Raw genomic sequence first — 72,089 nt, 5'->3', positions numbered from 1 at the left:
GATTATTCAGGACACACTCAGAAGGTTCTTAAATGGTTCACTTTTAAAAGAAAATCTGCAAGTTATCATACTGCTAAGGAAATAGAAATTGGAAATCTAGGTCATTTTTCCTTTAATAAAAGAACCCTTTCTACATCTTCTTGAAATCTTTAAAGAGTCCCAACCTGAAGGTTGCTGAATACCTCTCTAAACAACTGCCATTGTTTTGGTCACCCTTGTGTTTCTAGAGCTTAGGTAGAGCACTGAATAATTGCATAAAGAATACCTGAGTGATTGAGGGAGGAAGTAAGGGAAAGTAGCTTTGCCAACATTACTTGACACACAATAAGCTCCAATTAATTGCAAATTACATGATCTAATAAACATTAAGCTGTTCTAAGTAGAATTTTACTATCGGTTATATAATCTTAAATATTAACATGTTCCTAATGATTCTCTTTATAGGTTCTAAATTCTCAGAGTAGTAATGAAACAAATGATTCACTAAGATTTGATGAAATTTGCTGAATGGCATAAAGCTTATGTGTGACAGTAGCAGAACTGGGACCCAAGTTTTCATAATGTATTTAAAACATTTTATAGTTTTTAAGGATGATTACTAAACAAATGTTTTAAAAATAAAAACATTTTATATAGACACAGCTTACACTATTTCATTAAATTTCAGTTATCTACTTGTATTATTGTCCTTCTCATTATCTGTTCTTTTCTGCATCCTTTCGTCAAGCTATATAACAAGATAATTAAAGTTAAAATGCAGACCAATACAGTAACACGTTTCTCCCAAATATTGATTCATAATATTGATTATTTTTCAAGGTCTTCATACATTAAGGAATTAAAAAGTAGAAAAGGAGCTTTTTTTCCCCTCTGTATCCCCAGTTATCTTGTATGATGGAAAAGGAGCTTTTTTTTTCCTCTGTATCCCCAGTTATCTCGTATGATGGATACAGTGTCATACTTTGTCGACTGATGAACAAGAATTTATATTATGCTTTGTTAATATGCATTTTAAATAAACTGAAGTTATGTTATAGATCTTTATTTATTGAACATTGTTTAGAGTAAAATGTGCTTTCTTTATAACACAGAGACTAGTCCAAAGAGAAAGAAGGATATAGATATCTCTGTTAAAAAGCTAATTTTAAGAAGTAGCATGAATTGATGCTTAAAATAGGATTCTATATTTGCAATTCTAATTGCAAGTAGGATTCTATATTTTTCTACTGAGAATTTCTTAAGACATGTGGTAGGATTTTTATGATAACAAAAATATCTAAAAAAGTTTCCAGAATTTGAGCATGAGAGAATGAGCCAATTAATGACAAGTAATGGAAATAAAGCTTCCCTGGTGACTCAGTGTTAAAGAATCTACCTGCCATTGAGGGAGAAGCAAGTTCAGTCCCTGGATCAAGAGATTCCCTAGAGAAGGAAATGGCAACCCACTTCAGTATTCTTGCCTGAAAAATCCCACAGACAGAGGAGCCTGGCAGGCTACACCTCATAGGACTGAAAAAGTCACACAGGACCAACCCTTTCGGTTCAGTTCAGTTCAGTCACTCAGTCGTGTCGACTCTTTGCGACCCTATGAATTGCAGCACGCCAGGCCTCCCTGTCCATCACCAACTCCCGGAGTTCACTCAAACTCTTGTCCATCTAGTCGGTGATGCCATCCAGCCATCTCATCCTCTGTTGTCCCCTTCTCCTCCTGCCCCTAATCCCTCCCAGCATCAGAGTTTTTTTCCAATGAGTAAACTCTTCACATGAGGTGGCCAAAGTATTGGAGTTTCAGCTTTAGCATCACTTTGCATGCATGCAAAGAAAATAAAGGTTATTAAACAACTTCCAAGTTGTTCATAAAATTCCTTCATTTTTCTTTTTAATAATTAGAAAACTAGAAATTGTACCTAATAGAATTACAAGTCCAAAATCAATGAAATTACATTCCCATGATTAAGCCAACTAAAATAGTAATTTCAGCTTTACAGTAATGCATTACAATAATGCTTACGCATTATTGATGGCCCTTAATTTTTCAAATACATATTGTTTTAAAATATATTAAAGTGTAGAAGCATATCAGTGTTAGGGAAAGAGCTGCCCATGTAAGATTAGACTGTGGGCCACAGGGAAAGCGATTATAATTGAAAGTTAAAAATGCACTAATTCTCTTTTAATCTTTGCTTTACATTCTTTTTCAATATTGAAGAAACTAATTCTGTTTATTTCACAAAAATGGCTCTAATTTGCAAATAGTAATATAATGTATTTTTTCGAAATTGTATCAACCACATACTATCTGGTGAATCCATTGTCCTTTAAGGAGGATTGGTTCAAAGCTTCAGATCCCATTCCACATGGAGTTCCACATCTATCCTCAAGAATTTCTGCAGAGAATCAGGTATACTTATTTGTTCTCTTGCTTACCTTTGCCACTGAATTTCTTGCTGAATGAACAGTCTCTCTGTTTCATATGTTTTTAGTGTGATCCATAATTCATTAATTTAATCATTCATTTATGACCCGAGTTACGTGCTCAGGTCACACACATATTTATCCATTGAGTACACATTAAAAATGTGACTATTTTAAGTTTTCACATATTTAAAATGTGAAACCACAACATTTCAAATTAGTAAGGAATTCATATCTGAAATATGCAATAAAGTCTTCCAAATACCATGAAAAATATAATTATTCATAATCATATGAATGCAAGTTTTAAAAATTAATTTATTTGTTTTAATTGGAGGCTAATTACTTTACAATATTGTGGTGGTTTTTGCCATACATTGACATGAATCAGCCATGGCTGTACATGTGTTCCCCATCCTGAACCCCCCTCCCACCTCCCTCCCCATCCCATCCCTCAGGGTCATCCCAGTGCACCAGCCCTGAGCACCCTGTCTCATGCATCAAACCTGGACGCAAGTTTTAAAATGTGTTTTCATCAGCAGTGTATGGGTGATCTATTTTCTCTGCATCTTCACCAGCATTTCATGGTGTTACTATTTATTTTTCAGCTCTTCTCATAGATGTATAATGATACTCATAGTAGTCTCAATTAGCATTTTCCTAATACTAATGATGTTTAACATCTTTTCATGTGTTTATTTGCTATCCAGCTAGCTCATTAAGTAAAATCTTTTGCTCAGCAGTGTTTTGCTGTATCCAGCATATAAATCTTATATATGTTTTGTGAAATTTATACCTAATTATACCCAAAATTATTTAGGTATAATTATACCTAAAAGTATTTTTATTTTTAAGAAATTACAGATAAAATTGTATTTTTCATTTCAGTTTCCACATGGTCATTGCTATTATATAGAAATATACTTATATTTTATGTATTAACCTTATATGCTATGAACTTGCTGAATTCACTTATTAAGTCTGAGAGAGTTTCTTAGACATTCCTAGGGTCTTTTTATGCAGAAAATTCTGTTATATGAAAATAGCAATAATTTGTTTCTTCCCCCCTATGGTACTTGTCTTTCATTTCCCTTTTTTCCTTTGTTGCACTGACTAAACTTTGAGAATTATGTTGAGTAGCAGAGATGAGAGTAGTAAATTCTGTCTTGTTTCTGATTTCATAAGGAAAACATTCAGTCTTTCACCAAGTATAGTGGTAATATTGGGTTTTTCTAAATATTCTTTATAAGTTGAGGAAATTCTCCTCTCCAAGTTTCTAAAAGGTTTTCTTATGAATGGATATGGGATTTTGTTGAATATACATTTCTGCATAAATTAATATGATCACATATTTTTCTTCTTATGCTGTTATTATGGTGGATTGTGATGACTAATTTTTGAATATTGAATCAGTCTTCCATGCTCTTGATCATGATATATCATTATTTTAAGATATTTTAAGTTCAATTTGCTAATATTTTGCTTGAATATGTTTATACTATACTGAAGGATATTGGTCTACAGTTTTCTTTCTCCCCTCCTTGCTTCCTTTGTCTATCCCTCCTTCTCTGTCTGTCTCTTTCTTTCTTTCTTTCCCTCTCTTTCTTCTCTCTATTCATTTATTTCCCTTTTCTGTACTTCTTTAGTCTGACTTTAGTCTTGTTGTAGTGCAACCTTCAAAGAATGAGTTGAGTGGTGTTTCCTCCACTTTTCTTTTCTTTTTTTTTTCCTTTGAAGCGAATCTATAGAATTGATGCTAATTCTTCTTTAAACACTTGATAGAATTCTCCAATGAGAGCAAAAAGTCAATTTCTTTTTCCAGGGATGTCAAAGTATGAGTTCCATTACTTTAGTACTTATAGGGTTATTCAGATTATTTATTTTATATTTAGTGCTTGTTGAAGTAGTTCTTACTTTTTCACTAAATCAAATTGTGAAATTTATGTGGGTAGCATTGATTGAAATATTACCTTATTATCCTTATGATGTCTGCAGAGTCTGTTTCTGCAGACTGATATCTTGTTTCATTCCTGATATTAGTAGTATGTCTTCTCTTTTTTTCCCTCCTTACATGTCTTGCTAGAATTTTGACAATTTTATTAACATTTTAATCTTTTTGTTCTGTTAGTTTTCATCATTTTTCTTTATAAGTTCCAGTGCAGTCTCTGTTCTTTTTGCTATTATTTTTTCTTTCTAATTCACTTTGGCTTTTGTTTTTCTTCTGATAGGAATTTAATTGATTTTATGTCTCCTCTCTTTGCTGATATAAGCATATAGAGCCATACATTTCCGGTTCAATACTGCTTTAGTGGTGTTCCACATAGTTTGATATATTGAAAATTTCATTTAGTTTAATTATTTTAAAATCTTCTCTCAATGCTTTCTCTTTAACCAAGGGATTATTTAGAAGTGTGTAATTTCATGTCCAATTATTTGAAAAGTTTCCTGTCTTCTTTCTGTTATTAATTTCTAGTTTAATTTATTGTGGTCTGAAGACATAGCCAGTAGGGTTTTAATTCTTTTAATTTTGTTGAGGTTTGGTTTATAGTCCAGGTTTTGTCCAATCTTGGTATAATTTCTGTGGTAGCTTGAAAAGAATGCCTGTTCCGTTGTTTCTGGATAGTGTTCTGCAAATCTTGGTTGTGTGCTGTCTGTTGATGATGGGCTTGATGCCTTTGCTGATTTTCTGTCTAGCTGTTCTTTCAGCTCTTTGTTGAATGAGGACTGTTGAAGTCTGCAACAAGTAGAAGTTTAGATTTTGTATGTATTCTTGCAGTTCTGTAAATATTTTTTGTTTGTTTCCCATAATTTGCAGCTATTTTGTTATTTTAGATACATAACATTTAGAATTGCTGTGACTTCTTGATTTGTTGAATCTCTTTGTCCCTAGTAATTTTATTCACTCTAAAGTCTAATTTATAGGGTATTAATACAACTACTCTTGCTTTCTTTTGACAACATTTCCATAGTAAGTGTGTGGGTGTGTTCCATTCTATTTTCCTACTACATATGTTACTATATTTAAAGTGAATTTCTTTTATACAGCTTCAGGTTGATTTCTTTTATTAATATGCTCCACTAATGTCCCTCTTTAGTTGATATATGTAGATCTTTTACTTCACATGCAGTTATTCGTATGTTAAAATTTAAATTTGACCTTTTTTCCTGGTCCATTTTCTCTCTGTTTTGTTTCAACTTTTTTTCTCCTCTTGTTTCCTATGGATTACTTGAAATTTTTTTTAATTCCATTTTTTTTTATCTATAGTGTTTTTCAGTGTCTCTTTTAATAGACTTTTTAGTGGTTGTAATATATATATACATATATAGAGTATTAATATTTTAGTAAGGAACTTAAGAATCTAAATGCTAGAATGTCAAGAGCAATAAAATTTATGTGAAGCAGGAATGATTTCAAATCCATGGAATTATAGTAATTTAAAAAATATTAATTCCTAAATTGTGAGCATCCATGTTTAAAAACTAAATGCTAATCTGTTTACAGTACCTGTATTTCAGTTTCCCATTTCTGTGATGCTTGGGTTAAAGTGAACTTTGATTCACAGGGGCTTAGAAAGTCTTTGACTTGAGATTGTCTTTAAGATTTAAAGTGTTAAAATAAAATAAGAAATATTTCACAAGAGTAATCTATAAATTTTTCAACTCTCCTATGGCTATAAAATCTCATCTAAGTGACACCTTCCACTACCAACTAATCTAAAATGAAGTGAGTGCGTGCTCTTTGATACCCTGTGGACTATAGTCCTCCATGCTCCTATGTCTATGGGATTTCCCAAGCAAGAATATTTGAGTGGGTTGACATTTCATCCTCCAGGGGATCTTCCTGACACAGGAATCGAGCCTGCATCTCCTGTGGCTCCTGCGTTGGCAGGTGAATTCTTTACCAGTGTGTCATCTGGGGAGTCCATCTAAAATATTGTCTTTATTCCTGCTGCTGTTGCCACTTATCTGTTCGAAAACATGCATGCTGGCTGCTTCCATCATACTATCCAACTACATGCCCATGGCTGATATGGATATACCAGATTGAATATCCCACATTTGTTACACCTTGGTTTTCCAGCCCTAGTCCCCTTCACTTGCTATCATTTTGTGGCAGAAAATACTTTCAGTACTTCAACTTTGGGAACTTACCCCTGCCATGCCAAACCCATATTAATCATGTGCCATTTTGGTGATTCTCAACTCCCCAATTACAAGCTGAAAGTACAATACTTTCAAACAATAGAGAATGAGGGGTTGATACATGTAAGTTAATATAATTGATACAGCTTCTTGTGAGCCCTTATTCTTCCAAGAAACATCTTTCTTCCAGTCTCTCCAGTTTCTTCTTTCCTCTGAGTTTGGTGTGCACATTTAACTTCAGTCATCCTTCTTTCTCTTAAAACTTTTCCTCCACTTATATTCAATAAATAATTCATATTACTACATTCATCTATTTATTTACTCATTTAAAAATAATTCCTTCAATGAAAGCATTACATATCACTGAGGATAAGATAGAAGCACTGGTTTTTAAGATTTTTTTTATCAATAATGAAAAAGAAGGAAATCATAATTTGCACATTTTTAGGCACTGGATATATCAGGTAGCTTTTGCCTGGAATACTACACCTTAAACAGTACTTCTCAAATGTTAATGTCAGAGATGTTGTTAAATGCACATTCTTATTCATTAAGAATGACATAATGCATAAGACTTTCCATTTCTAGAAAGCTAGTAGGAGTGCGATGATTTAAGTGCCATGGTCATAAGTAATGACTTCCCTGTAGCTCAAACGGTAAAGAATCTGCCTTCAAGCCAGGATAACAGGGTTCGATCCCTGGGTTGGGAAGTTCCTCTGGAGAAGGGAATGGCAATCCACTCCTGTATTCTTACCTGGAGATTTCCATGGACAGAGAAGCCTGGTGGGCTGCAGTTAGTGAAGTCAAAGAGTTGAACACGACTGAGCGACTAACACAGTTCACAGTCCATAGTCTTAGGTAATTTCAGTTTAATATATCATCTATGGACAATCTATGCTAGTGGTTTTTTTTTTTACATTACTTTAATAACCACTAGAAAATAATGTAAACCAAGCTAAACACAAACCTGAAAGAAGAGTACACTGTGCGTAAAAATGGATAAAACTTCATTTTGTTTTTAATTATAACACCACCATGATTTCTTTTATTTTACTTTTTAATTAGTTCTATACGAACTGAGAATTTGTGGCTCTGCCTACTCCAAATTCATATGACAGAAAATGACTAATATGTCACAATTTGATTGTTTAAGTACTAGTCATTCTCTTGAAGTTTATCTCTAATGTATTTCACTTAAAATTTTGAAGCGATATAAATCTATTCTGCTGCTGCTGCTGCTAAGTCGCTTCAGTTGTGTCTGACTCTGTGCGACCCCATAGATGTCAGCCCACCAGGCTACCCTGTCCCTGGGATTCTCCAGGCAAGAATTCTGGAGTGGGTTGCCATTTCCTTCTCCGATAAATCTATTCTAATTTACCTTAAATATTTGAACTGTATTAACTCTTTTTAAAAAGGTTTCAAGTAATTTTGTGTAAAGATAAGTTGTTGACAGTCAAAATTTTCGGCCATTAAAGTATTCATATCATTAATTCCCTAATAACCTATTGCCTTTTGGGTTTCCCAGGTGACTCAGTGGTAAAGGATCTGCCTGCCAATGCTGGAGAACAGAGTTCAATCCCTGGTTCAGGAGATCCCCTGGAGAAGGGAATGGCTACCGCTCCAGTATTCTTGCCTGGGAAACCCCATTGACAGAGGAGCCTGGTGAGCTACAGTCCATAGGGTCACAAAGAGTCAGACAAGACAGAGCGACTAGCACTTCCATTTTCTATTGCTGTTTAGATTAGTTATCATTATTTTAATAGTTTCTACAGTTTTCTTCCAAACATTTAATTGCATTACAAAACTATATAACATTATCTTTTCCGAGTTTTGTTTTGTTTTTTAAGAAAACTGCAAAATTCCTAATGGCACTATAACTCTTAATTACACTTCAGAAATGACAAGGTCAATTAGAAAAACCAATAAAACATGTTGAATATGCCTTTGCAATCTATTGATCCAACAAAAATTATTCTTTGTATTAGATAGCCCTGAAGCTTGCTGAAAATAGAACTAGATATGGACTCATTTTTTAAAAACAAAATATTTAAAGTTGTTTTCAAGATTCAAAGAACTTAAGAATTTAGTTTCTAAAAATAAACTAAAGTTATCACCCATGACCCCACAATTCAGAATCTTGTATGACTTCTAAATTTCAGGTAGCTTATGCCCTTTATAAATTGAATTTTCATTGCTATTATTCTAAAAAATTTAATATAAACCAGGCAGCAAAAGTTTAGTTATACCTTTTACCACTAGTAATTCTGCTCTTAATACTCCCCTAGGTGGTGGATTTATGAAATGCAGTTGCAGAATCGTAAATTTTTAAATACAGACACTTACTCAAATAGTCCACTTTGGGAAGCTATCCACTGATCCCATAAAGCTTTGTAATCCACTGTCTTTTATCTCCTTTTTTTTTTTTTTTTCCCCACAAGAGTCCATGAAATAGCTTTGGTATAAACACAGTTTTCTTAGTTCATTCAGATCTTTAAGTATAGTTGTGTGCATGCATGCATGCAAGTGTGCTCAGTTGTGTCCAACTCTTTGTGACTCCATGAACTGAAACCCTCCAGTACTGTTATATGCCTACAAAATTGTTTTATCATAATGCAAATAGTTAAGCATGGGCTTCTCTGGTGATTCAGTGGTAAAGAATCCACCTACCAATTCAGGGGACTCAGGTTCCTTTCCTGAGTCAGGAAGATCTCCAGAGAAGGAAATGGCAACACACTCCAGTATTCTTCCTTCGTCCTTTCTCAAGGACTTCCCTGGTGGCTCAGCTTGTAAAGAATCCACCTGCAGTGTGGGAGACCTGGTTTCTATCCCTGGGTTGGGAAGATCCCCTGGAGAAGGGAAAGGCTACCCACTCCAGTATTCTGGCCTGGAGAATAAAATGGACTGCATAGACCATGGGGTTGCAAAAAGTCAAATATGAATGAGCAATTTTCACTTTCCGGTATTCTTGCCTGGGAAATCTCAGGGACAGACGAGCCTGGTGGGCTACAGTCCATGAGATCGCAAAGAGTTGGATAGGATTTAGTGATTAAACAACAACAGAAACAAATAGTTATGTAAAATAACCCCTCACTTTTCTAGCTCTTGTTACATAATGATGTCTTGATGGGCTTTAGAATTTTCTTGTAGTTTCAAATACTGAAGAAACTAGCAGTTTCTTATTAAGGAAATTTCATTATGCACAGTATTTCTGAAACTTTTCTTTAGGAAATAATCTCGAAACTATTGAGAAACAACATAATAAAGTCAGTCTCATAATTTATAGTTTCATCTTACCTTTAATCTCAGATATTTTGACTGAGCTTATTTGTCATATTAACACCCATGTTCTCAAAAAAATTGAAACATGAGTAACATATTCAATGTTGTTGTTGTTCAGTTACTCAGTCATGTACAACTCTTTGCAACCCCATGAACTGCAGCACACCAGGCTTTTCTGTTCTTCACTATCTCCCAGAGTTTGCTCAAACTCATGTCCATTGAGTAGGTGATACCATCCAACCATCTCATTCTCTGTTGCCCCCTTTTCCTTCTGTCCTTAGTCTTTCCCAGCATCAGGGTCTTTTCCAGTTAGTCAGCTCTTCACATCAGGTGGCCAAAGTGTTGGAGCTTCAGCTTCAGCATCAGTCCTTCCAATGAATATTCAGAACTTATTCCTTTAGTATTGACTGGTTTGATCTCCTTGCTGTTTAAGGGTCTCTCAAAAGTCTTCCTTAGCACCACAGCTCAAGAGCATCTGTTCTTCAGCACTCAGCCTTCTTTATGATCCAACTCTCACATCCATACATGACTAATGAGAAAAACCATAGCTTTGACTATACGGATTTTTGTTGGCCATATTCTCTAGACCTATATATAGACATGAAACTAAAAGCATCAAGTCATGAGTCTAAGAAGTTAAATGAAGCCCAGAATCCAGAAGCATATCTCAAGAGTTCATGTAAGCCAGAATTTAGAAAGATTCAATGAGTAAAAAACAATCTAAACAGTGAGAATTTTCCAATGGAGATATAAAGATGACCAGAGTTTGTGAAGGCAATGGCACCCCACTCCAGAACTCTTGCCTGGAAAATCCCATGGGCGGAGGAGCCTGGTAGGCTGCAGTCCATGGGGTCGCTGAGGGTCAGACACGACTGAGCAACTTCCTTTCATTTTTCACTTTCACGCATTGGAGAAGGAAATGGCAACCCACTCCAGTGCTCTTGCCTGGAGAATCCCAGGGACGGGGGAGCCTGGTGGGCTGCTGTCTATGGGGTCACACAGAGTCGGACATGACTGAAGCGACTTAGCAGCAGCAGCAGCAGAATTTGTGAATAAGGATTGATATACCCCTAACATGGCACATGTTTTTTGCTACCTATGCTGTCCATCTGTTTGAACTACTTTCCAATCGAATTGAGAAGACTGGTGATAAAGTTCTTACCAAGTGACAACAATGGGGTGGAGATTGGCTTAAATTGTTTATTTACCGACAAGGTTGATAATTGTTCCCCAAATTGAGGCTTGAAACATAAGAGTTGGAGCAGTTTTGATAGAGTTGACAAGTTTAGACTATCTTTTTTGCTTAAGTACATTCAATTTATAGTATTATTAATAATAATATTTTGTTACATGAGAGATATATAGGTATAAATGTATGTGTCACCACAATTTAAAAGAATATATCAAGAATATAAGCACTTTTTCTTAAAATACATATATAATCCTAATATAACATCAAACTTAGATTATTGTTGCTTAATTTAGTTTGTTTTAATTGAAGTATAGTTGATTTATAATGTTGTGTTAATCTTGACTATATAGCAAAGCGACTCAGTTATACACATATAGACATTCTTTTGTTGTATATTCTTCCCCATTATGATTTAAGACAGGATATTGTATACAGTTCCCTATTGTATACAGTTAGATGATTCTTATATTTGATATAATGATTTAAATCAATACTGTGCAACACTGGCTAAACAGTAAATTGCCTGTGGGATTTTCAACACCAAATAACCATGCCAGTCCTATGAAATAAGAATTTCTTGCGTTTGGTAATGGAGATAGGTATATAAACATTTTGTTTTTAATTTTGGTTTTTAAAAGTTTTTATTCTTAAATTCTCCAAATGATTCTTAAATTAGCCAGCCTTGAGAACCATCAATTTAAGTAATCCCAATGGTAAAGAGACTATGCATAAAGGAATTGGTTTGATTGTTAACAATAGAAGCTATGATGGCCCACTATTAAATGCAGCCCATATTTTAAGACAATATTTTTATTTATTAAGAATAATATTTCAGAATTATAATAACTTTAAATGAGTATTGGCATACATTTGTTTTAAGCCTATTAATTCAAGAATTCATATTTATTTAAATTCTATAATTCCTTAATGACTAACAAGAAAAAAAATGGAACTTTAGAACCATCCACATCATTGTGGTATTGACATCAGGTCAAAAATTGGCAAAATTTAATAAGGATATTGATTATGGGAAAGTGTTTAGCGTTTGAGAAAATGCATTGAGGAAAATGGTGAATGTTAATATACTGGTCTGCATTCCACCCTGTGACATATATGCAGATTTAATAGTTACTCTTTTATGCAAATTTTCAAGGATTATTTTACTGGCAAGTGACAGAAGCTAACTCAAATAGCTTCAGCAAAATTGAATTTTATGTTAAGTAATTCCTGAGTACTCACACAATTCACAGAATCAAAGAAATAACTCAGGTTTTATCTGTTGGGTGTTTTGCTTTATTTTGCCAACAAATTCTTTGTAAATGATTTGAAGTGTAGTTTTATATCAGCATAAAGAAACAAATTTTCCCAATGTTTGCATAGCAGTTTAGGATTTTTTTTTTAATTGCTACTATTAATACTTGATCGTTTGTCCATCCCTCAGGAAGATAGATCAGGGCTTGCTTGGCAGCTCAGCTAGTAAGAATCTGCCTGGAGTGCGGCAGACGCGCTTCAATTCCTGGGTTGGGAAGATCTCCTGAAGAAGGAATAGGCTACCCACTCCAGTATTCTTGGGCTTCCCTGGTGGCTCATCTGGTAAAAAATCTGCCTACAATGTGGGAGACCTGGGTTTGATCTCTGGGTTGGGAAGATCCCCTGGAGAGGGGAACAGCTACACACTCTAGTGTTTTGGCCTGGAGAATTTCATGAACTGTATAGTCCATGGGGTCGCAAAGAGTTGGACACGACTGGGCGACTTTGACTTCACAGGAAGATAGATTTGATACATAGATCAGCTACAGCCAAATGTCCATTGCTGTAGATTTTCTGAAGAATAAAGAAGTTGGGAAAATTTATATGCAGAGGAAAGATTAGCTACCACAGTTCACCCTACAATGATTAAAAAATGGTACCAGTATTGAGGTAACCATCTTCATTTTATCAATAACCCATCTTGAAAAATCAATGCCCATTTCTTTCTTTTTGAATTATGTTACTATAAACAGTAAATCTCTATTTCCCCTAAAGGCTCACCAATGTTTAGTGGTACACAATGTCACATTTATTTTGTATTGTGAGGTACCAAATTGAAACTACTGATGAGCTAGATAATAGTAATTTTTCTGTTCCCTTAAATCAGTGGTTTTTAAATTTGCTTCTTATAAGTTCCCAGATGCTGATGAGGATGTTGCTGTAGAGGTCACATTTGAAGAACTACAAACACTGAAATCTATGAATTACATATATAATAAGAAAATTTCTATTCAAAATGTTTATTTCAACCATATGAATATCATGGTTATATAAATACTTTATGATGGAAAAAATATTGATGTTATCTTATAGAAGATCACATAGCATTTATGAAATACTGAAAGTTAGGGCAAGATGTGATAAGTAATATAAAATCCAACTCAAACTGGCCTTGGCAAAAACTGACTTTATTGATTCAAGTAATGAAAAATCCTAGGATAGTGCTGGCTTCAGTCAAGACTAAATCTCATGACTCAGACAATGTCATCAAGGTCATAGTTATTTATTTTTCTATACCTTGGCTTTGCAGGCTTCATTCTCAGGTGATGAGAAGAGCCTTTTCCTTACTCAGCCAACACCAGCAGCTCCAGGCATTCCTCTATCAGTCCAAAAGAGTTTTTAACCATGGCATGGAAGGGAGTAGAGTATTTATTTTATTTTACCACTGACTATAGTAATATCTGCCCTTGCCTCACTGGCTGTGCTTGGTTGAGGCTAGCAGAGCTAAGAAAATGAAATATACAGAGTACCTTAAGGACATCAAAGATCCATTCTGTAGCAAGATTTGGGATAATTATCCTCAAACATAATGAGTCCAGAGAAAGAATTGTTTTTTCCAGAAGAAGATTAAGTTACTAGTTTACCAAAATAAGTGTGACTAGTTGTGACCAAAGATTGAAAAGAAAAGGAATCCTGGTCTACCATTGCAGGTAGTCATTATTAGATGCATAATCTTTACAATTATATTTTTGTAATTTTATACAGGAACCAATGCATTCTAGCATGTTCTTACACATGAAGAAGAGGAAAACAAAAGAAGTCGTGGTTCAGTCATTAAGTCATGTCCACATCTTTGTGACCCCATGGACTGTAGCATACCAGGTTCTTCTGTCTTCCACTAACTCCTGGAATGTGTTCCAATTTACAATTGCCTTCTATTTGTTATTATTGGAGGAGTTATTCTCAAATCCTATTGAATTTCATGAATAACCCTCAGAATTTTATAAAAATGCAGATTATTTGTTTCTATACACAACGATTCTTATTTACAAAGAATATGGTGATTCTTTACTTCTTTACTTATAATAAATCTCATTAGTGAATCTCCCATTCAATTGTTTGCCCTAAAATACTGTGATAAAAAGTTTTTAAATTTGATATTTATCTTCAGGTTCAGAATTTTAAGTGCAAAATGCAGGAAGAAAAAATCTGTAATATATATGTTAGACTGTTTTATTGCAAGGAGAGAAACTCAAATCCATAGGAACAAGGAAAAGGACATTTTGAGCTTAAGGGAGGAGGATTAAAAGAATCTCTGTAGGGCCAATATCTTTTCAGGCTCCTTGTGGTCTCCCTTCGCTTTAGGCTCTCTACTTACGGTCATAACATGGCTACAGCCTTAGAATTAATCTCACCCCACCAAACAAAAGAAAGAAAAATACAACTTAGCAGAAACTCCAGCAGAGGAGTCCAGTATTTCTTTATTAGGCCATATGTTTATTTGTGACTTTAAAATGACTTCCTTGGTGCTCAGATGGTAAAGCATCTGCCTGCAATGTGGGAGACCCTGGTTGGATCCCTGGGTCGGGAAGATCCCCTGGAGAAGGAAATGGCAACCCACTCCAGTACTTTTGCCTGGAAAATTCCATGGACAGAGGAGCCTGGTAGGCGACAGTCCATGGGATCGCAAAGAGTTGGACAGGACTGAGCGACTTCACTTTAGCTCATTTGGCCTTTCAATATATTTGATTCTTTGAGCAAATAGTTTTCGTTCAGAAATAAAGTGAAGTGAAGTGAAGTCGCTCAGTTGTGTCCGACTCTTTGCAACACTGTGAACTGTAGCCTACCAGGCTTCTCTGTCCATGGGGTTCTCCAGGCAAGAATACTGGAGTGGGTTGCCATCTCCTTCTCCAGGGGATCTTCCCAACCCAGGGATCGAACGCTGGTCTCCCGCATTGCAGGCAGACGCTTTACCCTCTGAGTCACCAGGGAAGGATATTATCAATTTACCCCAACCTCACAGGTTGGATGGGGGAGCTATGATCTTTCCAGTGAAAATCAGAAAGCTATTCTTGGAAGAAGAGGGAGATGGATATTGTGAAAAAAGTCCGTTTGATAAAGGGTAACATAGTATATTTATTTTCTATTGCGGGCATTACAAACCACTACAAACTTTGTGACTTAACATCAACACAATTTCATTATACCACAGTTCTGTGGCTCAGAAGACTTAAATAGTTTTTGCTGAGCTAAAGCCAAGGTGTTGTTGGGCTGCCTTCCTTCCTGAAAGCCTTGGGAATGGGGAAATTTTTCCTTGCTCATTCAGTGGTTAGCAGAATTCAGTTTCTTGATGCTGTTAAGACTGTGGTCCCCATTTGCTTGCTGGCTCTCAGCTTAGGGCCATTCCCAACTTCTAGAAGTCTCCATCATTTCTTGACTCAAGACCTGCTTTCTTCATCTTCCAAGCCAACAACAAATAGTTGAAATTGCCTCATGCCTTGTGGATGTTTTGCATTTTGCTCTGTCTTCTCTCTCTCTGACTTTATCCAGGAAAGATTCTTTGCCTTTAAAGATTCATGAGACAAGCCAGGAAGTATCTCCATCTCACCATCTCTATTTTAATCACATCTGCAAAGTCATTTTTTCCCTGTAATGTAGCATATTTACAGGTTTTGTAAATTAGAGAATAAACTTTTCTGGGAGCAGGGAGTCATCTTTCAACCTCCACACATCGAATGTTGTTGCAAACTGGAATCTTTGTGCTTTGCTTTTAAATGTTGTTTTGTTATCTCTACAAATGTAGATTTTAGTCTTATTGTTAACTTAGAAACTGAAGATATTACTACTTGCAAGGTAATGAGTTATACTACAAGTATGTGTGTGTGTTATACAAAGACACAAAATTCTTTATAATTATTATTATTATTATTTTTTTACTTTACAATATTGTATTGGTTTTGCCATACATCAACATGCATCTGCCATGTGTGTACACGTGTTCTCAATCCTGAACCCCCCTCCCACCTCCCTCCCCATACCATACCTCTGGGTCACCCCAGTGCACCAGCCCCAAGCTTCCTGTATCCTGCATCAAACCTAGACTGGCGATTCGTTTCTTATATGATATTATACATGTTTTAATGCCCTTCTCCCAAATCATCCCCCCCACCTCTCCCACAGAGTCCAAAAGTCTGTTCTATACATCTGTGTCTCTTTTGCTGTCTCACATACAGGGTTGTCGTTACCATCTTTCTAAACTCCATATATATGCATTAGTATACTGTATTGGTGTTTTTCTTTCTGGATTACTTCACTCTGTATAATAGGCTCCAGTTTCATCCACCTCATTAGAACTGATTCAAGTGTATTCTTTTTAATGGCTGAGAAATACTCCATTGTGTATATGCACCACAGCTTTCTTATCCATTCATCTGCTGATGGACATCTAGGTTGCTTCCATGTCCTGGCTATTATAAGCAGTGCTGCAATGAGCATTGGGGTACACCAAAGCAATAAGTCTTTTATTATTCACAGCAGAAATAGCAACCAGAGCAGCATCTTGTTCTGATGATGCTTGGATGTTACCTGTGCACAGAGTGAAGTGTGCCAGAGAAGAAGAACCCCCGGATTATGAGATGCTACACTGTTTTGGGTCTGGTGGCATAGCATCTTGTTTTTCCTTCTAGGGAGTTAGACTACAAAGTACCCTTGGTGGTGGTAATTTAGTCACTAAGTCATGTGCAACTCTTGTGGCACCTTGGAATATAGCCTACCAGACTCCTCTGTCCATGGGATTTCCCAGGCACAAATACAGGAGTGGGTTGCCATTTCCTTCTCCAGGGGATATTTCTGACCCAGGAATCAAAGCCAGGTCTCCTGCATTGCAGGCAAATTCTTTACTGACTGAGCCATGAGGGAATCTCCATACAGTAGCCTTATGTATTAGGAAATCTCTTCCAAGGGAAAAAAGGGAAGGTATCTTAGAGTTATAAGTATGGAATATAAGTAAATGTCTCTGAAGAGTGGAAAGACAGGAGATGAGCTTTAACAACAGGGAATCAACCCTTAGTATTCATTGGAAGGACTGATGCTGAAGCTGAAGCTCCAACATTTTGGCGACCTGATGCACAGAACCAACCCACTGGAAAAGACCTTGATGCTGGGAAAGACTGAGGGTTAGAGGAGAAGGGGGCTACAGAAGATGAGATGGTTAAACAGCATCACCGACTAAATAGACATGAGTTTGAGCAAACTCTGGGAGATAGTCAAGGATAGCGAAGCCTGTAGTCCATAAGGTCACAAAGATTCATACACAACTTAGAGACTGAAAAACAACAAATGTCCCTAGGGAGCATCTCAGAGGCAGAGACCACAGAAAAACACCATAAATCTATGGAGGATTTGACTTTCAGTATTGATATTTTCATTTTAATAATTCTGTTTTTTAATCAAAATCAGAATATTCATATATTTACATATAAGTAAAACAAAGTGGAGGAAGTGTCTTATCTTTGATAAGATACAGATAAACTTATAACTACTGAACAGACATATGTTATCTCTTTGAACATCTTAATAATTGAGTGCATATATAAGGTATTATAAATCAAACTCTCTCTAGCTACATTCTTTATAACTTGATATCAAATGTTGCAGCCCTCATGGTGTGGAGAACAGTGTAGGTTTGTGATGGGTATGCACTTGCTCAGTCATGTCTGACTTTCTGCAACTCCGTGGACTGTGTAGCCCAAGAGGCTCCTTTGTCCATGGGTTTCTCCAGGCAAGAACACTCAAATGAGTTGCTGTTTCCTACTCTAGAGGATCTTCTTGACCCAGGGATGATAGAACCCGCGTATTTTAAACCTGTGTCTCTTGTGTTTTCTGCATTGGCGGAGGATTTATTTTTACCATTGTGCCACCTGGGAAGCCCTAAGTTAGTGGTAACTTCCACCAAAACTGTTGCATCTTCCAAACCTTAGTTATTATAACTAATTTACTGTGATTTAGTTTTGAAGCATTGAGTAAAAAAATATATTTACTTGAAGTATACTTTTAATCTATATATATCAAAATTTATTCTCTAAAAAAAATATCTAGGAAGACACTCGTACCTATTTCTAGGTTTTTTTTTTGCTAAGTCACTTCAGTCATGTCTGACTCTGTGTGACCCCATAGACGGCAGCCCACCAGGCTCCCCTGTCCCTGGGATTCTCCAGGCAAGAACACTGGAGTGGGTTGCCATTTCCTTCTCCAATGCATGAAAGTGAAGAGTGAAAGTGAAGAGTGAAAGTGAAGTCGCTCAGTCTTGTCCGACTCTTAGCGACCCCATGGATTGCAGCGTAACAGGCTCCTCCATCCATGGGATTTTCCAAGCAAGAGTACTGGAGTAGGGTGCCATTGCCTTCTCCGTATTTCTAGGTAGTGTCTCATATAAGATGTGAAATCAAGAGTAAGTAATTTCTCATCTAGGAAGCCTAAGAGTAAAAGAAATTTTCAACCCATTGTACAATGATGTCTTACATCTTTTTTTATTTGCAGTATACAATTTTAACATTGAATTTACCCTCAATAAGTCTCAGTTGTTTTCCCTTTGTGATCATTGAACTGTTGCTTTATCTTAAGATTTTGTCATTATATACAAAAATTCCTACTTCCTTTATGAAGTCTAGCAGCCGTGTTTCTTTTATTTTAATTGAGCATATTTAAATTATTATTATCATTGGTGTACTAATTTCACTCCTTTAAAAAAGCAGATGTAGTGGCTGCTACTGCAAAATCTTTTGCCGAATGAGCAATAAACAACAGTAAAATAACAGAAGGAACCAGCAGCTTTTCACATCTAAATATACTCCTTATTCCACACATTGAAATGGCATCTCATTTTTCAGTGAGTCCCAGAACAGCAGGCATATACAACTCCATCAAAGCACATGAATCAATAGACTAAACAAGTTACACTGTAGCAGTTTATACATCAAAACCACTTGTCTATCTCTTTGAGCACTATCGTCAAAATCAATATATCCCCCAATCTACAGCGATTCCCCAAACTCCTCTTTCATATTACATATTCAAACAGCTGTAAACAAATTAATAAATTGCATTGGACTTTTGTTTTCTCTCCTCCTGAATTTTAATTGATTCATATCACTGGAAAATCCATGCAGGCTTGTTATCTTGGCTTTTTTCCCTTTTCTGGCATGAAGACGAGTTCAGTGAATAAGAGCTTCAGCCTCACACTTCACTAACCACTTGTAGTTTTGATGTTAAACTCAAAGAGAGTTCTTCTGTTAAACATTTAGTATGCAATTTCCTTCTATCATTGAAACACAAAGTGAAGAGTTTTCTTATCCAGACCACAGTGATGAGTCCTAGAATGCCAGTGAAGCACAAAATGTACAGCTGCCATTAGAAGGCATCTAATCTCTGCCACCTAATAAAGCAATGATTAGATAACTGACATCTGCATAAGCTAGAACACATAGGAAGAGTTAATTACGAAACAGCGTACTTGCATGTTATATTAAGGAAATTTGCTCTACTGAATTTCTTCTTTCTTTTTTTAAATGTTCAGTATTTGCTGTGTGTTTTGTGCTCTTATAGTAAAATGGTGTTATTTAACTTTGAAATATACCTAACAAACTTCAATCAACCCAATAGTTTAACTGTGTTTAATCTTTTGTTGATGTTAAAGTTGATTTCAGATGAGGCTTATACTTGATACAATCCTAGATACAAAATTAGATATATTGACATAATATACTCTTATGTATAAAATAGATACTAATAAGAACCTACTGTATAGCACAGGGTGCTATACTCAATGCTCTGTGGTGACCTAAATGTGAAAGAAATCCACAAATGAGGAACTATATATATATATATAAAGTATATATACTTAATATATATATATATATATATAAGTATGGCTAATTCACTTTGCTGTACAATAGAAACCAACACAACATTGTAGAGCAGCTACATTCCAATAAAATAAAATCTACAAATCATTAGCTGCTGCTGCTGCTAAGTCGCTTCAATCGTGTCCAACTCTGTGCGACCCCATAGACGGCAGCCCACCAGGCTCCCCCGTCCCTGGGATTCTCCAGGCAAGAACACTGGAGTGGGTTGCCATTTCCTTCTCCAATGCGTGAAAGTGAAAGTGAAGTCACTCAGTCGTGTCCGACCCTCAGCGACCCCATGGACTGCAGCCTTCCAGGTTCCTCCATCCATGGGATTTTCCAGGCAAGAGTACTGGAGTAGGGTGCCATTGCCTTCTCCGAAATCATTAGGTAGACTTGGAAAAAAGAGAAAATATTCAAAGAAAATCAGAACATTAAAAGAGAGATTACAGCTTATGTCACAAAAACAGAGGTTTGTAAGAAGCTCCTAATTTATTTATATACCAATAATTTCATGTGTTAGAAGAAATGAATGCACTCCCACAGACAACCTACCAACATTAAATCCTGAAGAAATAAGAAATATAAACAGATCCATAACAAAGAAGAGCACTGAATCAGTAGTCAATTTTTCAAAAGAACGCCTGGGACCAGATGCCTTCACTGGTGAATTGTACCACTCATTTAAAGAATTAACTCCACTCAAACTCTTCCTAAAAGTAGAAGAAAAGGAAACACTTTCAAACTCATTTTATGATGAGAGCATTGACCTCAAACAGAAGAAAACAGCATCACCAACTCAATGAACATGAGCTTGAGCAAAATCCAGGAGATAGTAAAGGGCAGGGAGCCTGGCATGCTGTAATCCATGGAGTCGCAAAGATTCAGACATGACTTAGCAACTGAAAAAGAACAACAAAAGTCTCCAATGAACATAGGTGCAAAAATCTTCAACAAAATATTAGGTAATTTAATTCAACTGCATATTAAAAAGATCAAATAACATGATCAAATAGAATTTCTTCTAGGGACACAAATGGTTCAGTATCCACAAATAAATGAATGTAATACACCATAAAAATCATATTTTCATCTCTATAGATGCCTAAAAAGCATGTGACAGAATTCAACACACTTTTGTTATAAAAACCCTCAAAAAATTAGATATAGAAAGGATGTAGCTCAACATAATAAAGGACAGGCATGCCAAGTCAACAGTGAATATCTTGATAAATGGTGAAAAGCTAAAAGCTTTACCTCTAAGATCAGAAAAAATGCATGGGCGCTCACTCTCACTGCTTGTATTTAAGAGAATATGGAAAGTATTAGCCAAAGCAATTATACAGGAAAAAAAAAAAGACATCCAAATCAGAAAGGAAGAAGTAAAATTGTCTCTGTTTGCAGATGACATAATATTATATATGGAAAAACATAAATACTCTTATCAAAAAATATTAAAACTAATAAATTCAGTAAAATTTCAGGATCCAAAATTAACATACATGGAACAGTAGTGTTCCTACACATTAAGTAAACTATCTGAAAAAAGAAAGTATGGAAATAATCTCATTCGTATATTACCAAAAGTCCTAAAAAAAAAAAAAAAAACCTTAGGTTTAAATTTAAACAAAGAGGTGAAAGATATATACACTGAAAACTATAAAGCATTAATGAAAATTTGAAGAAGACACGAATAGTGGAAAAATATTCTATGTTCAAAGATAGAAAGAATTAATGTTAAAATGTCCATACTGCCCATAGCAATCTACAGATTTAAAATAATCTTTATCAAAATTCTAATTGCATTTTTACACAAATAGAAAAAAAAAATCTTTGGAGAAATGTTGAGCATCTTTTCCTGTGTTTGTATACAGATGACTAACAAACACATGAAAAGATGCTCAACATCACTCATTATCAGAGAAATGCAAATCAAAACCACTATGAGGTACCATTTCACACCAGTCAGAATGGCTGCAATCCATAAGTCTACAAGCAATAAATGCTGGAGAGGGTGTGGAGAAAAGGGAACTCTCTTACACTGTTGGTGGGAATGCAAACTAGTACAGCCACTATGGAGAACAGTGTGGCGATTCCTTAAAAAACTGGAAATAGAACTGCCTTATGATCCAGCAATCCCACTGCTGGGCATACACACTGAGGAAACCAGAAGGGAAAGAGACACGTGTACCCCAGTGTTCATCGCAGCACTGTTTATAATAGCCAGGACATGGAAGCAACCTATATGCCCATCAGCAGATGAATGGATAAGAAAGCTGTGATACATATACACAATGGAGTATTATTCAGCCATTAAAAAGAATACATTTGAATCAGTTCTAATGAGATGGGTGAAACTGGAACCTATTATACAGAGTGAAGTAAGCCAGAAAGAAAAACACCAATACAGTATACTAACGCATATATATGGAATTTAGAAAGATGATAACAATAACCCTGTGTACGAGACAGCAAAAGAGACACTGATGTATAGATCAGTCTTATGGACTCTGTGGGAGAGGGAGAGGGTGGGGAGATTTGGGAGAATAGCATTGAAACATGTATAATATCATGTATGAAACAAGTCACCAGTCCAGGTTCAATGCACGATACTGGATGCTTGGGGCTGGTGCACTGGGACGACCCAGAGGGAGGGTATGGGGAGGGAGGAGGGAGGAGGGTTCAGGATGGGGAACACAGGTATACCTGTGGCGGATTCATTTCGATGTTGGGCAAAACTAATACAATATTGTAAAGTTTAAAAATAAAATTAAAAAAAAAAATATGTATCAATATTTGCCATAAAAAAAAATCTAAAATTCATATGTAGCCACAAAAGATCCCAAATATAAACACAATCATGAGCAAAAAGATTGCACCTGAGGACAACTCTCTACTAATTTCAAAATATACTACAAAGCTATAGTAATCAAATCAGCATAGGAGTGGCATAAAAGCAGACATATAGACGAATGGAGCAAAACATAGACCCAGAAATAAATACACACCCAGAAATAAATATATGCATTTACTACCAATTAATGTTTGACAGAGGTACCATGAACACACTGTGGAGAAAAGACAATTTCTTCAATAAATTGTATTGAGGAAACTGGATACTCATATGCAGAAAAATGAGTCTAGACCCTTATCTCACACATATACAAAAATCAACTCAAAGTAGATTAAAATTTTTAAATATAAGATGAGAAACTTTAAAATTACTGAAAGAAAATATAAAAGGAAAGCTTCTTGACATATGCAGTGATTTTTTTTTATATGATCCCAACAGCACAGAGAACAAAAGCAAACCCTGACAAATGGAACTGCATCAGTCTAAAAGCTTTGGAAAAGCAAAGGAAACAAAATAGTGTGGATCCAGCCTCCAAAATGGGAGAAAATATTTACAAGCCATCCATCTGATAAGGGATATCCAAAAACTATAAGGAACTCAAACAGTTCAACAGATATAAAGCCAAAATAAGATTAAAAATTGGAAAAAAAATAAATAAAAATTTAAAAAAATAATAAAAAAATAAAAATTGGCAAAAGGCTTGAATAGACATTTTTTTAAATGAAGGCCCACAAATGGCCAACAGGCATCGGAATAGATGCCTAATATTATTAATCATTAAGGAATGTAAATCAAAGCAAACCACAATGTGGTATTGCCGCATACCTGTTAGGATGGCTTTCATGAGAAGGACCCCACCCCTGCCAAAAACAAAACAAAGCAAATCACGACTATTGGTAAGGATGTGGATTTTCTGTACTGTCAGTGGAAACATAAATCATGTAAATCAGTATATCAAGGAAAACAGTATGAGATCCCTTAAAAAGCTACAAATAGCACTACCACATGATCCAACAAAATCACTTCTGGGTATATACCCAAGAAAATGAAAGCATTATCTTGAAGAAGTACCTGCATATCCATGTTCATTACAGCACCTTTCCAATAGCCAAAATATAGATCAACCTAACTGCCTATTTAAGGATGAATGCATAAGGAAAACATGGAATGTATATATAGAGAGAGATATATATGTATGAGCAGACAGACTGAAACAACACAGACAACTAGCCAATCTGATCACAGACCAGAGCCTTGTCTAACTCAATGAAACTAAGCCATGCCGTGTAGGGCCACCCAAGACAGACGGGTCATGGTGGAGAGTTCTGACAAAATATGGTCCACTGGGAAGGGAATGGCAAACCACTTCAGTATTCTTGCCTTGAGAACCCCAAACAGTATGAAAAGGCAAAAAGATAGGACACTGAAAGATAAACTCCCCAGATTGGTAGGCACCCAATGTGCTACTGGAGATCAGTGGAGAAACAACTCCAGAAAAAATGAAGGGATGGAGCCAAAGCAAAAACAACACCCAGTTGTGGATGTGACTGGTGATGGAAGCAAGGTTCGATGCTATAAAGAGCAATATTGTATAGGAATTTGGAATGCTCAGTCCATTAATCAAGGCGATTTGGAAGTGGTCAAACAGGAGATGGCAAGAGTGAACGTTGACATTCTAGGAATCAGCGAACTAAAATAAATTGGAATGGGTGAATTTAACTCAGATGACCATTATATCTACTACTGTGGGCCAAAATCCCTTAGAAGAAATGGAATAGGCATCATAGTCAACAAAAGAGTCCGAAATGCAGTACTTGGATGCAATCTCAAAAATGACATAATGATCTCTGTTCGTTTCCAAGGCAAACCATTCAATATCATGGTAACCCAAGTCTATGCCCCGACCAGTAAAGGTGAAGAAGCCAGAGTTGAACGGTTCTATGAAGACCTACAAGAATTTTTAGAACTAACACACAAAAAAGGTGTCCATTTCATTATAGGGGACTGGAATGCAAAAGTAGGAAGTCAAGAAACACCTGGAATAACAGGCAAATTTGGCCTTGGAGTACGGAATGAAGCAGGGCAAAGGTTTCTGCCAACAGAACATGCTGGTCATAACAAACACCCTTTTCCAACAACACAAGAGAAGACTCTACACATGGACATCACCAGATGATCAACACCAAAATCGGACTGATTCTATTCTTTGCAGCCAAAGACGGAGAAGCTCTATACAGTCAGCAAAAACAAGACCAGGAGCTGACTGTGGCTCAGATCATGAACTCTTTATTGGCAAAATCAAATTTAAATTGAAGAAAGTGGGGAAACTTCTAGACCATTCAGGTATGACCTAAATCAAATGCCTTATGATTATACAGTGGAAGTGAGAAATAGATTTAAGGGACTAGATCTGATAGACAGAGTGCCTGATGAACTATGGATGGTGGTTCAAGACATTGTACAGGAGACAGGGATCAAGACCATCTCCATGGAAAAGAAATGCAAAAAGCAAAATGGCTTTCTGAGGAGGCCTTACAAATAGCTGTGAAAAGAAGAGATGTGAAAAGGAAAGAAGAAAAGCAAAGATATACCCATTTGAATGCAAGTTCCAAAGAATAGCAAGGAGAGATAAGAAAGCCTTCCTTAGCGATCAGTGCAAACAAATAGAAGAAAACAATAGAATGGGAAAGACTAAAGATCTCTTCAAGAAAATTAGAGATTCCAAGGGAATATTTCATGCAAAGATGAGCTCAATAAAGGACAGAAATGGGGTGGACCTAACAGAAGCAGAAGATATTAAGAAGAGGTGGCAAGAATACACAGAAGAACTGTAAAAAATATCTTCACGACTCAGATAATCAAGATGGTATGATCACTCACCTAGAGCCAGACATCCTGGAATGTGAAGTCAAGTGGGCCTTAGAAAGCATCACTATGAACAAAGCTAGTGGAGGTGATGGAATTCCAGATGACCTATTTCAAATCCTGAAAGATGATACTGTGAAAGTGCTGCACTCAAGATGCCAGCAAATTTGGAAAACTCAGCAGTGGCCACAGGACTGGAAAAGGTCAGTTTTCATTCCAATCCCAAAGAAAGGCAATGCCAAAGAACACTCAAACTACCGCACAATTGCACTCATCTCACACACTAGTAAAGTAAAGCTCAAAATTCTCCAAGCCAGGCTTCAGCAATACATGAACCGTGAACTTTCAGATGTTCAAGCTGGTTTTAGAAAAGGCAAAGGAACCAGAGATCAAATTGCCAACATCCTCTGGATCATGGAAAAAGAAAGAGAGTTCCAGAAAAACATCTATTTCTGCTTTATTGACTATGCAAAACCTTTGTGTGGATCACAACAAACTGGAAAATTCTAAAAGACATGGGAATACCAGACCACCTGATTTGAGAAAGCTGTATGCAGGTTAGGAAACAACGGTTAGAACTGGACATGGAAGAACAGACTGGTTCCAAATAGGAAAAGGAGTACATCAAGGCTGTATATTCTCACCCTACTTATTTAACTTATATGCAGAGTACATCATGAGAAACGCTGGGCTGGATGAACCACAAGCTGGAATCAAGATTGCCAGAGGAATATCAATAACCTCAGGTATACAGATGACACCACCCATATGGCTGAAAGTGAAGAAGAAATGAAGAGCCTCTTGATGAAAGTGAAAGAGGAGAGTGAAAAAGTTGGCTTAAAGCTCAACATTCAGAAAACAAAGATCATGGCATCTGGTCCCATCACTTCATGGCAAATATATGGGGAAACTTTGCAAACAGTGGCTGACTTTATTTTTTGGACTCCAAAATCACTGCAGATGGTGATTGCAGCTATGGAATTAAAAGACTCATACTCCTTGAAGGGAAATTTATGACCAACCTAGACAGCATATTAAAAACCAGAGACACTACTTATCAACAAGATCTGTCTAGTCAAGGCTATGGTTTTTCCAGTGGTTATGTATGGATGTGATAGTTGGACTGTGAAGAAAGCTGAGAGCCAAATAATTGATGCTTTTGAACTGTGGTGTTGGAGAAGACTCTTGAGAGTCCCTTGGACTGCAAGGAGATCCAACCAGCCCATCCTAAATGAGATCAGTCCTGGGTGTTCATTGGAAGGAGTCATGTTCAAGCTGAAACTCCAGTACTTTGGCCACCTGATGCGAAGAGCTGACTCATTTGAAAAGACCCTGATGCTGGGAAAGATTGAGGTCAGGAGAAGAAGGGGATGACAGAGGATGAGATGATTGAATGGCATTACCGACTCAATGGACATGTGTTTGGGTAAACTTCGGGAGTTGGTGATGGACAGGGAGGCCTGGCATGCTGTGGTTCATTGGGTCACAAAGAGTCGGACACGACTGAGCAACTGAACTGAGTGTATATATATATATATATATATACACACACACACACACACACACACACAATGGAATATTACGTAGCCTTAATAATGAAGGAATTTCTGCCATTTTTGACAACATGGATGACTCTGGAGAATTTATACCAAGTGACATAAGTTAGAACAAGGAAAAAATAAATACTGCATGATCTCACATATATATGGAATACAAAAATGTTGAATTCATAGAATCACAGAGTAGAATAATGACTGCCATGGTCTCTGAGGGTAGGTGGGGGAAATGAAGAGGTGTTAGAGTATATTAAGTTTCAGTTATATAAAGTTTAAATTTCTGTTATGTAGGATGAATGATTTCTGGAGGTCTAAGGTACAGAATGTTGATTGCAGTGAATAATGTGCATATGTGCTCAGTCATGTCCGACTCTTTGCAATCCCATGGACTGTAACCCATTAGGCTCCTCTGTCCATGGAATTTTCCAGGCAAGAATACTGGAGTGGGTTGCCTTCTCCAGTGGTGAATAGTATTGTGTTATAAACTTGGAATTTGCTAGGAGTATCCATCTTAAATTTTCTCACCACACATTAAAAAAAACAAAAAACAAAACAAACAAAAAAAAACTATGTGAAGTGGTTGAAAGTAAATGCCACTCAGTCTTTTTTTTTTTCTTTTAAATTTTATTTTATTTTTAAACTTTACATAATTGCATTAGTTCTGCCAAACATCAAAATGAATCCGCCACAGGTATACATGCGTTCCCCATCCTGAACCCTCCTCCCTCCTCCCTCCCCATACCATCCCTCTGGGTCATCCCAGTGCACTAGCCCCAAGCATCCAGTATCATGCATCGAACCTGGACTGGCAACTTGTGTCTTACATGATATTTTACATGTTTCAATGTCATTCTCCCAAATATTCCCACCCTCTCCCTCTCCCACAGAGTCCATAAGACTGTTCTATACATCAGTGTCTCTTCTGCTGTCTCATACACCAGGTTATTGTTACCATCTTTCTAAATTCCATATACATGCGTTAGTATACTATATTGATGTTTTTCCTTCTGGCTTACTTCACTCTGTATAATAGGCTCCAGTTTCATCCACCTCATTAGAACTGATTCAAATGTATTCTTTTTAATGGCTGAGTAATACTCCATTGTGTATATGTACCACTGCTTTCTTATCCATTCATCTGCTGATGGACATCTAGGTTGCTTCCATGCCCTGGCTATTATAAACAGTGCTGCGATGAACATTGGGGTACACGTGTCTCTTTCCCTTCTGGTTTCCTCAGTGTGTATGCCCAGCAGTGGGATGCTGGATCATAAGGCAGTTCTATAAAGTCTACAAATAATAAATGCTGGAGAGGGTGTGGAGAAAAGGGAACCCTCTTACACTGTTGGTGGGAATGCAAACTAGTACAGCCACTATGGAGAACAGTGTGGAGATTCCTTAAAAAACTGGAAATAGAAATGCCACTCAGTCTTGTCCGACTCTTTGTGACCCCATGGAATATACAGTCCATGGAAATCTCCAGGCCAGAATACTGGAGTGGGTAGCCATTCCCTTTTCCAGGGGATCTTCCCAACCCAGCGACTGAACCCAGGTCTCCCACATTGCAGGAAGATTCTTTACCAGCTGAGCCACAAGGGAAGCCCAAGAGTACTGGAGTAGGTAGCCCATCCCTCTCCAGCAGATCTTCCCAACCCAGAAATCAAATTGGGAGTATCCTTCATTGCAGGCAGATTTAGTAGTTAAATTGATTCTGGTAGTCATTTATAACATATTCATTTATCAAAAGATCTTGTACACTAAATAAAAATAATTTTATTTGTAAATTATAGCTCAATAAATCTTGAAAAAGAACAAAATGGATCTTTAGACTCTGAAAATTTCTGTCCTCGTTTTCTGGATAAGCTTGCATCATATCATTTTCATCAGGCCAATACCATGTATCAAGTAAAGGATTTCCAGCAGAGATTTAAACATAGGACAGTGGAATCTCATATAGTTTAAAGTGGTAACAGAAGACAGTGGTGCCAACTACCTACCAATATTTTCTTTCACCCATGGTTTCTGAATAATAGATTTTATAGAAAAGATATTCTTTCCTGGAGGATGGATTTGACTATGTGTGCTGTGGAAGTCAGTCTGTTATGTCATAGAGACAAATTCCTTTTCATTCCCCAAGAAGACATGAATAAGCAGTGATTAATCTCAATTTGGAAAGGTTGGGTGCTCACATAGACCATGGTCAAAGCTAAGACCTTTTACAGAAGCTCCCCCTACCCGAGTTTTGCAAATGCATCAGTACATCACTATCATAATAAGAGCAGGTCTATAACTGGTCCTTTACATTTCAGCTTGTTACATCATTAGACTTTTTGCTAATTGACTGTTTCTTCCCCCTTAAACCCAGTCTTAGGCTTGAGAATTAAAATTACTTTGTGTTTAAACATTTTATCTTACTTACGGAGACAGGTATAATAAATCAAACATTCTTCTCACTAAGTTATGATAATCAGTATAAAATTACCTGGGTTTCATAATGTGTTTTATGCTGAAACTCACTCCCTATCTGAATTGTAAACATGCCAAATTTTTTTTGTTTTGCTTATGGGACTTAACATGTTATATGTATAAAATCATTTTCATAGGAGACTTGTACTTTCTTTAACTCTTCCAGTTTGCCTATTGAATCCACCATGAACAAAATATCTTAAAAAATACCTTAAGAAATCTGCATTGACATCTTCAGCCTGGACACTAGAGAAAGGGAAAAGAGTATCATTTGATGAATACTTACTTTGATCAGCGTCTTCCCCATTTGAATCTCAAAGCAGTGTATAAAATAGGTGTAATTATTTCTTTTTTGCAGACGAAAAAATTGAAAGACTGTATGAGTCATTCGAGTCATTCTTTGAGACATTACATCTGTCAAGTGATGGGACTAAATTTCCATCCAAGTCTTTTAAGCTCCAAAGCCATGGTGTAACTTTGGAATTGATAAATGAAACAATACAGTATAGTGATAAAGAATTCTAATTCTGATCTCAGAATACTTTAATTTATACTGTGGCATCACCACATAATAAGTATCCTTGGGAAGTTACTTAATAATCTTTTATATCAGTTACTATAACTTGTGGATAATAGCAATGCCTATCTCAAATGGCTGTGAAGATTAAATGAGATAATACAGGTAGAATGCTTAGCACACAGCCTGCCTCCATATTATTAAGTTTGGTGATTTAGTCACTAAGTCGTGTCCAACTCTTGTGACCCCATGTATTGTAGCCTGCCAGGATCCTCTGTCCATGGGATTCTCCAGGCAAGAATACTGGAATGAGTTGCCATTTCCTTCACCATTATTAAGTTTAACATACATTAAATTTTCAAGTCTCATTTATTAAAACCATGCAGATTCAATGTATGCATTTCTACAACCAAAATTCCCATTCTAGTAGATGACTGAAAGAGGAAACACCAACATTGTGATGACTTAGCATTTTTCAAAGGTTTGAAAAATACCTGGAAATTTGAAATCAGATTTTAGATTTCAGGATTCCCAGATGGTGCAGTGGTAAAGAATCTGCCTGCCAATGCGGGAGATGTAAGAGATGCGGGCTTGATCTCTGGGTCAAGAAAACCCTCTGGATTAGGAAAGGCAACCCACTCCAGTAAGCTTGCTTGGAAAATTCCATGGACAGAGGAGCCTGGCAGGCTGTAGTCCATGGGAATGAAGAGAGTTGGAGATAACTGAGCACACACACACACACACACACACACACACACAGCCTTGAGATTTCAGGCCATTTCAAGTGAATTCAGTTTAGTCAGTTTAGTTGCTCAGTCATATTTGACCCTTTGCAACCGCATGGACTGCAGCACGCCAGGCTTCCCTGTCCATCACCAACTCCCGGAGCTCACTCAAACTTGTCCATCTAGTTGCTGATGCCATCCAACCATCTCATCTTCTGTCATTCCCTCCTCCTCCTCCTGCCTTCAATCTTTCCCAGCCTCAGTGTCTTTTCCAATGAGTCAGTTCTTCACATCATGTGGCCAAAGTATTGGAGTTCAGTTTCAACATCAATCCTTCCAATGAACACCTAGGACTGATCTCCTTTAGGATGGACTGATTGGATCTCCTTGTAGTCCAAGGGACTCTCAAAAGTCTTCCCCAACACCACAGTTCAAAAGCATCAATTCTTCAGCGCTAAGCTTTCTTGATGGTCCAACTCTCACATCCATACATGACAACTAGAAAAACCATAGCTTTGACTAGATGGACCTTTGTTAGTAAAGTAATGTATTTGCTTATTAATATGCTGTCTAGGTTGGTCATAGTTTTTCTTCCAAGGAACAAGTGTCTTTTAGTTTCATGGCTGAAGTCACCATCTGCAGTGATTTTGGAGCCCAAGAAAATTCAGCTGTCACTGTTTCTACAATTTCCCTATTTGCCATGAAGTGATGGGACCAGATGCCAGATCTTCATTTTTTGAATATTGCTTTTTAAACCAGCTTTTTCACTCTCCTCTTTCACTTTCATCAAGAGGCTCTTTAGTTCCTCTTGGCTTTCTGTCATAAGGGTGGTGTCATCTGCATATCTGAGGTTATTGATATTTTTCCCTGCAATCTTGATTCCAGCTTGTGCTTCATCCAGCCCGATTTCATCAAGAGAATTATGTTTTCTTAAAAAAGCAATTAAGGAATTTTTAATTTGAAAAAGTTATTTTAATCATCTCTATTTAAATCCAGCTTCCAAATTTTTTCCCTTCACTTCATCAAGAGATGTCAAAATTTCCTAGTTTTTGTCCTAGAAACCTGAGAATCGGTCTTGACTTGTCTTCATTTTGCATTTTTTACAATCATCAATTTATTTCACTGATTCTGCCTTCAAAATACATCTTAGAGCTCTTCCCTCTTCCCCACCTTATTAATGTTCAAAGGGCCAATTTAGAAAACTTTTTAACCATTCTTCTTAGTAAATACTCATCTGCCTCTCTGCATTTCTGCCACATTAGCAATTGAAAATACAAATCTGATTATATGACATCCCTTTAAATACTATTCAATGTATTACCATTGTTGTTATCGTCATTCAGTTGCTAAGTTGGTTCCATCTCAGTGACACCATGGACTGTAGCATCCCAGCTTCCCTGTCTACTGTCTCCCAGAGTTTGCTCAAATTCATGTCCATTGTGTCAGTGATGCTATCCAACCATCTCATCCTCTGTCATTCCCTTCTCCTCCTGCCCTCAATCTTTCCCAGCATCAGGGTCTTCTCCAATGAATTGGCTCTTTGTAAAAGGTGGCCCACAGAATTGGAGCTTCAGCTTCAGCATCAGTTCTTCCAATGAATATTCAGGTTTGATTTCCTTTAGGACTGACTAATAGCAATACCATTATGTTGATCATAAATCCCAAATTTTTATCATGATGTATTATTAGAGGCAACCTTGTATGCCTTCTAAGATCCCTTCAGTCATGCTTCCCTCTCCTTCTCTTTCTGTTCCTCTCTCTTATGTTGCTCATTTTCAACTATTTTAATATCATCCCTTCACCTCTCTGTTTGAGGAAACTGTGAACTATGGGGATTTCAGAGCATGACGACAAAACCTGAAAGTGGAGGGAAGTGAGTGAGATCTTTGGCTAATGGAAAATAAGAAATGGAAGCGATTTACACAGGTTAATCCCCCACCCCAGCCCTTTTTTATTTTCACAGAACTATCCCAAGTTAGTTTCCTTTTAAAAATCCTCTTGAGGAAGTCTCAATTTTCCTGAGAGTCCAGCTGTGTTATCTTCTCAACTTTTTATGACAAATGGGCCAATAGTGTAAATTATTGCATATCATAACTTGCACTTTCTTTTTCTGTTCACTTCTGTTTATTCTTCAGCCTCCCACTGACAGTGCAATTCACAAATAAACTATCAGCATTTTAATCTTCCCTTCAGATTATATGCTTATGGACATGGGCTCAGGCATATATTCCATAAATGCCTGAAAGATAGATTTCCACCCTGACACTGCCACACTGTCCCCTGATCTGGACCTTGAAAGTAAGGTTCAGACACTTGGTTTCTCATCGGTATATGAAAATACAAGAAGTTTTTCCTTGTCTCAGCTCACAGCAAAAGTTAATCCTTTCCCTCCTTGATTCTTATTGTTCTTCCTTTTTCAGAAAAGGCATACTATATAAATCAGATCTGGTACACTATTCATCTTTCTAACAGCATTCTGTTATTTCTTTATGTATCTCTTCACATTTGAAATTATAAGTTTATTTGCTTTGAAATTATTTTTAATTTTCACCAAACCCTAAGATCCATCAGATTATGAACTCTGTCCTTTTATTTTCTATGCAGAATCTGAGTCTGACTATGGTATTCATTTAAGTTTAACTTTTGAAATTAAGTGGATAAATTCCTGTAACTACTGGCTTGATCTCTAATCTAACATGTACACAGAGATAAAATATATCATTCCATGTACTGAGGCAAATTGCAAATAATAATGAGCAGAGGATTTATAAATCGACTACTTTCAAAGTATTTTAGAAGATGCTGATGCCGTAATGAGTACTGACTTCTTGAGATGTATCATGAATAAAAATATTGAATGTTTTGAGTCATATGCTCAGTGGCACATGCTTTTGGGGTAAAAATTTAAAAACTTTTGTCAAATATTTATTATTATGACAATGTAATTTTATGGATATTGATAATCAGACTTGCCCTTTTATCTAATTAAAACCACCTATTATTAATTACTTAAAATTATCAAACTTTTAGGTAAATATACAAACAAGATTTAGTGTGATTCTTTCTCTTAACTCACCCCATTTCCTCAATTATACTTTTCCTGTGTCTTACCATTTGTATAACTGATAAATTAAATTAGATCAATAAGTAGATGCGGTAATACATCCAGTGACTTATCTATAGTGTGACAGGCAAATTTGGAAAATTTTGAGTTTAAGAGATAAAGAAGTATTCCTGAAGACTTATTAATGTAAAAATGCATTATATACAAGGTAGATAAGTGAGTCTGGCCTCAGATTTAACTGCAAAATGAAATTTGAGCAGATAATAAATTATTCTCTACTGAATACTGAAGAGACAATACTATAGTCAGTTGAACTAAGGTGGATGGAGCCTAGAGCCAGCAAGACAAAAACAAGTATTGTATAGTAATGCATATATATGAAATCTAGAAACTGTTTCCACTGTTTCCCTATCTATTTCCCATGAAGTGATGGGACCAGATGCCATGATCTTCATTTTCTGAATGTTGAGCTTTAAGCCAACTTTTTCACTCTCCTCTTTCATTTCCATCAAGAGGCTTTTTAGTTCCTCTTCACTTTCTGCCATAAGGGTGGTGTCATTTGCTTATCTGAGGTTATTGATATTTCTCCCAGCAATCTTGATTCCAGCTTGTGCTTCTTCCATCCCAGGGTTTCTCATGATGTCCTATGCATATAAGTTAAATAGACAGGGTGACAATATACAGCCTTGATGTACTCCTTTTCCTATTTGGAACCAGTCTGTTGTTCCATGTCCAGTTCTAATTTTTGCTTCCTGACCTGCATATAGGTTTCTCAAGAGGCAGGTCAGGTGGTCTGGTATTCCCATCTCTTTCATAATTTTCCAGTTTATTGTGATCCACATAGTCAAAGGCTTTGGCACAATAGAATATTATTCAGCCATAAAAAGAAATGCATTTGAGTCAGTTCTAATGAGATGGATGAAGCTTGAGCCTATTATGCAGAGTGAAGTGATTCACAAAGAGAAAGACAAATATTGTATATTAATGCATATATATGGAATCTAGAAAATGGTACTGATGAAGCTATCTATAGAGTAGCTGTGGAGATGCAAACATAGAGAACAGACATGTAGACACAGCAGGGAAAGGAGGGGGTGGGAAGAATTGAGAGACTAACTTGAAACATACACATTACCATATGTAAAATTAGATAGCTAGTGGAAATTTGCTGTATGACACAGGGAGCTCAAATTGGATGCTCTGTGACAACCTAGAGGGATAGAATGGAGTGGGAGGTAAAAAGGAGGTTCAAGAGAGAGGGAATATGCATATAGCAGTGTTCTTGCCTGGAGAATCCCAGGGACGGGGGAGCCTGGTGGGCTGCCGTCTATGGGGTCGCACAGAGTCGGACACGACTGAAGCGACATAGCAGCAGCAGCAGCATGGGTGATTCATGATGATATATGACAGAAAACAATATAATATTGTGCAACAGTTATCCTCCAAGTAAAAATAAATAATTGAAATTTTTTTTTCACAAGTGAAATCATTAAGAATTTATTACCTCTACACAGTGGAATTAAACCAGAAATCAGTAACAAAAGTTAAAATGTGATGTCACCATGGAGGTGGGTTAAATAAGTCTTACTCATGCTGTTCAAAAAAAAACGTTACTGATTGGATAAATTGTGGATAGAATATGCAGTACAATGAAGCAAGAGATTTTGCTAATGGAAGCTTGGGATATGAAGATAAAACACACTTTAAACAAAGATTTTAGATCAAGAATCTTCAGAACATTTAACAGGCAAATATACATTGTTAATTTTCAAGTTTTAATAATATACAATTTAATTGCATATTATTTGGCCCCAGAGATCTTATTTCTAGGAATAATTGTTATCATTCTACATATTGATGTCCAGTGAAACACAATCTGGGCCATTTTGTTCCAGAAAATTCTTTTTGTGTTTTTGCAGTCTTGTCATAGGATCTGCACATGACTGGAAGAGAGAGAATAATTGGGAGGGGACTTCTTAGGTGTCCCTAACCCCATGACTCTTCCATATTTAAGACAGGCAAAGTGGAAATGTATTTGGTGAATCCTCATGATAAATTTGTTGACCATATTGGCATGTATTAAAATATATAGTACCAATATTTACAATATGCATGAAATAAATGAAAAATGAATATGAAATATGCATTTTCAAACTTATGTCTTATCAATGTAAATAAAAGCATAATGTGGAATAATTGATACAATTCAAACACAGTTGCGAACTATATACTGATCTCATTGCAGCAGAATAACCCTATGATCTCATTCTGAAAATAACCATGTGGAACTGACAAGTCAGCTGACTTTTAACATATTTTGAAATTTCCTGGAAGCTTAGTTAATCAGAGGCATGATTTCCAAATTGCTTCTATAAGCTGACTGGTCAAACTTCATAAGGTTGAAAAGACATCTTGGCAGCAGTTTACTTTTAGGTAAATGAAACTGTATTATTTACATCTTTGTACAGAATATGAAAGGTTAAAATGAATTAAATGTTACCTAATTACTCAAATGTCCTAATTATTTAAATAACATTTTTGGTTGGTTTAGCTCTCAAAGTATGCCACAGTCCCTTTCAGTGGGAAAGTTCCATGAGAATTGTTTCCTCCACTGTTCAGCTCATATGTCATCTCCTTTATCATTCTAATCTTGTAGGCAAGGACATTCTTCCTATTGATACGTAGACTACAAATTAGCTTTCAAAGTAAATCCCCGTTCTGTTTACATTTACCCTAAACACATCTTAGAGGTAAAGAGGTGTTTGTGTGTGTGTGTTGAGGGGGTGGTGTATGATGTGCCTTTTTGTGTATTCCTGGTAAAGGTATGCCCACAATTCTCATTCTATGAGTCTGGTTTAACCAGAATATGCTCCATATTAAATGTTTCTTCATTACAATTCTATAACCAAAACCTCTTACTCCTGATGAACTGCATTTTAATATACTGTTGTGTTTTTTCTAATAATTTCTTTATCATATTTAAATTATGTTTATGAGAGTTGACTATAGTCCTTTATAAGTAAAGTATTTTAGAAAGTAAAATGAGACAATTGCATTTTTGTATTATAAAAGTGTACTTTGCAATTCTTTTGATATTCAGACAGTTCAGCTCATTATTATGATTATTAGTCTGTCAATAGGATTTAAAGTTTACACAAACTTGAACAAAAATTTCAAGCTGTAATTTTTTTCTTTAAAAATGTTATTTATTTCTGTATTATGCATTTATTATCTATTTTATGTAGGTTTTACTGCTTTTATATAGTGTTGTTTTATGTAGTCCTCATATATTTTCTTTGGGTTTTAAGACAATTTTCTAGGATTAATCCATAAAGTGAAGAACCAAGCTACTTAAATCATATAAAGTACGATAACTTCTTTTTCTGATTAAAACAGCACACAAGCACACACATATTTGGAGGAACATCATGAAAAATTATTTCATAATTTTAGCATTATTTTTTGCACAGTATGAGATATTCAGTGTTTATTGTAAAATTATTCTTTTCATTTTGAAATGTGAAAATAAGTAATGATAATGACAGGACAATGGCAACATTATTGTACATGTTCATTAGGATTGTAATCCTACACTTAGGTTAAGACAATGCTGCTAAGTGGCTTCAGTCATGTCCGACTCTGTGCAACCCCATAGTCCGCAGCCCACCAAGCTACCCTGTACCTTGGATTCTCCAGGCAAGAACGCTGGAGTGGGTTGCCATTTCCTTCTCCAATGCATGAAAGTGAAAAGTGAAAGTGAAGTCGCTCAGTTGTGTCCAACTCTTAGTGATCCCATGGACTGCAGCCTACCAGGCTCCTCCATCCATGGGATTTTCCAGGCAAGAGTACTGGAGTGGGGTGCCATTGCCTTCTCCAGGTTAAGACATTTGGAAGGTACTAAAATTGAAACATAGAATTGTGGAACTTACTCTTTGTCCAGAGGTTTAATTAGTTCTTATATATAAACGTGAACATATTGTTAAAAGACGTGTTCTGGGCCAATTTTGAAGCAAACTGTTTTTAAAGCGAGTAATTCAACATGATCAGCATGTCATTCATACCATTAAGGAACTGTTCACTTCCTTTGAGTGAGCAAGTTATTTCTCTATGAACATTTACTAAATATCACTTGTAAAGAGCTTGGGTAGATGAAAAATTGTTCAATGTGTTCATTCAAACATATTGGACAGCAAGTAATTCAATAGTTTGCACCATTTTTGATACAAGTCCAAATATTACTATTTTAGATTACAAATATTGATAACAGACATGCAGAAAAATTTCAATGTGTGTTTAAAACTTACTTCACCAGATCTATCAGAACAAGAAATATATTTAGAGAAAATTTTAATCAGTTATTCCTCACACACATATCATTTTACCAGTGATTTGTAGCTATATAATTCAACTCTTTATGCAAGAATGAACTGCAGATCTCCATGTTATTTATTCCAGTTGATATCAATACATTGAATTTTAATTATTTAAATTCTGTCTTGAAGAAATGTCAGCATGGTAACTTGCAAAGGGAATGAACATAGCTGAGAATAATTTTTTTAGATGTAGAATATAGTCCCATATGAGAGGTTTTTAAGGTATTGATGACTATTCATGACAAGCATTAGAAAGTGAAAGTGAAGTCACTCAGTCATGTCCAACTCTTTGCGACCTCATGGACTGTAACCTACCAGGCTCCTCCCTCCATGCTGTTTTTCAGGCAACAATACTGGCGTGGGTTGCCATTTCCTTCTCCAAGAGATCTTCTCAACCCAGGGATTGAACCTGGGTCTCCTGCATTGTAGGCAAACTGTTTACAATCTGAGTCGCCAGGGAAGTCCATGACAAGCATTATGAATACTTAATCCACATTTGGAAATAGGAACAGATCTTTAGATATAACTCTGAAAATGTATGTATTGCCAAAATTTTATTTTTTTTTTTGAAATTAGTGGCAAACACTTAATTTTTTCCTGTTTATGTATTTCTCATTCTAGCAATGATCTCTCAGCTATTGCTGATGCAATAAAGTCCTAAATGAGACCCCATAATAAATAGTTTTCAAGTTCTTTTTTGCTTTGCCTCATTCTCCCTTATTTTTTAAATCATATGTCATCTATACATGGAAAGGAAGATGAATAGTAATGATTTTCTTGCTACATCTTCTAATTTTAATTAAAATGGTCCTGAAATATTCTGAGAAGCATAACTTGGTATTCAGTCTGCTCAGCATTCTGGAAGTATTATATGGTATATAACATAGTCTCTTTGTACTTTATGTAGAAACTCTACAAAATTTGTCTCTTCTTTCATAGGCGTTCTCAACTACCAGAGAGATTTTTTCTTTTCCAACTTAAGAAAACCAAAGTGATAGAGATTCCCTAATAAATCTTGGAAAATTAGAGCAATTGAAGAAACCACATGGTCCCAAATTTCATCTTTTAACCTTAAGTTCTCAATTATAGTTTTTTTTTTTTTTTTCTCTTTGTGTATTGGTGAAAATATCTAGGCTCTATGTTCTGCTAATCAGCACTTAGGTGAAGAAAAACCCAGTTTATTGAGAAGTGTTGTGTGAATAGAACCTCGAATGTGATGCTTCTTGGAAAGGTAGTGTCAAGTAATACTGACCCAGTTGGCTGGTAAAGAAGCAACCAACTCATTTTAAATTCAGACAGTTTATCACTTATGTGGATGGTAAAAGCAAGAATGGCAGTGTCAACTCCCAGAGTCTGTTGTCCCCCAGGACGATACTGAAGCAGAAGAGTCTGTAAGACAGACTGGGATGTTGGGCTGGCCTGTGCTGAGAGCTGATCTCATGCTGCATCTTGGCAGTTTGAAAACCTGCACTTTTCATGTACCTTAAGCAGGGACACCCACTCCAGTATTCTTACCTGGAGAATCCCATGGACGGAGAAGCCTGGTAGGCTACAGTCCATGGGGTCGCAAAGGGTCAGAATGACTTAACTAACTAACTAAGGGGGGAAAGGGGAAAGTCTCCAAGCTCATCAGAACCCAGAGGCCATATGAAACTTGTCTCATGCTCAGCCTCCATGATAAATAGGGAGGTGAATGAGCAGCAGCCTAGTAGCACCTCATAAAGCCATGTTCTTGCAGTCCTGGACAATCACACGGCATTAAGTCCCAGCTTACATCAACTGTCATTAAGCTTCCTACGTGGCCTGTTGTAAATACGGACAAGGTCACCGGGGCACTCTGGCAGAGCTGGTGCTCTCCAGTAAAACTAATATTAATGCTTTAGACCATATTATTAAGTTATCTCCGAGTTGTATGTGTGGGGGCACATTCACACACAGTGAGAACAACACTCAGTATCAATTTGTGAGATAAATGTTGAAAGTAAATAGTAATTATCAATAGTTAAGAGGTTCTGTGGCTTCAACTCTTTCTGGAAAATGAAAGGAAATAAACGGTTGTTTAAATGTTCAGTTAATATTGAAAACTAATAGTGCAAAATATCTACCTGTGTTTATTTTTGTTTGCGCTTTTTTTAAATAGCTGGGCTCACTACAGACTTTGAAAGACCACAGAGAACTAGATTGTGACTTTTCAAAGCTTTTTACTCATACATTATACATGATCTAGGAGTCCTAAGGGACTCAAACATTTTTAACCTAGTATGTAAAAGGACAAAATTCTGTATCAACTTACTCCAGATTGGAATATGAGGTTAACATAAAATCAGAGTCCACTTGACCAATTATCCTGGTTCAGAGACAATAAGGATTTTGATAATTCAATGAAAATTTACCCCAGGATTCAGGCACTACTAAATGTCATAAGTAATTTGTTTCTATGTTTTCTTATCAGTTAATTATTAGTTTGTTGTTTTTTATTCACTAAGTCACATCTGACTCTTTGAGACCCCACAGACAGTAGCCTGCCAGGGTTCTCTGTCTATGGGATTTCCAAGGCATTAATTCTGGAGTGGATTGCCATTTCCTTCTCCAGGGGATCATTCAGACCCAGGGATCAAACCTGTGTCTTCTGCATTTTGGAAGGTGGATTCTTTACCACTAAGCCACCAGGGAATACTTATTAGTAGATTAATATATATAATGTTGTTGGGAGATAGTCTCCATTTTCTGACACCTTTTTGTTGCCTTTCTTATTTAATGTTCTAGCATTTGAACTTTCTAATAAGGGCATGCTTTGCAACTTTTTGCTATTATACCTTTTTTATATTATTTTTAATATATTTTGTGTTATGGTTATATGTTTACTTTGCCAAAAAACTATTATTTCCTCTCTGAAAAATGTATTAAAACTTCTAGCTATTAGAAAGTTTTGCATTTGTGTGTGTACGTGTGTGTTTTCCCCACCTCTCCTCAGATCAATCTCTTGTTCCTATTTTTCCCTGTATCTCATTTTTTGCGATCTGGCAGGCTATGATGATCTGTTCTATTTCTTGTTTATGGCTGACTTCAATACAGTAAGCTGGTAGCCTTGAATCTTAGAAATTAAACTGAAAATTTTGTTTCCATCGTGTTTCAACTTATTGATAAGCATATCATTAGTTTTGCTGTAAACTGAAGTTGAAACTGAGAATAAACAGAACAATTTTCTAGTCAACAATAAAGTATGGAACAGTAAGGGTGTTGTTGATATTGAAGTGGTGTTTTTTTTTATTTTATTTTATTTTTAAACTTTACATAATTGTATTAGTTTTGCCAAATATCAAAATGAATCCGCCACAGGTATACATGTGTTCCCCATCCTGAACCCTCTGATTGGTTGACTTAAATTGAGCACTAAAATAAAATTTTTCTTTATGAAAGGCATTTGATTAGAGTGTCAATATTTTTATTTGCTGTCTGCTCATTTTCTCCTAATGGAAGCAAGGACAAGCAATTCCCAATGAAAGCACATCAAAGAACAGGGTGAATATATTCTTTATCAGTTGTATCAATGACTGCCTGTGTTTAAATGTGTTTGCTATTTTGGCAATTTAAATCTTAGTAAGCTGAAATACTAAAAGGCATTGAAACTTTTTGATATTTGGGAGGAATAAAGAAAAACATCTTTTTCTTATAATCAAGTTTCATCTGTGAAAGGCTGCCCAGAATGATAATAATAATATTGAATTTATTTATGTGACTGTTTCCTCTTAAAACTTCATAATAATTATATGAGTCTTAAATAATTTATTTCATAATAAATGATACCAATTTTTTCTGTTATACATTTATAACATCCTTAAAATCTTTTGTATCTTTAAAATATTATCCAATTAGTAAAATATAAGCCACAAATTTTTAGTATGAAACATTATTCATTTCCTTTTCGTTCTGTTATCTCATAACTATGCTTTCAAAGAATAAAGTTGAAATAAAACTCCAAAGTTATTTAAGGACATGGTCACCATGCTTTTTAATATATATATAAAAAATGGGAGAATGGAGATCAATGATTAAAATGACTGATTTTCATAAACAACTACTTTTTTATAATAGTTATGAATATGTTCCTATTCTTATGTTTCATTAATATTTTTTTCTTTTTTAAGAAGTATTTTTTAAACTACAGAGTAAGAGACTTTTTACTCATAATGAGCTATGCAATATAATTGTATTTTGAATTAATAAATTACTTACGTTAGTCAGTATTTTCTTGTGGTCAGAGCAATATCCTTAAAATTTGTAGAGTTCACTTCAGTTCAGTTCAGTCGCTCAGTCGTGTCCAACTCTTGATGACCCCATGGACCGAAGCACTCCAGGCCTTCCTGTCCATCACCAACTCCGAGAGTTTGCCCAAATGCATGTCCATTGAGTCAGTGATGCCATCCAACCATCTCATCCTCTGTCGTCCTCTTCTCCTCTCACCTTCAGTCTTTCCCAGCATCAGGGTCTTTTCAAATCAGTCAGTTCTTCCCATCAGGTGGGCAAAGTATTGGAGTTTCAGCTGCAACACCAGTCCTTCCAATGAATATCCAAAACTGATTTCCTTTAGGATGGACTGGTTGGATCTCCTTTCAGTCCAAGGGACTCTCAAGAGTCTTCTCCAACACCACAGTTCAAAAGCATCAATTCTTCGGCGCTCAGCTTTCTTTATAGTTCAACTCTCATGTCCATACCTGACTACTGGAAAAACCATAGCCTTGACTAGACGGACCTTTTGTTGGCAAAGTAATGCCTCTGCTTTTGAATATGCTGTCTAGGTTGGTCATAACTTTCCTTCCAAGGAGTAAGCGTCTTTTAATTTCATGGCTACAGTCACCATCTGTAGTGATTTTCAAACCCCCTCAAAATAAAGTCTGTCACTGTTTCTACTGTTTCCCCATGGATTTGCCATGAAATGATTGGACCAGATGCCATGGTCTTAGTTTTCTGAATGTTGAGCTTTAAGCCAACTTGTTCACTCTCCTTCTTCACTTTCATCAAGACTTTGTATAGTGACTGTACTTAAATGCAGAATGTTTATACTGTGTGGAAAGCAGAAGGTATAATTACCAGATGATAGCACATCTGGGTGCTTGAAGGCACATGGCTGCATCTGGCACAGATAATCTCTATAGGGGTGATATTAGGTCATGATAACTATTATACTTCCATAGCCTGTTATTATTTAAGCTTATTTATAATCCCTAATGGAGAAGGCGATGGCACCCCACTCCAGTACTCTTGCCTGGAAAATCCCATGGACGGAGGAGCCTGGAGGGCTGCAGTCCATGGGGTCGCTAAGAGTCGGACACGACTGAGTGGCTTCACTTTCACTTTCATGCATTGGAGAAGGAAATGGCAACCCACTCCAGTGTTCTTGCCTGGAGAATCCCAGGGATGGGGGAGCCTGGTGGGCTGCCGTCTATGGGGTCGCATAGAGTCGGACACGACTGAAGCGACTTAGCAGCAGCAGTAGCAGCATAATCCCGAAAGTCTACTACTGAAAAATCTGTGCTATCACAAGCTATAATATTTTCATGACATTTTTTTCTTATTTAATTGTATCAAAAGCTAGCTAAAGTTGTTTTGGATGAGAGTGTAAATAAGTTCACCACCTCAGAAGACTGCATAACAGCTTCTTAGAAAATCCTAGCTGTTAATATTTACCCAAGATATTGGGTCTGATTTCAGATCTAGGGTAGGAAATGTACACGATGAGAGAAACAGAATCATGAGCCCCTGATAATGAACACACATCACCTGTAAAAGCAGGCTTGTCAGAAGAAGAAATGCAAACCTGATTAGTCTCTGGATCCAATGACCAATTAATAGGAAATTCCAAGAAAAGAGGAATGTGCTACCTCCACCATGGAGATGCAATTAGCAATGATTGTGGGAAACTCTATAAGACAAATGATCTGGTTTTATTAGCAAATGAATCACAAGAAGAAGGAAAAAGATGGAAAGAGAACCAAGGATTAAAAAAAATTAATGACACATTAAAATAAATAAAAAACAAGCAACGTGAAAGGCTGCTGGGGGTGGAGATGGGGAGGGATAGTTAGGGAAGGGGGCGTGTGGAGAGTTCTGGGGTAGGGGGGGCAAAATTTTGCATTCAGACAGGTGTGGTGGTTATACAGGAGTTTGCCTTAATTATGATTCATTAATCTGTACATTTATTTTATGTGGTTTCTTATATTCATGTTGTATTTTGCCATTAAAAAAGGGTTTAAAAAAATTAAAAAAAATAAAGTTGTTTTGGGAGAGTTTGTTGCTAGTAAATAAACTTGAGAAAGGAATGATTAAATCTCCAACTCTATAGTGGATTTTTCTATTTCTTCTTTTAGTTCTTGTGGTTTTCGTTTATGGTGTATTGATGTTACGTGCTGGTGCCTTATACATTTACTACTGGTATAGCTTTCTATAGAATTGTCTCAATTATTGTTTGAAATGTTCATTATTTGTATAATTAATTTTGTCTAAAGTTTACTTTAGCAGTGGTATAGCTTATACCATCCTTATTTTGGTTAGTATTTGTTTATGAACCCTTAATAAGTATTTTTATATTAAAATTTTCAATATTATTGCATTTGTCATGACTTTTTGAAGCATTACTTATTTTTCTTATGTGACAGTCTTAGAAATGAAATATTTAGTTTATTTGTTTACAATTAAAAATTATCAATATCTTCCTATGTATATCTAGCCCCTCACATTTTGTTTGGTAATCAAGCCACCTGCTTTATTTTCACTTAGTTTTAATATTAAATACATATTGAGATTATTATATTGCTTTCAGTTATTTTCTTAACAAACACTTTGGTGTTGCATTGATTATTTCTTCATTAATTTTATAATTTTAGTACACATTAATTCAATTAATAGTAAAATCTAGGCCATGGGTATGGTGAAACCTTTTAAAATATAACCTCTAAGCCATGATCCATGAAAAAAGAATTGATCAACTAAATGACTATGTGCTGGCTATTATATAATAGCCAGGACATGGAAGAAACCTAGATGTCCGTCAGCAGATGAATGGATAAGAAAGCTGTGGTACATATACACAATGGAGTATTACTCAGACATTAAAAAGAATACATTTGAATCAGTTCTAATGAGGTGGATGAAACTGGAGCCTATTATACAGAGTGAAGTAAGCCAGAAACAAAAACACCAATACAGTATACTAACGCATATATATGGAATTTAGAAAGATGCTAACAATAACACTGTGTACGAGACAGCAAAAGAGACACTGATGTATAGAACAGTCTTATGGACTCTATGGGAGAGGGAGAGGGTGGGAAGATTTGGGAGAATGGCATTGAAACATGTAAAATATCATGTAAGAAACAAGTTGCCAGTCCAGGTTCGATGCACGACACTGGATGCTTGGGGCTAGTGCACTGGGACGACCCAGAGGGAGGGTATGGGGAGGGAGGAGGGAGGAGGGTTCAGGATGGGGAACACATGTATACCTGTGGCGGATTCATTTTGATATTTGGCAAAACTAATACAATTTGAAAAGTTTAAAAATAAAATAAAATTAAGTTGGGAATAGAGAAAAAAAGATAAATAAATGACTATGTGAAAGACAATGTCAAGATTATAAAGTGAGCCATACACTGGAAGAAAATATCTGCAAAAGACACATGTAATAGCAGACTATGATCTAAAAGCACATAGAACTCTTAAACTAACAATTAGAAAATTAAAAATCCAATTAAGAAATGAACCAGGGGCCGGGCGGGCTCCGCCGAGCCGTGTGCTTCCGCGGGCTCCGGGGTCGCTGGGGCCTCGTGGTGGGGCGGCTCTGCGGGGCTCGGCCCGCTTCCTCCCCTCCCCCGTGCCCTCTCGCGGCACCCGGCGGTGTCTGCGCAGAAAAAAAAAAAAAAAAGAAATGAGCCAAATATCTTTAAAGACACCTTATCAAAGAAGGTATATGAATGGAAAATAAGCTTTGAAAAGATGCTCCACATCATATGTCATCAGGGAAAGGTAAATTAAAATAACTGTGAGATATCACTACATAACTATTAAAATGAAAAATCCAGGACACTGACAATACCAAATGTTTGCACAGGTGTAGAGAACAGGAACTCTCATTCATTGCTGGCAGGAAGGCAAAATGATACACCTTGAAAGACAGTTTTGTAGGTTCTTACAAAATTAAATATACTCTTACAATAGGATCTAACAATCATGATTTTTTATATTTACCAAAACATATATACACACAAAAATTTGTACACAGATGCCTCTTGTAGTTTTATTAATAATTACCAAAACTTGAAAACATCACAGTGTTCACCAGTAAAAATGACAAAAATACTGGTTTATCCAGAGAGTAGTTTATTAATTAGAGCCAAGAAAAAATTAGCTTTCAAGCCATGAAAAAACATGAGCAGCACTTAAATGTATAACACTAACTTAAGTCAATCAGAAAAGTGTGCATATTGTATACTTCTGTGCGTAGGACATTGTAGGAAAAAAGTCACGGAGAAAATAATATCTGTGATTGCCAGGTGTCAGGAGAGAGGGAGGGATGAATAGGTGGAATACAGAGGATTTTTAGACTAGTGAAATTAATCGGTATGATATTCTAATGATGGGTACCTGTCATTGTATACTAGTCTAAAATCTTAGGATGTGTAACACCAGGAGTGAACTGTCATGTAAACTATGAACTTTGAGTGAAAAAATGTTATATCGATTTTCTTTTACATTTTTATTGAAATATAGTTGAAGTGTTGTATTAGTTTCAAGTAAAGAGAAAAGTGATTCAGATTCTTTTCTATTATAGGTTATTAAAAGATATTGAGTATAGTTCCCTGTACTATATAGAACATATTGTTATTTACCTATTATATATATAGTATCATTTATATGTTAATCCAAAAGTCTTACTTTCCCCTTCACCTCCCTTACCCACTAATTCCCTTGGTAACCATAAATTTGTTTTCTATGCATAGGAGCCTTTCTCTAAATAAGTTCATTTGTATCATTTTTTACGTTCCACATAAAAGTGATATCATATGATATTTATCTTTCTCCCTTGGCCTACTTCACTTACTATGATAATCTGTAGGTCCATCCACACTGTGCACATGAGATTATTTCATTCTTCTTTATGGCTGTGTAATGTTACATTGTATATATGTACCACATTTCTTCATCCATTCATCTGTGGATGGACATTTAGGTTGCTTCTATATTTTGGCTATAGTAATAAGTTCTGCTATGAATATTGGGATGCATGTCTCTTTTCAATTAGAGTTTGTGTGTGTGTGTGTGTGTGTCTGGATATATGCCCAGAAGTGGGGTTGTTTGATCATATGGTAGCTCTAATTTTAAGGAGGTTTTTTAAGGAGCCTCAATCGGAGAAGGCAATGGCACCCCACTCCAGTACTCTTGCCTGGAAAATCCCAGGAACGGGGGAGCCTGGTAGGCTGCAGTCCATGGGGTCGTTAAGAGTCGGACACGACTGAACGTCTTCACTTTCACTTTTCACTTTCATGCATTGGAGAAGGAAATGGCAACCCACTCCAGTGTTCTTGCCTGGAGAATCCCAGGGACGGGGGAGCCTGGTGGGCTGCTGTTTATGGGGTCGCACGGAGTCAACACGACTGAAGCGATTTAGCAGCAGCAGCAGCAGCAGCAAGGAGCCTCTATACTATTCTCCATAGAGGCTGTACTAATTTGCACTCCCACAGCGGTGTAGGAGGTTCCCTTTCTCCATACCCTCTCCAGCATTTGTTATTTGGAGACTTTTTAATGACAGATATTCTGACTGGTGTGAGATGATATTTCATTGTAGTTTTGATTTGCATTTCTCTAGTAACTAGAGATATTAAATATCTTTTTATGTGCTTATTGGCCATCTGCATGTCTTCTTTGGAGAAATACCTGTTCAGGTCTTCTGCTCAGTTTTTGATTGGATTGTTTATTGTTTTTTGTGTTTTTTTTTTTTATATTAAGCTATATAAACTGTTTATATTTTGGAAATTAATCCCTTGCCAATAGCATCATTTGCAAATGTTCTCTCCTAGTCCATAGATTGTCTTTTCCTCTTGTTTATGGTTAAGTTTAATTAGATCTCATTTGCTTAATTTTGTTTTTATTTCCATTACTCTAAGAGACAGATTCAAAGAATATTGCTGCAATTTAAGTCAAAAGAGTGTTTTGTCTATGGTTTCCTCTAGGAGTTTTAAGTACCCAGTCTTACATTTAGGTCTTTAATCCATTTTGAGTTTATTTTTGTATGTGGTGTTATTGAATATTCTAATTTCATTTTTAAGTGTAGCTGTCCAGTTTTCCCAGCACATGAAAGAGACTGTCTTTTCTCCATCAACCATAAGTGCATGGGTTTATTTCTGGGCTTTCTCTCCTGTTCTGTTGATCTATATATCTGATTTTTTCCGTTAACATATTATTTTGAGTACTGCAGCTTTGTACTATGCTCTAAAGTCAGAAGTCTTATTCCTCCAGCTCTGTACTTTCTCAAGACTGATTTGGCTATTCAGGGTCTTGTGTTTCCATACAACTTTTTTAAAATATTGTCCTAGTTCTTTAAAAAACACCATTGGTAACTTCACAGGAGAGTTCCAGAAAAACATCTATTTCTGCTTTATTGACTATGCCAAAGCCTTTGACTATGTGGATCACAATAAACTGTGGAAAATTCTAAAAGAGATGGGAACACCAGACCACCTGACCTGCCTCTTGAGAAACCTATATGCAGGTCAGGAAGCAACACTTAGAACTGGACATGGAACAACAGACTGGTTCCAAATAGGAAAAGGAGTATGTCAAGGCTTTATATTGTCACCCTGCTTATTTAACTTCTATGCAGAGTACATCATGAGAAATACTGAGCTGGAAGAAGCACAAGCTGGAATCAAGATTGCCAGGAGAATTATCAATAAACTCAGATAAGCAAATGACACCACCCTTATGACAGAAAGTGAAGAGGAACTAAAAAGCCTCTTGATGAAAGTGAAAGAGGAGAGTGAACAAGTTGGCTTAAAGCTCAACACTCACAAAACAAAGATCATGGCATCTAGTCCCATCACTTGATGGGAAACAGATGGGGAAACAGTGGAAACAGTGTCAGACTTTATTTTTCTGGGCTCCAAAATCACTGCAGATGATGATTGCAGCCATGAAATTAAAAGACGCTTACTCATTTGAAGGAAAGTTATGACCAACCTAGATAGTATATTCAAAAGCAGAGACATTACTTTGCCAACAAAGGTCCATCTAGTCAAGGTATGGTTTTTCCAGTGGTCATGTATGGATGTGAGAGTTGGACTGTGAAGAAAGCTGAGCGCCAAAGAATTGATGCTTTTGAACTGTGGTGTTGGAGAAGACTCTTGAGAGTCCCTTGGACTGCAAGGAGATCCAACCAGTCCATTCTGAAGGAGATCAGCCCTGGGTGTTCTTTGGAAGGAATGGTGCTAAAGCTGAAACTCCAGTACTTTGACCACCTCATGTGAAGAGTTGACTCATTGGAAAAGATTCTGATGCTGGGAGGGATTGGGGGCAGGAGCAGAAGTGGATGACAAAGGATGAGATGGCTGGATTGCATCACCGACTCGATGTACATGAGTTTGAGTGAACTCCAGGAGTTGGTGATGGACAGGGAGGCCTGGCGTGCTGCGATTCATGGGGTCGCAAAGAGTCGGACACAACTGAGTGACTGAAATGAACTGAACTGAACTGAACTTCACAGGAATTGCATTGAATCTACAGATTACCTTAGGTAGTATGGTCATTTTGACAATATTGATTCTTCTAGTATATCAGTTTAGAAAATGTATGACTCTGAAGGGGGATGTTAATAATGAGGGAGTGTATGTTTGTGTGTGCATTTGTCAGCTTGTGGAAAATCTGTGCACCTTTCACTCAATCTTAAGGTGAATGTGAAAGTCTTTTAATAAAAAAGAAAAATTCCACTTGATCATCCCAATAACTGCACAAAAAGCATTTTAAAAAATCAACAAACTTTCTTGATAGTTGTTCTTCATAGACTAATTATGGAAGAAATTACATCAATATAATAAAGACTATATATGAAAAGTCCATACCTAACATCATATTCCATGATGAAAAATTAAAAACACTTTCTTTAATATAAGGAACAATATATTTGCTTCAGTGCAAGGCATTCCTGGTGAATGTTAGTTGAACTAACTCCACTGTGTGTGCTGTTAACCATAAATTATACTACTGACATTCTGCCTATAAGTTTTGTGATTATAGATTAGTATTAAATTTTTTGGCAATAGTAATGTTAACTGGCATATATTTCCTCATATACAATTTCCTTACTGCTGTAAATGTTGCTTTTAAAATTAATTCTGCCAAGGAAAAACTTTTAACAGCTCCTAATAATTCTCTTTTGTGAAAAAATTTACTTATAGTTTATAAAAGGAAATAGACAAGGAAGATTAATATTTAAAATGTCATTTTTAGCAAAGCATGTAGGCAAAGTTTCTGAGAGATTACTGTTGGCAAATGTACATAAATTCTGTATGCCTAGTAGTCCAATATGAATGTCTTTGTATCTTTCATATAATATCATGACAAGAACAATTCTATTAAAAGTCTTATTCTATTCAAATTCATATCATGATATTGAGTATAATTCACCTATGTGCTTTAAGTTTAATAACATGTTTTATTCATTAATAATAAATATCAATTTTATATTGAGGGAGAAAGAATAAAAATACTTATTTTTCTAACCCATGAGACTTTTTCAAAGATGATTTCATGCTCTAAAATGAATTAGATCATTCTAATGCATACCTCTATTAAATACCTTCAATTAAAAAAAAAAAAACTAATTTTCCTTCTTCATCCTCCTCAAACACCACTTTAAAATGCCAGTGATTTTTCTACACAATTTGAAAAGTGTTACTGAATCTAACTTATTATCCAAACATTTAGCAAAGATTAATACTTTTAATAGTTAATTTTACAGAATTTATTGGAGGAGGAAATGACAACCCACTCCAGTATTCTTGCCTGGAAAAACCCATGGACAGAAGAGCTTGGCAGGCTCCATGGGGCCGCAAAGAGTTGGACACGACTGAGCAACTTCACTTCAAACTTTCACTTTACAGAATGTATTACTGTTAACTTCCAAAATGAATGTTTCATTGGGAATATTTTTGGAAATTCAAATACTTTATTCTTAGCATTAATTTTGAAATTAGGGAACCTTCCCAAAATAATATTAAAGAAATGATTTATATCTCCGATGAATAGAATTTAATATTCTAAGATTACTTCAATGAGAATGTTAATACCTTTCAGTGTGTTTTCTCACTTTTTCCTTAATTATTTCACATATAATCAAGATGTTTAGAAAATATCTAAAATAATATTTAGACTGACATAGATTCTTTGATATAAATAGTAGCAATTAAGGGATAGGAAGAAATTGGAACCAATGAACATTGAGGACTGTAGTCTTATATGAACTTTTAGAAAGAGTTGAAAATTTTAAAGATGGAAAAATATAACAATATAAAATATTGTCAAACCAACTTAATGAATATATATCTATCTATGTGTCTATCTATCTTCATGAACTTGCTTTTGAGAAACATAAATTTGGTAAATGTTTGCTTGTGGCTAAGATTATTTGCAAATTAACTATCACTCTGACTGAAAAGTTTTAGAATGTAATATGATAGTAAGGAGAACAAAATCTATAGACACATTGGCTAATTGAGAAATAATAGCTAGTGAAATTCTCAAATATTTCAAGGATGAATATAAGAAAATGGCTGTGCAACAAAAGGAGACCATAAAGGGAACCCTCTTACACTGTTGGTGGGAATGCAAACTAGTACAGCCACTATGGAGAACAGTGTGGAGATTCCTTAAAAAACTGGAAATAGAACTGCCTTATGATCTAGCAATCCCACTGCTGGGCATATACACTGAGGAAACCAGAAGGGAAAGAGACACGTGTACCCCAATGTTCATCGCAGCACTGTTTATAATAGCCAGGACATGGAAGCAACCTAGATGTCCATCAGCAGATGAATGGATAAGAAAGCAGTGGTACATATACACAATGGAGTATTACTCAGCCATTAAAAAGAATACATTTGAATCAGTTCTAATGAGGTGGATGAAACTAGAGCCTATTATACAGAGTGAAGTAAGCCAGAAGGAAAAACACCAATACAGTATACTAACGCATATATATGGAATTTAGAAAGATGGTAACGATAACCCTGTATATGAGACAGCAAAAGAGACACTGATGTATGGAACAGTCTTATGGACTCTGTGGGAGAGGGAGAGGGTGGGAAGATTTGGGAGAATGGCATTGAAACATGTAAAATATCATGTATGAAACGAGATGCCAGTCCAGGTTCAATGCACGATACTGGATGCTTGGGACTAGTGCACTGGGACGACCCAGAGGGATGGTATGGGGAGGGAGGAGGGAGGAGGGTTCAGGATGGGGAACACATGTATACCTGTGGTGGATTCATTTTGATATTTGGCAAAACTAATACAATTATGTAAAGTTTAAAAATAAAATAAAATTAATTAAAAATAAAAGCAATAAAAAAAGAAATGATCTAATAAAAGTAATATTTATCAGTTAAAAATAAATAAATAAATAAATAAAAATATGTAGGAAATAAAGAAGGGAATGTTCAAGAAATATTAAAATATTTTTCTTAAAAGCAAAATCTGAGTATATAAATTGAAAGAGTTTCTTTTTACTTTCTTCAACTTCCTGATCCTTCTAGAGTCATTTGTGGCATGTGATTTGGTACATTAATGTTTTTATATTTATAAGAATAACACTAAAAACAATCTTTTTTACTCAATTTGTAGTATCTAATGTGTCATACACAAGGTATTGTATTCAATAAAGCTTGCTATAAATTAATAGTTTTTTCCATCTATATCCATATGCCAATAACACCTCCGTACAACTCTGTACACAAATATTTTAGGACATATGCTTTTTTAAAAAATTTTATTGGTGTGTAGTTGATTTACAATTTTGTATTAGCCTCAGGCATATAGCAAAGTGAGTCAGTTATATATATACGTATACCCACTCTTTTTTCTAAGATTATTTTCCCACACAGAGTTATTATCTACTAACAGTACCCTTCCTTTAGAACAGTCCATGGAGCTTTAGTGAAGAGACTCTCCAGTGAACACTCCTGGGGAATATATGTTGGTGGTGACTTCTCAGTGCTCCATTCTGGGGTTGTTACCTCTCTGAGCCTTCAAATCCCTATCTCAACCTGGTGGATTGTGCTTACCAAACTTGGAGTATCCACACCACGTCTAATGCAGACTATTTCCTTTTGTCCCTGGTCTTAAGAAACCACAGCAGCAAAATATAATGACCAGCAGCCCTTTTCCATGGTTCCCTGCCCGAACATGAAATCCCATGTCTTAAGTTACTGCCCCAGAGACATTTTCCCTTATGCCATCATGTTTTTGTTCCCACCACATATTACTGCTATTGTGCAGTCACTAAGGCATGCCAGACTGGATACAACCTCATGAACTGCAGCACTCGCTTGTGCTCAGCTGTCTCCTAGAGTTTGCTCAAATTCATATCCATTGAGTCGGTGATGCTATCTAACCTCTGCTGCCCCTTTCTCCTTTTGCCTTCGATCTTTTCCAGTCCGAGTCCTTTCCAAGTTGTCGGCTCTTCGCCTCACATGGCCAAACGTATTAGAGCTTCGGCTTCAGCATCAGTCCTTCCAATGAATATTCAGGGTTAATTTCCTTTAGGTTTGACTGGTTTGATCTCCTTGCAGTCCAAGGACTTTAAAGAGTCTTCTCTAACACCACAGTTCAAAAGCATCAATTCTTCAGTGTGCAGGCTTCTTCAGGGTCCAACTCTAACATCCATACATGACTGCTGGAAAAACTATAGCTTTAACTATAGGGACCTTTGTGGGCAAAATGAAAAAGTAGGCACCTTTTTAATATGCTGTTTAGGTTTGCCATAGCTTTTCTGCCAAGGAACAAGCGTCTTTTAATTTCATGGCTGCAGTCACTGTCTGCAGTTATTTTAAAGCCCAAGAAAATAAAATCTGTCACTGGTTCCACTTTTCCACCTTCTATTTGCCATGAAGAAATGGGATCAGATGCCATGATCTTAGTTTTCTGAATGTTGAGTTTCGAGCCAGGTTTTTCACTCTCATCTTTTACCCTCATCAAGAGGCTCTTTAGGTCTTCACTTTCTGCCATGAACACCAACACCTAACACTCTCCCAAATATTTCCCCACTTACCTTCAGTTAGTTTGGTCTTTGAGCCATTTCTTTCTGGAGGTAAGTTCTTACTTCCAGGTTCTAGCTGTGCTGAGAACTGACCCTGTTTTTTTGCTGAAGGCAAAGAGGGGTAGTGAGTGTGGATATTGAGGTCCAAAAGCGTCACCTTCAGCAAATGCTCCATTTGTGATCATCACAGGGTCTTCAGATGAGAAGACTATTCTGCTTATACCAGTGAGATTGGGATCCTTCTGCAACCAGGGGGTTTCAGGGAATTTTGGTTGTTAGAGATTCACAAGCTGTTCCACCAAAATACCAGCTGTCAGCTCCCACTCTTTCTACGGCAGTTCTTAATTTGGCAAAGGGTTTTCCTCTTCAACAGGATTGCTCTGCCACGTTGAACCTTGATTTCAACACAAATTACCTGTGGTTGTGTGAAATGATAGTCTCCTTTGAAGCCGCCTTAAGACCTTCTAACTTTTAGAACTTGTCTTATATTGGAAATGAAATGCCCCAAACACAGCAGGTTTCCCTCGTGGCTCATCTGGTAAAGAATCCACCTGCAATGTGGGAGACCCGAGTTTGATCCCTGGGTTGGGAAGATCCCCTGGAGAAGGAAAGGCTACCCACTCCAGTATACTGGCCTGGATAATTCTATGGACTGTATAGTTCATGGGGTTGCAAAGAGTCAGACACCACTGAGCAACTTTCACTAAATTCTTAGTTAGCTCTCTTGGTAAAGAATCCACCTGCAGTGCAGGAGACCCTTTTCCTTTTTGTTTTTGCAAGACCTGAAAAATAATAGAAAACAGTCATCCACATCAAATCTCTCATAAGTGTCATAACCCTTAAATCAACAAGTGCAGGAGTTGCTTGGTCTTCTAATGCCTTGATGTCTATCTATGCCCTGTACCAGCTCAAAAAGTTGAAAGGTTATTTTTTGGTGGACCATAACTGCCCCACTTAAAACAAGGTGAAGGGGTCTTGTTGCCTCCAGACAGGTGAGATTTCCAATCCAAATGCCCATTATGAGTGTTTCATTTTCAGGACCATCCCTGGTGTCGTCTTACTCTGAGTTCCCTAGAAAACAGAGCAGGAGAAAAATCTATGTTTGATGTCTGAATATAATGCCAGGTCAACAAAACAGGAGAGATTAAAAGTGTGTGTCAGGGAAAGTAAATTCAAGTAAGTGCCTTACTAAACTGCTCACAAACTATCAAAATATTACTAGTTATTTGGATACATAGAGGGGTTTTATGGTTACCACACATTATAATCAGCTGTTAGAGAGAAGAAGTATATGAATTTAACTTTTCAGTTCTCCTTGCCTCTTTCATTCACTAACAAAGTTCACGTCATCATGCATTACTTTCCTTCTCTTCTTTATTGAGTTATAATGTCCTTCTGCATAGATTCTGGGAAAAATTAGGGATTCTGTGTTCTGACAATGCTTGTCTTATTGAACCCAGGTGTTGGTACTGCCTGGCTTCTGACAAAAGTGGGCAGAAAAGAGGCAAAGCCAAAGCCAGCCCTCATCCCACTAGGGAGACTAAACTAGCCAACAGTGGTAGATGGGGAACTGTGTAATCAACCTTGTAAGTGCAGGCAGTTCTGAAATGGAAAGGAGTTCGTATTAACTACATTAAGTGTAATAATCACAGCAAGGACACAGGTGTAAACTGGGTTTGACACTGTGAATCACTTACTATTGCTATCCACTTCTATAATTGAGGAAATTAAGTTACAGCATCTTATTGCATGGGGTGGAATTTGTGGAAAGCAGAATAAGTATAACTCTTCTCTTTCCCATTTAAAAACTGACAGTAAAAGAGTAAATAGATGAAGAATAAGACTATAACTGACATTGTTCAAGGAGATATTTGACAATTTGGCTTAGAATTGGGATACTTTTGTATTTTAAATACTTGGCATAAAAATAAGATTCAGGGGATTAGATACAAGTCCAGTATAAGCAGAGCCTTTATGGCTAACCTGGTACCAGTTAGAGAGTAGTTAAAAGTATTCTATTTTGTCTTTCTTAGTGGTGATCTTAAAGGAGAGTGGTAGATAAATAAGCTGACAAATTTTGCCAACTTCTTCATCCTGAAGCCACCAATTGGATGAAAGGGAAATACACGAGCAGACTGATAGACCCCCAGAGTCTTAGCTTGAAGCTCCCTCTGTGTGGAAGGACATAATATGGAAAGAGATATCCTCCAGGAAGAGATGTTCAAATTGTTTAACAAAATTTCCACACCACAAAATAATTGCTATAATGTTTTCAGGTGTTAAATGTGTTTGCATGTAACAGAAGGTGATACAGTCCTATCAGTGAATGGTTGGACCAAAGTGCATGCATTCATAATGCCAACTGTGCTGTAGGAAGGGTGTGCCGATTTATACTCCTGTTCACACAAGGGAGATATTAAATATATTTTACAGTCACTAGAAGACGAATGCTGACCAATTAGAACAGATGCTGGTAACAATTAGAACATATGGTCACACTGGTGCTTGCTGCTTGAGTATCAGCCCTGCACAAACAGTTCATGAAAATGACAAACTCCCCATTCACTTGTCAAGATGGGATAGTATCTAACTTTGATTTGTTGCCAACTCAATATCATCATTATTTGATTTGTATGTCTTTCATTAGGAACACGTATGGGAATACTTTAAAATTCACTCAGTATTTACTTTTAATTCTAACATATTTGCTTCAATTGCCCATTTTTTCCTTTTGCATGTTTCATATTTTAAAATTTAATTTATGAGTTTCTGGAAAACTAAAGAACTTAGACTAATATCCTTCAAATGTAGTATAAATTTGCTTAATCCAGATATATTTTTATGATGTTTTTGCTATACTACATTTTAATTTTTTATTTTAATTAGTCATGACTTTGGTGCATTATTTATTGCTTATTGGTTTTCTTATGCTTTTGAAATGTCTTTTCAGTTTGATGATTAAAAAAAATCTCAAATTGTTTTCTTAGTACTTATATTTATGAGCTAATCCATACAGAATTCATTTTGTTGTAAAGATTAAATTAGTGATCCAACAGTTTCCCATTACCATTTATTGAATAATTCATCTCTTTTATCATTAATTTAAACTAGGTCTTCATCATTTACTAAATACAAATAGCTCTAAGTGTGGACTCATACTTTATTTCTATGCTAACAAATTCCTACAGTCGTAATCATGGTTTCCAACAATGTCAATGAATTTACTCATTTGATCTATACTGATCTATACTACAAAAATGAAAGTGGTTTAATTTCCTTACCAATACAACTACTCACAACAAATATATTAAGTAAACTTAAAGATTCCTTTGTAGTTATTTTGTCCTAATAAGAAATATCCCATTGAGAGTAAACAGTCATAGTGCTGTGTTTTAAAGTTAACTAAATTGGTTCTTTGTATGTGTGGTTATATTATGAATTTGATACATGGTTTCTTTTTTTGCTGTTTTAAAGTTTCATTGTAAAGTTTTTAACCCTTATACTAAATTTATCTTACATTTCAGAAAATGTGTCTTTTGAACATGGACATCATTAATTTGTTAGGACAAAATTATCTTCTATCCAATTTTACCCACCCTCTTAATAAGCATTTTTATTAGTTTTGTATTTATGAATGCTTTCTGTGTCTCTTGTAGTTTTTTAACAAAACCAAATACCAAATGCCTTTAACTATATTTAACTGCTTTTACTATTCTACACCTTGCTGTTTTAAACTCCACCTCACCTGATTGCTGCTGCTAAGTCACTTCAGTCGTGTCCGACTCTGTGCGACCCCATAGACGGCAGCCCACTAGGCTCCTCTGTCCCTGGGATTCTCCAGGCAAGAACACTGGAGTGGGTTGCCATTTCCTTCTCCAATGCATAAAAGTGAAAAGTGAAAGTAAAGTCGCTCAGTCGTGCCCAACTCTTAGCGACCCCATGGACTGCAGCCCACCAGGCTCCTCCATCCATGGGATTTTCCAGGCAAGAGCACTGGAGTGGGTTGCCATTGCCTTCTCCTCACCTGATTATGCTGATGTAAATCTTTCTTATTCTTTCTCCTGCTGCATGGAACCTCATTGTGTGGATGTGAACCACATCTTCTATGCATGGGTCTCCAGGTGATTTCCAATATACTACCATGAAAAATTCTGCTACAATTTTTTTTTTATTTTAGTAATACCCTTGGACTTACACCTAGTAGTGGGATATCTAGGTCCAAGTATAAATGCATAAGGAGCTCCACAGGATGTACCAAATTTTCCTGTCTAGGGGGAGTCCGTGTTGCATTCCTGCAAGCAATGCATGCACCAACCTCACTCCCCAGCTCTTCGCCTCCTTAGTTTGTTGTGAATCCCCAAACATTTCTATAATCTACTAGGAGAACAATTCTGATCTTTGTGTACTACTTTTATTTCACATTTTTATTACTATGTGTGAAATTGTGTTAAAGGCCATTTGTGTGAAGTGACTGTTCATATTCTTTATCAACTTTCTGTATATTTTCTTTTTTTCTAAAATATATATATTATGCATATTATTTATATACATGTATACAAAAGCTTTTCTACTACACTTGGTAAAGGCTTGAGAGAGAACGTCAAAAAAAAAAAAAAAAAGAAGAAATGGAGAAATTGGAAAACATAAACTAAATGAAATGGGAGCACTGAATATGAAATAAAGTGAAACTAGACAAATGTGAAATACTACTTTTTCCTTCAAATCTCGAGATATGTTTCTAATGAGCAGCCTTGTTTGAAAACAACTGGACTAAATGATGATCTTTTACTTCTGTATTTTTTTTTTTCTTAATTCTGAAAAAAAAAACAGTTTGTTAGCATGTTTGGTTTGATTTGGATTTTGATTTCTTAGTGAATTCCCTGGTGGCTTAGTTGGTAAAGAATCTGCCTGCAGCAGAGGAGACGTGGGTTGACCCCTGGGTCAGGAAGATCCCCTGGAGAAGGAAATGGCAACCCACTCCAGTCTTCTTGCCTGGAAATCCCATGGACAGAGGAGCCTAGTGGGCTACAGTCCATGGGGTCACAAGTTGATTTCTTATGTCTCATGCTGCTACTGAGTATTCTGACACTGATTGGAATCAAGTAGTTATTTAGGTGGTTGTTATTTTTACCTGGAAGCTTTATAAATGTGTTTATAGTCTTAAATTTAACTGAAATTTGTTTGCTTGTGTTATTTTCCTGACCTCTTCTTTGGCACTTTCTTTTTTTTTTTTTTTGAGCCTTTTAAATGGAAATGTAATCTTTCTTTAATTCTGGACAATTTAGCACCATGTTTCTTCAGCACCTCTTCATCTACATTTGTCATATTTTGCCTTCAAAAGTCCTGCTATCTGGTTGCACTGATCCTATGTTATCTTTATCTTCTGAAGCTGCCTACAAAAGTGTTCCTCTCTCACATCTTCCTGCTTACTAATTTCTTTTCTGGAGAATTTATTCCAATGTGTTTCTCAACTATTTTGTCCTTTATTTCAACAATTAAATTTTCTTGTTAATATTTCTGTAAGTCTTTTAAAAGTTTTCAAGTATTATATTTATGTTGCTAATACCCCTCCTTATTTTCTAGGTATAACATTCAGCCTATTTTAAATTATTGGTGTACATGATTTGCTAATTCTGCTTTCAATGGTGTTCAGTTCAGTTCAGTTGAGTCACTCAGTCATGTCCGACTCTTTGCAACCCCATGAACTGCAGCATGCCAGGCTTCCCTGTCCATCACCAACTCCTGGAGCCTACTCAAACTCCTGTCCATAGAATTGGTGATGCCAGCCAACCATCTCATCCTCTGTCATCCCCTTCTCCTCCTGTCTTCAATCTTTCTCAGTGTCAGGGTCTTTTTCAATGACTCAGTTATTTGCATTACATCAGGACTGATTTCCTTTAGGATGGACTGGTTGGATCTCCTTGCAGTCCAAAGGACTCTCAAGAGTCTTCTCCAACACCACAGTTCAAAAGGATCAATTCTTTGGTGCTCAGCTTTCTTTATAGTTCAATTCTCACATCCAAACATGACCACTGGAAAAACCATAACTGATTAGACAGACGTTTGTCAGCAAAGTAATGTCTCTGCTTTTTAATATGCTTTCTGGGTTGGTCATAGCTTTTATTCTAAGGAGCAAGCATCTTTAACTTCATGGCTGCAGTCACCATCTGCAGTGATTTTGGAGCCCCCCCAAAATAAAGTCTGCATATAAGTTAGTCAGGGTGACAATATACAAGCCTTTCCCGATTTGGAATCAGTCTGTTGTTCCATGTCCAGTCCTAATTGTTGCTTCTTGGCCTGCATACAGATTTGTCAGGAGGCAGGTAAAGTGGTACCTGGTTCCAATTTGTTTTCTATCTTTGAGGGGATGTACTTTTCAGACAAGAGTCTGGTTAGAGTCCATAAGCTCTTCCTCTCCAAAGTGTGGCAGCTCTTTTGTAAGGAAGCATCTGGGAAAGACCTGAAGCCAGGGCTACCACTTAGTGTTGTTTTTCAGTCCTAAGTCATGTCCAGCTTTTTGTGACTCCAAGGACTGCAGCACCCACGGCTTCCCTGTCCTTCACCATCTCCCAGAGTTTGCTCAAACTCGCGTCCGCTGAGTTGGTGATGCCATCCAGCCATCTCATCCTCTGTTTTCTCCTTCTCCTCCTGCCTTCAATCTTGCCCAGCATCAGAGTCTTTTCAAATGAATCAGCTCTTCACATCAGATGGCCAAAGTATTGGAGTTTCAGCTTCAGCATCAGTCCTTCCAAAGAATATTTAGGGTTGATTTCCTTTAGGATTGAGTGGTTTGATCACTTTGCTGTTCAAGGGACTCTCAAGAGTCTTCTCCAACACCACAGTTTGAAAGCATTCAAAAGTGGACAAAATGTGGTCCACTGGAGAAGGGAATGGGAACCCACTTTAGTATTCTTGCCTTGAGAACCACATAAATAGTATTAAAAGGGCTACCATTTAGGTTAAGCCTACAGATAAGGGCGGAGAAGGCAATGGCAACCCACTCTAGTACTCTTGCCTGGAAAATCCCATGGACGGAGAAGCCTGGTAGGCTACAGTCCATGGGGTCACTAAGAGTTGGACACGACTGATAGACTTCACTTTCCCTTTTCACTTTCATGCATTGGAGAAGGAAATGGCAACCCACTCCAGTGTTCTTGCCTGGAGAATCCCAGGGACGGGGGAGGCTGGTGGGCTGCCGTCTATGGGGTCGCACAGAATTGGACACGACTGAAGTGACTCAGCATAGCATAGCATAGCATACAGATAAGGGTGTGCTGAAGAAAAAATAGGAAGGAGCCCACAAAACAACTTCCCAGGCCCCTGAGACCATTGCTAATCTCTCCCTTTTGCAGCCATCTCATTTGCTTCCTCTGGTCCCAGGGTTCACTTTAGACTCTTAGGGAGAGCAGCTGTCTCTGAAAAGGTGGAGAGATGGATGCCTGTCTGAGGGCATCTCCTCAGTCCCTGCCTGTTTTCACCTCCTGGACCTGACATGGGTTGTATTCACCCTGGTCTTTGGAACATTAGCACCATGGCCTGAACTGAATTGTTACCACATATTTCTGTCACACTGGGAAGAGTCAAGAAGAGAAAACTTAGCTACTGTTAATTAATTTAACTATTAAACCAAAGTTTACGAACTCTGTGAGAGTGCCAGGTATCACTATGGGCTCTAGAAATGTGGTAGTGAACAACACAGGTATAATCCCAACTAGGAAAAGCTTAAATTTTGTATTTACAGAAAGTTGATATTTTAGTTTCGAGTATGTCATATTTCTAACTAAATTTTCTGGAAAATATTGACTGTATGCTATTTATGCCTTAGCTTATACATTTAGAATCATACTGTAGTGTGTAAATGGCTTCATTGTAACCTATTTATGATTCTCCCAGCTTCAGTTGCTAATTGGCCTCACTCTTTCAATCTAAAGGTTTCAAATAAATGTCAATGTGTTATCTCTCACAAATCAACTATTACTTTTCTCATTTTCCCAGGACTCCTCATTTATTTTAAAAACAAAATTCATACTGCTTATTGCTTGCAGCTTTGCTTACATTCCCAGCCTTATATCTTGATAACTTCTCCTTTAGCAGTTCAAGCTCTTGCATCACTGAAGTGTCCTTAGCCTCTGACCTCGGGTGATCTTTCAGGATCTGCTATTTCCACACCCCATCTCCTGCCTCTTATACTCTACACTGAGAGTCTTCCTGAGGAAGTACTACTTAGATTTTTACTCAAATGTCTTCTTCTATTCTCTGCTGCCTATTTTTACTCCCTTACTCTAGGAAAATGGAGAGAGTCCTTCTCTTGTATTCCTGGACTCTTTAGTACACCTGTCTGCCATAATATATAGTTTATACTGTAATTCTCTAAATGTTTTTCTTCACATTATTATCACCCAGAGTCCAAATATTACATTAGAGTTCTCTCTTAGTGTTGTACATTCTATCAGTTTAGACAAATGCATAATGACATGTATCCACCGTTATTCATTGCTCTAAATATCTTCTGCATCCCTGGTAGCTCAGCTAGTAAAGAATCTGCCTGCAATACAGAAGACCACAGTTTGATTCCTGTGTGGGGAAGATCCCCTGGAAAAGGGATAGGCTACCCACCCCAGTATTCTTGGGCTTCTCTAGTGGTCTCAGATGGTAAAGAATTTGCTTGCAATGCAGGAAGCCTGGGTTGGACCCCTGGGTGGGGAAGATTCCCTGGAAAAGGAAATGTCTAACTGCTCCAGTATTCTGGCCTGGAGATTCCATGGACAGAATAGCCTGGCAGACTACAGTCCAAAGGGTCGCAAAGAATTGAACATAACTGAGCAACTCTCACTTTCAAAAATCTTCTGTGGTGTATCTATTCAGCCTTCCTCCCTCAACCCTTGGCAACCACTGGTCTTTCCAGTCTATATAATTTTGTGTTAGTTTTCTTTTGATGACAAATACCTATCTATGCTTAAAGAGATGGGAATACCAGACCACCTAACCTGCCTCTTGAGAAACCTGTATGCAGGTCAGGAAGCAACAGTTAGAACTGGACATGGAAAAACAGACTGGTTCCAAATAGGAAAAGGAGTACGTCAAGGCTGTATATTGTCACCCTGCTTATTTAACTTCTATGCATAGTACATCATGAGAAACGCTGGGCTGGAGGAAGCACAAGCTGGAATCAAGATTGCCGGGAGAAATATCAATAACCTCAGGTATGCAGATGACACCACCCTTATGGCAGAAAGTGAAGAGGAACTAAAGAGCCTCTTGATGAAAGTGAAAGAGGAGAGTGAAAAAGCTGGCTTTAAGCTCAACATTCAGAAAACAAAGATCATGGCATCCGGTCCCATAACATCATGGCAAATAGATGGGGAAATAGTGGAAATAGTGGCTGACTTTATTTTTCTGGGCTCCAAAATCACTTCAGATGGTGACTTCAGCCATGAAATTAAAAGACACTTACCCCTTGGAAGTAAAGTTATGACCAAACTAGACAGTATATTAAAAAGCAGAGACATTACTTTCCCAACAAATGTCCATCTAGTCGAGGCTATGGTTTTTCCAGTGGTCATGTATGGATGTGAGAGTTGGACTGTGAAGAAAGCTGAAGAATTGATGCTTTTGAACTGTGGTGTTGGAGAAGACTCTTGAGAGTCCCTTGGACTGCAAGGAGGTCCAACCAGTCCATCCTAAAGGAGGTCAGTCCTGCCCTGGGTGTTCGTTGGAAGGACTGATGTTGAAGCTGAAACTCCAGTACTTTGGCCACCTGATGCTAAGAGTTGACTCATTGGAAAAGACCCTGATGCTGGGAGGGATTGGGGACAGGAGGAGAAGGGGATGACAGAGGATGAGATGGTTGGATGGCATCACCGACTCGATGGACATGGGTTTGGATGGACTCCGGGAGTTAGTTATGGACAGGGAGGCCTGGTGTGCTGAGGTTCATGGGGTCGCAAAGAGTTGGACATGACTGAGCGACTGAACTGAACTAAAGTGAACCTATTTTTTTATATCCTGTGTTTTTGTCATTAAGCTCAATTCCTGACATAGATATGGATATAGTAGGGATTCCCTGGTGACTCAGTGTTAAAGTATTTGCCTGCCAATGCAGGAGATGCAAGTTTGATCCCTGGGTCGGGAAGATCCTGGAGAAGGAAATGGCAACCCACTCCAATATGGGGCCTGGCAGGCTATAGTCCATGGGGTCACAAAAGAGCTGCACATGATTTAATGGCTAAACAACAAAAACAACAAATGGATATGGACAGGTAAATACATGTGAGCATGTTAACTTGGTTTAGTTGTGTCTGACTCTATGTGACCCTATGGACTATAGCCCACCAGACTACATGGAATTCTCCAGGCAAGAATACTGGAGTGGGTTGCCATGCCCTCCTCCAGGGGATCTTCCCGACCCATGGATCAAACTCATGTCTCTTAAGTCTCCAGCATTGGCAGGCAGGATCTTTACCACTACAGCCACCTGGGAAGCCCTGGTTATGTTCATAGGTGTTGATATTCAGGAAAGAACACAGTTTCTCCTTTGATAAATTGAGTGTAGAATTTACACCTAACCTATGCTTGAATTTATGACTTATAGAACAAATCATAAGAAAGCAAATATAGAAAAATATAGAACATAGATACTGGAAAGAATATGTTTTTCAAGGAACTGTGAAGGGAATAGAAATAGGATACAGAGAGAAAAAAGGTAGGAGCAAAGTAAGAAGGAAAGAGGAAGGATGTAGAGAGAAAATAGCTCACTTTGGTCAAAGATAAAGCTGAATTATTTTACATAATTTTACATCTCAACAACCATAACATCACCACTCCCCCAAAAGAATATTCCTCTACCTTCTGAAAGTTTTATAAACTGATAGATTCCTATTGTAATAGATTTATTTTCTAGGCTTGGTAGATTAAAAAAAAAGTATAGAATGTGTTTATTTCTTCATGAAGACATTAAATATTTTAATATTCTGTTAGAAAATAATCTTTCAATTTCTGATATTATTAGAGGAAACGTGATGCTAGTGGTAAAGAACCTGCCTGCCAATGCAGGAGATATAAGAGATGGCTGTAAGAGATGGATTCCTGGGTCAGGAATACCCCTTGGAGGAGGGCATGGCAACCCACTCCAGTATTCTTGTCTGGAGAATCCCATGGACAGAGAAGCCTGGAGAGCTACAGTCCATAGTGTCACAAAGAGTTGGGCACTACTGAAGCACTTCGCAGGTAGCACAAATGCATAAATTAGCTTATGTTGATATAAACAATAATAACTGAAGCATTACTTTTATTATTTAGTATTATATGTGTATGACATAGTACAGAAAGCACTTCAGCATACACTCTGTACATTTTGTCCTAATATTTCATTTATAGTTTCTTTCCCAGACAAAGAAATGGGAATAGAAGATCCTGACCTCCAGAAGGTATCTTGGTTGATCAGCAGAGTTGTCACACCTAGATCAGGTCAGCACTTTCCAATTGAATGGCATCACCGCTTGCCATAAAATCATTTCATTCAAATATCTTCACTAGTTGGTTCACATAAAGTTGGCATATACATCACTCATTTCTTCTTCAGAATTCCCCAATGCTTGTAACCTGAGAGTGGATTCTCAGAAGGTATTACATGAATTTGTTGTGTAAAAACTAACACTAAATTGAGAGTGCATGTGTGGCCACATATAATGGACAGGTTAACCACCTCCAAGCAGATTGCTTTTTGTTTAAAGTGTCAATTGCCTGCTCTCAGTTGATTCGGTCCTATCCAACTCTTTGTGACCCCATGGACTGAAGCCCACCAGGCTCCTCTGTCCATAGGATTCTCCAGGCAAGAACACTGGGGTGGGCTGCCGTGCCCTACTCCTCCATCTTCCCGACCCAAGGATCGAACCCACATCTTTTATGTTTCCTACATTGGCAGGTGGGTTCTTTACCACTTGTACTATATGGCTGTAAAGAGAAACACTTCGAGCCAATAAAAATTTTCTGGTTTTCAATTTATAATTTATTTTCATGTGGTTCATTTTTATTTTGAAATACCAATTTGCCTGAAACAGTTTTTTGAAAGACAGGAAAGTTGTTCTGAAATAATACTTTGATAAGTGCTTGCTACAGAAACTTAATTTTTCTAAGGTTCTAATGTCTGATGCTGGGAATGATTGAAGGCAGGAGGAGAAGGGGACAAGAGTGGATGAGATGGTTGGATGGCATCACCGACTCAATGGGCATGAGTTTGAGTAAACTCCAGGAGTTGGTGATGGACAGGAAGGTCTGGCGTCCTGCAGTCCATGGGGTCACAAAGAGTCAGACATGACTGAGCAGCTGAACTGAACTGAACTGAATGTTTATATATATATATATATATATATATATATGTATATATATATATAAGCTAAAATGTGAAAAACACATGCTTGTAATTGGATAACTTTACTGACTTGTAAGGAACATTTAGGGAAATATATTTTATATTATTTTCAGTTGTTTAGTAGCAACATAATGTCAGTGCACTTATAGTGGGCAATTAGAATGTTCAAAAACATAGTACCCAAATATCACATTTTCCTTTTTAATTAAATTATACTTGTGGACATGGCAGGTATAGCTACTCAGATTAGGTTAAATTGTCCAATATATGCAATTTTGTAATTATCTTGACTCTACTATTTCATGGCAAATAAAAACTTTGCATGCAATAGTATATTTGTATTATATTTGCATGCAATAGTGTATTTGTATTATATGTACTTAAGTATATTTTCTTTCTGTTCTCTTCCTTCTCCATCAGAACCTGCTAAAATGTATGGCATTATTTAAACTCAAAATCTCTCCTTAGATGGTGTGCTCCAGAGTACAGCACTGGGGGCATTTGCATCAAAATCATCTGGGGAATTTACTGCAATTTCAGACCCTATCACAAATTTGAATCATAATCTCTGGGTATAGAAGTCAAGTGTTTACATGTTTAGCAAAATGCTAGGTAAAACTTGAAAACCAATGCTGTCACATATTAAATTAATACTAAGTAATTTGTCTCCAGGACTTTCTATCCCACCTAGAGAAACTATAGTTGCTTTAAAAAGTATCCGAAGGGTCTGACAGGTAAATCAGATAAACTGATACTCTTTTGCCTAACGCGGAGCAGGACATGGAAGACCGGGAGACTCTGGTTTTTATTTACACAAAACTCATGTTGAAATTGGATAAATAAGCAATGCTTCTGTGAGAAGGATGCTGTTAGGAGAACTCAGACCACTAAAAAGTGTGGGCTTTGTGAAATCGAAATAGAATGTTAGTGAAGTAAGTGGCTTCCTTCACCACACTGAGACTCTTTCTCCATTTTTAAAAGGGCAAGAAGGGTGGCGTGGCAGGGCTTCACAGAGTTGTTGAAAAGGGAGAGATGAGACTGGGAGTGCCAGATTATAGTATATAGTCTCTCTGTCTGCCTCTCTCTTGATTTCCTGAACGCCCTGTCTCTCCTCTGTCCCCCAGTATGAGTGTATGTGTTCTATATTATGTGTGCATATATATTAATATTTTGTCAATTAATTTCAGTAACTGTAAAATAGCAGTGCCCAAACTCTTGGAGGGGGGAGTAAAATATAAATGTACATCAGTTAATTAAAAAAGGAAATCTATTTTTAACAAAATATAATATTTAACCCTAAGCATTTTTCTATTGTTTCCTTTGGTATGTATTTACAATCGTGTGTCTTAAATTTCAGAAAATAAATTACTAATGTGCACAGCAATATCTGATTCTGCTGTTAAACTTTTGAAACATTAAAACTTCTGATAAAATTTTATTTTGGCTTAAATCACTGATATTTAACGGCTTTTTTTTGTATTGAATATATTTTGTCATACGATCTTATTATGGTTTTTCTTCAAACAAGATGTTTCACAATTAAAATGAGTCAAAGAACATCATTGTGACAAAGAAATATTTTTCAGCCAACATGAACGGTGACCATGTTTTGCACCATTGTATCATTGCCCTCTCTTGCTTTCAGATATGCGAGGAATTATGTGTGAGTAGGAATCTACTGTTCTCACTGATACATTCTTTCGTTATTCTTCCTCTGCTGGGACAAATGACATAGGAAGACAGATACATGTCAGAAGTCATCTGCTGCGTTTCCCCTATCTGTCTGATATGGCCATTGTTCTAGAGAAGCTAGTTCATCTCCAACTCTTTTGCAACCCCATGGACTGTAGCCCACCAGGCCTTTCTGTCCATGTGATTTTCCAGGCAAGAATACTGGAGTGGGTTGCCATTCCTTTTTCCAGGGGATCTTCCGGACCCAGGGATTGAACCCTGGTCTCCTGCATTGCAGGAAGATCCTTTACCACTGAGCCACTGGATACGGCCATTAGGATGCCAGGTTACACAGTTAATACCAGATGGTGCAAAGCAGAGAGCACTTTCTTTGAATCTGGCATTTACAATGAGAAACAAAGTTTCAGATTACACAAAGAAGCTGAATGTTAAATGTTGAGATGAAAGGTTGGAATTTTCCACTTCTCCTTCCAACAGTCCTCTTCTGTTAAGTCTGACAATTCTGTTGTTTTTCAGTCATTCAGTCGTGTCCAGCTCTTTGCAACTACATGGACTGCAGCACTCCAGGCTTCCCTGTCCTTCACCATCTCCCAGTGCTTGCTCAAACTCATGTCCTTTGAGTCGGTGATGCCATCCAACCATCTCATCCTCTGTCGTCCCCTTCTCCTCCTGCCCTCAATCTTCCCAGTATCAGGGTCTTTTCTAATCAGTCGACTCTTCGCATTAGGTGAAGAAGTATTGGAGTTTCAGCATCAGTCATTCCAATGAATATTCAAGGTTGATTTCCTTTAGGATTGACTGATTTGATCTCCTTGAAGTCTAAGGGACTCTAAAGAGTATTCTCTAAGACCACAGTTTGAAAGTATCAATTCTTTGGTGCTCAGCTTTCTTTATGTTCCAACTCTCACATCCACATATGACTACTGGAAAAATCATAACTTTGACTATATCAACCTTTGTCAACCAAGTAATGTCTCTGCTTTTTAATATGCTGTCTACGTTGGTCATAACTCTCCTTCCACAGAGCAAGCGTCTTTTAATCTCATGGCTGCAATCACCATCCACAGTGATTTTGGAGCCCAGAAAAATAAAGTCAGCCACTGTTTCCACTGTTTCCCCATCTATTTGCGATGAAGTGATGGGGCCGGATGCCATGATCTTCGTTTTCTGAATGTTGAGCTTTAAGCCAATTTTTTCACTCCCTTCTTTCACTTTCAACAAGAGGTTCTTTAGTTCTTTTTCACTTTCTGCCATAAGGGTGGTGTCATCTGCATATCTGAGGTTATTGATATTTCTCCCGGAAATCTTGATTCCAGCTTGTGCTTCCTCCAGCCCAGTGTTTCTCATGACGTACTCTGCATATAAGTTAAATAAGCAAGGTGACAATATATAGCGTTGATGTACTCCTTTCCCTTCTAGTCTCTCTCTTTTCTCTTCAGTTAAACCTGATGCATGTCAGACCTTCATAGTTCATTACCTGTATGGAGTAGGAATCAAATAAATTGAATATAGGTATTCTCATTTGCTTTTTATTGAATATTTAAATGCTTGGTTGGAGAGAGAGAGAGGAGAATTGTTTGACCTCATTAAATGAAAATTTCAGAAATCTTTATATGTTGTTACCTTTTCCCAAAGTCCCACCTCATCTTCAAGATTTTGTAACTAGTGACTACTTCTTCCATCATTGTTTCTCATCCTGCTCAAAAAAGACTGCCAAGAAAGAAAGGTCACTTCAGATTCAGAGCCTTCCTTCTAGTAAAAGAGCAGTATAAAACAAAAATATGGGGGAAAAGACTACTTGTTAGCCTCAAAAAAAGAACAGGGAAAGAGGATAAACTCATCAGTTAATGATTTTTCATTCTCTTAATATCATTGTTATAGAATAATACCTTGCTTTTTGTATCTTAGTTGTTTTTTTTTTTTCCCATTTTCATCTATTCTTATATCTGTATCTCTGATTCTATGCTTTTATCTATCTGTCTATCCATCTATCTACCCATCTTGGAGGGAGTTCTTCAGGAACTTCTGCACCAAAGTGTTTTTCATCCACACACTCCAAAGAATATCCTAATTTATTTTATTTTAGCTTTACTTATTTATAACTTGCTATTTTTGATGCTATTACATATTGGATTATTTTCTTTTTTTCAGATAGACTAGATTTTATTTATTTTAAGTTAAAAAAAAGTATGCAGTTTTTAAAGGCTACTTTCCATTTACCATTATAACAAAATATTGGCTATATTCCCCATGTTGTACAATAAATACATCCTAGAGCCCACCTTACATCCAAAAGTTTGTGCCTCTCACCCTGTACCCTATATGTCCCCTCCCCCATCTCCGCACTTATTCCCACTAGTTGGATCTCTTGTATCAATGGGCCTAATTCTTTTTTGTTAGACTCACTAGTTTGTTGCATTTGTTAGACTTCGCGTATAATTAATATCATATAGTATCTGTCCTTATCTCTCTGACTTGTTTCACTTAGCATAATGCTGTCCAGGTGCATCCATGTTGCTGCAAATATAAATAATGCTGCTATGAACATTGGGGTGCAAGCATCTTTTTGGATTAATATTTTGGAGTGTTTTGGGGGTATATAAACAGAAGTACAATTGGTGGGTCATATGGTAGTTCTATTTTTAGTTTTCTGAGAAATCTCCATACTGTTTTTCAAGATGGCTACAGCAATTTCCATTCCCCCCAATACTGAATGAGGGTTCCCTGTTTTGCCACATCTGCACCAATATTTGTTATCTGTGTTCTTGGTGATGACAGACTTTCTGACAGGTGTGCGGTGATATCTCATTGTGATTCTGATTTGCATTTATCTGATAATTAACAATGTTGAACATCTTTTCATGTGTTTTCTCTCTGGAAAAATGTCTATTCAGTTTTTCTGCTCATTTTTTAATTGGGTTGTCTGTTTTTTTGTTTTTTCTTTTTGATGTTAAGTTGTATGATCTGTTTTTATATGTTGGATTTTAATCCCTTGTGACTCATATTATTTGCAAATATTTTCCCCCATTCAGTAGGCTGTCTTTTCATTTTGGCAATAGTTTCCTTTGCTGTGCAAAAGCTTTTAAGTTTAATTAGTTCATAAAATCACCAAGACAACTA

The sequence above is a fragment of the Bos indicus x Bos taurus genome, chromosome 27, assembly GCF_003369695.1.
Source record: "Bos indicus x Bos taurus breed Angus x Brahman F1 hybrid chromosome 27, Bos_hybrid_MaternalHap_v2.0, whole genome shotgun sequence".
Lineage (NCBI taxonomy): Eukaryota > Metazoa > Chordata > Mammalia > Artiodactyla > Bovidae > Bos > Bos indicus x Bos taurus.
The sequence above is the reverse complement of the archived record's forward strand: the minus strand, read 5'-3'. Positions refer to the sequence as shown.